The following is a 70,453-nucleotide window of genomic DNA, read 5'->3' on the forward strand; positions in this document are numbered from 1 at the left end:
AGTGTGGTCTCCAGGGGTCAGTTAGCCTCTAGTCTGTCTCACCGGATGTTGGTTTTGGGATAAGCCTGGTCATTAGTTTATTACTGCCCAATCAATGGTGACGGAAGATTTTCCAGGCCCAATCAGATTCAATCCAGACTACGTGAAACCTAGCAACCGCTACGCCCAAGACGATTGTGATTGTCTTACAGTGTTTTCCCCCTATCTCCTAATGGTAATGAGTGCAGCCAGACCTTCCTCCACCACTGGCACAGCATAAATGATGTGTGGAGATAGGTTTGGCTATACAAGACTAGTGAGCCTCTTACTCCTCAGAGAGAGGCTTTCATTTATTGATCATAGTTACATTTCTACACTCCCCCAACTTTGGTAATATCCTTTTAGGTTACATTTTCTAATGACTGCATTGGATAATATTCCTGTACAGTACATATAATCTTCCTCTACACAATAATAATAATAATATACTTTATTTATAAAGCACCTTTTTAAACAAATGTTACAAAGTGTTTTACAAACAATCAGCAATACATCAAAACACAGGATGAAACAAAAACAGAAAAAAAACACAAAAAGTGAAACTCAAGAAAGGGAAGGTAAGCACAAATAGTTAAAATCAAGAAAACCATTGCAACAAGAACATGTGGAGTAAAGTCATTATAAAAACGCATTGATGTACAGTTGAGTCTTTAGGTGAGATTTAAAAGAAGAGACATAGTGGGCTAGTCTCAAATCCTCAGGCAGGGAATTCCAAAGGTTAGGAGCCCTGACTGCAAATGCCCAGTCACCTTGAGACACAAGCTGGGAGGAGGAACAGACAGAAGAGCCCGGCCTGAGGATCTTGGGCTGCGCTTCGGCTCATAGGGGGTTAAAAGGTCTAAGATGTAAGAGGGAGCCAGACCATGTAGCACTTTACAAGTTAAAAGCAGAATCTTCAAATCTATTCTAAACCTAATAGGAAGCCAGTGGAGAGGCTAAAATGGGGGTAATATGGTTGTGCCTATTACTCCTAGTTAAAAGCCTTGCAGCAACATTTCTACCAATTGCAGGCAGGAGAGGGACTTCTGACTGAGACATGAATACAGAAAATTATAATAGTCTAAGCGTGAGATAATAAAAGCATGGAATACCCTCTCCATATCGGCAAAAGACAAAAATGACCTGATCTTAGAAAAAATCCTTAACTAATGTAAACAGGACTGAACAACATTGTTAACTTGCTCTTCAAAACAGAGGTCAGAGCCAAAAATTACACCCAGGTTCCTAGCGTAAGGTTGGATATCTGTAGACCAATTTCTGAGATTACACTGATCTGAGTTAATTGACACTTGAGGCCCAAAAACAATGATTTCAGATTTACTATCATTGAGTTGGAGGAAATTGCTGGACATCTAGCCCATGATGTCAGATATGCAATTATTAAGGGATCACTAGGATTAAGGGGAATGTATAGTTGCGTATCATCATAACAGTGAAAAGAGATATTGTATTTGTGGATGATATCGCCGAAAGGAAGCATGTAGATAGAAAAGAGTAAAGGGCCCAAAATATGGATAACAAGTTTCTGTGACATGAGACATACTGTAATGTTGTCTGGTGTGGAATGCACATGTTCCTGCCAGTCCACAGTGATGAAGAAGATGATGTACTACAACATGCGCGTGCGCACGGCCCAGAGGAACCTGGCGGAGACTCAGGCCAGCCTGCTGGAGAACAAGAGAACACTCCTACAACTCCCAGAGGACCGCATCAGAACCCTCAACTATGCCCTCAAAAATGTAGGTGCATTACTACACAATGCCCTCTCAAATATTAGGGCTGCTTTACTCCCAAGGATACAGTGCTAGAAAAGCTCATTCAAGCCTCCAAAACATTACGTTCAGGTAGTGATTTTACTTAACACTCCAATGTTCAGAGGTGATGGGTGCACGTTTCCTCCTTGTTCCGCGTGTTCCCAGCTGGAGTGTGAGCTGTCAGAGGTGCAGGGGGCGTGCAGGAAGTCTGCCCGTTGGGAGGACAGGCCGTGCCCTCTCAGCGAGGGTTCAGGGGACCCCAGTGACATCACCCACGACCCTGGGCTGGAGCAGAAGATCCTCAGCAAGCTGGACGCCCTCAGGGAGAGGCTGAAACTGTGGAGTAGGAGACAGGACAAGTGAGTCGCCGTTTTGGCGTATCCTCAGGAGAGCGCTCAGAGACGAGGGCCTGCATTGGCCGGCATTATCATACAGTATGTACCAGTACACAGGTCTGGATTGATCAAAGTCTTCTCTCTGGTTTTCAGGATCGAGTCCTGGTACCAGCGGGAGTTGGCCCAAGCCACCAACAGGAACGAGCTGATGGTCCACTTCCTGTTGATGGAGCTGGAGACAGTGGGGAATATCCGCTTTGAAGAGGGCTGTTCCTCAGACTCCTGGTACTGAGTCTGGGATCTATGAACCCCCCCCCCCACGCTTGTTACTACCGACATAAGCCTAATTTATTCTTCATGAGATGAGCTATGGCTCATGGCTCATGGCTGCAGTGGAAACCAAGCTAAAGACAATGCCCAGGCAACCAAGAGCCATGAAAAGTAGGTAGAATACGCACGTCACTTCTTAGGGTGCTGGGTTAAGCAATAGTCAATATAAAGAAATGGGACCCATGCTCCAAACAAAACTTTACTTTGACGTTTCAAGCATATAGTTTGGAACATACAAGTAGCCAGGAGCCATGAGACATGAGCCGTGCTATGGTATAAATTAGGCGTTATTATTTCTGTGTAGTTACATGTAGCTTCTCATGCACTGTATATGCGATGGCAAGTGTGACCCCAGCTCTTGTCTGAGATCACCCTGTCATCCCAACAGGTTCACGTCCTGTTACGATCTCCTGCTGTCCCGGTTCTGCGCGAGCGACTACAAGGCGCACGGCGTCACCGGCGTCAAGATCAACCGCGTCATCCGCATCCACAACCGCGCCTTGAGGCTCCGCTTCGAGGACAAGCTCCACGTCCTGCTGGCCAGCGAAGAGTCCGCTCTGTTCTCTCAGTGAGTTCCCGTTAGCTTGTGGATCCAAGACAAATGCCATCTCTCCCTTGCTTGCGCACATCTCAGTACCACGTAGAAGTGGACGGTCGTGACAGATCACCTCTTTGCATCTGATCCTATTGCAATATCGCCTTGCTGCCACGTAGGAATTACAAACGCTGGCTGGAGTACCTGTTCTACGTAGCTGATCCTGAAAGAACCAGTGAGAAAAATGAGGTCTTTTATGTTCCAGAGGAAGGATTCAAAAGCCCAGAGATGTATAAGGTGCACATACCTGTATTCTAATGTAATTTTTGTGCATTCTATTATGCTTTCCTAAGATTTGAGCCTGCCAGTGTGTGTAACTTGACTCATGTGTTTTTATGTTTGTGCCAGGCCCTCGGCAGAGAGCGAGCTGTGCCCATGTCTAACAGCCTGAGTGTGGCAGACAGACCCAGGATGCAGCACGCACTGTGCCAGGCCGGCCAAGGCCACTCCCAGCAGACTGCAGTAGACCCTCTCCCTTTCAGACACGGTCTGTGTGGTGCGCTTTGTAACCCGACAGCCATGTTATCCAAATTACTGCAATATTTACTGAAAGTGGCTGAATGTGTGTCCTGTCTCCAGGTCAGGTCATTGTGTCTAAAGTATTCCTGGGCCGTAGTTTCCCTGTTCGAGAGGGGGAGCCGGTGGACGTCCGCAACTACCCAAAAGCCCACTCCGTATACCGCAGTGTGAAGCCAGAGCACGGAGTCAAGAGAAGTGGAGGTTCTTTGAGACCTTCATTCTGTATTCAAACCAGCAAAGTCTTCTGTTGTCATGTTGCGGTGGACTAACTTGGGGCTGCTCTCCACACAGAGATACCCTGCTCCTCCAAACTGCCCGGTGGCTGTGAGTGTAGCCCCAGGCAGAGCCAGTGGTTTGTGTTCGACCACGAGCTCGTCCTGCCCGAGTACATCATAGACTTCGAGTACATCACCCAGGTACACTGCAGCCCACCTTGATGTGAACAATATGTGATCCAGCCACAGATTGGCGCATTGATTCTTAGAGTGCTATTCCGTTTTTTTAGTTAACCGGTTAATTATGTTGCTTTTTTTCCCAGGACCCGGCCCAGCCTGTGTTTCCCGAGCAGAGCGCAGACAACCCCCCGCTCAACAACATCACCCTGGACGAGCAGGCTCTGAACATGGAGCCCGTGCTCAAACCGCGGCCCAAGATGCTCAGCCTGGACGAGAAGACCCTGCTGAGCGTGGCCAGAGCCAACGTCCTCAGTCAGATCACCGTGAGAGTCTGGTCCTCTTCATAAAGACGCTAACCGATAACTGCCCCCACAGACGCAATGATTATAGCCCTCGTAAACCCTCTCCCGACCTGTACCCTATTTGTTTTTTATCCTCCCCTGAAGGTTTTGAATCTCCACGGCAACAGTCTGAACAAGCTGAAGGAGATCTCGCGGCTGACGGCGCTACGCCGCCTGACCATCAGCTTCAACGAGTTCACACACCTGGATGACGTCTCACACATGGTGAGGCCGCCGGGTCGACACTGTAGGTTCAGGTCGCTCGGCTCTCCGTGAGTGACCTTGTGCTGATTTTCGGTGTCGTTTCCCGTACCGTGACCCCTCCCTCAGCCTAACCTGGAGTACGTGGACGCCAGCTTCAACCGCCTGGTGACCCTGGAGGGCCTGCGGCGGCTGGGCCGGCTGAGGCAGCTGGACCTGCGCTGGAACCAGCTGACCCGCGCCCGGGAAGAGACCGCGGTGTTGAGGAAACACGCCCCGGCCCTGCTGAGACTGGACACACGCCACAATCCCTGGCACAGAGTACTACTATACCATGCTATACTATACTAATACTAATAGTATACTATAATATACTAACACTATACTATACTATATTAATACAATTATATAGCCTACTATACTAATACTATGCTATTATCACAATCAGAATCAGATTTATTTTGGCCAGGTAGGTTTTCACATACTAGGAATTAGCTTTGGACTAATTGGTGCATACCAATAAATAGACATAAATAAACAAGGTCCAAGCACAAGACAGGACAGTGCAAATATATACAATAGCGAGGAGGCAAATACTGTACAATACAATCCTACTGTATATATGATACAATCAAAATAATAAGTACAACATAATGCTGCAGTGTCAGTGGGGGTCACGGGCCTTGTTGATGAGGCCAGTTATAGTCGGGTAGAAACTGTTTTTGTGCCAAGAGGTTTTGGGCCTAATGGAGCACAGCCTCCTGCCGGAGGGGAGTGGTTCAAGAGATTGTGACCATTATGCTATTGATTGACACAGGCTCAGTATAATACACACTGTTGCGGGATGAAACTGATGTCTGTGTTCCAGCCCGAGGCGGTGCGGACGACCATGCTGGGACGTCTCATGACCCTCACACACCTGGATGACGTCCTGGTGACAGAGGAGGAGGCGACGGCCGCTGTTCAGATGGCCGCCGGCGCCAGGATCAACCAGGTAACCAGGAGTCCCAACCCTCCTCATTATACAGTAATATAGCATGGATGTAACTGTCGTCAGATAGGCTCGCGTCCGATAGGCTGGCGTGTTTGCGTGCTGTGAGAGAACCATCGCTCCCCGTCGGCCTCTCTCCGCAGGCGTCCCTCCTGGCCCACTCCAGGACGGCCCGTGAGCGCCCCCGTAGCCTCAGTCTGCTCACAGCTGCCCAGCTCCTGTGCCAGGTCAGCCCGGTGCCCTGGGACCTCACTGCGGACCTCGAGCCAGGCTGGACCGCGAAGGTGAGTTGGCGGCATGAACAGGCCCCCCCCAAAAAAATAATCTGCAATGCTAGGCAGTAAAGACGCATTCTTATTTGAGGCTAACGGATTCACCTGTAGTCGTGGCGTCTTAAAAAAATAAAAAATAATAATAATTTTGAATGACGGTTCATGTTCCGGGACCAGATCACAGCCCTCAACCTCGATGGCCAGCGGCTCTCCAGGCTGACCAACCTGGACAAACTGGTCAGCCTGCGCTGGGCCTCCTTCAATGACAACGACATCTCCAAGGTCGAGGGTCTGGACAACTGTCAGCAGCTGGAGGAGCTGTCCCTCAATAACAACTGCATCTCACGACTGGACGGTCAGTCTCTGTCTCTCAGACTCACTAAAGACCTAATTATGCACCAGCAGAGAGGATAACACGTTGAGTGTCTTTTATTTATAGCCCTTTATACAGTACTGTGGTATGTGACTGCTAAGAGAATCAGGCAGGTATATATCTACAGTATCACAGAGGTTCTAATCGGGGACACCTTAAATTAAAGTATCTATCTATCTATCCATCCATCCATCCATCCATCCATCCATCCATCCATCCATCCATCCATCCATCCATCCATCCATCTACCTACCTACCTGCCTGCCTGCCTGCCTACCCACCTAACCACCCACCCACCCACCCATCCATCCTTCCATCCATCCATCCATCCATCCATCCATCCATCCATCCATCCATCCATCCATCCATCCATCCATCCATCCATCCATCCATCCATCCATCCATCCATCCCTGTTTGTGTCTCTGTCCTCTCAGGCGTGTCCAAGCTGCATCAGCTGACGAGGCTCAGTCTGAACAACAACCAGCTGTCCTGTCTGGACGGTGCGGTGCTGGAGCGGCTGCCCAACCTGCACTTCCTGTCTGTGGAGGACAACCGGATCGGCTCCCTGTACGGGCTCCAGAGGGCCCGCTCGCTGTTCCAGCTCTACATCGGCAACAACCTGGTCACCACCACGCGAGACATCTACCATCTCAAGGTCTGGAGACATTAAAGAAGGAAACATATTGTCTCGCAATATACGAGTGCATCATGAGACATTGCTCTGTAATCTGTTCTGATGTAATGCTCTGTGACTCGTTCTGCTGTCATGATATGATAATACTGTATAAAGACAGGTGTAGACATACAGTATGCCATTGTTTTTGAGTTTTCCACTTCTTGATGTATAGTGATTTTTTTCTCCACCTTTTCCAGGCATTGACAAACCTAATCATTCTGGATCTCTTTGGGAATCCTTTAGTGGAGAAACTGGAAAACTACCGGATCTACGTAGTGTTCCACTTGCCCTCTCTGAAGGCATTGGATGGGATTGCAGTGGTATGTATGACTGAGGATCGCTCAACCAGTCTGATCGTTTGTTGACACTGTAGATAAAGAGTCCGTTCACTGCGTTCGGAGACAGAGGTGATGAGGCCAGTGTGTTACGTAGGAAATGTCGGAGTGCGAGAACGCCAAGGACGTGTTTGGCGGGCGGCTGACCCCTGACATGGTTGCCGAGAAGCTGGGCCACTCCAGCTACTCAGACATCACTGACCTCCACCTGCCGTCCAGCGCCATCAGGTGAGCAGCAGGTCCCCTGTAAAGCCAAGGCAATGTACAGTACAGTGTTTCAAGCTTTCTGTGCAGTGTTTCAAGCTTCCTGTGCAGTTTCAAGCTTCCTGTGCAGTGTTTCAAGCTTCCTGTGCAGTGTTTCAAGCTTCCTGTGCAGTGTTTCAAGATTCCTGTGCAGTGTTGCAAGCTTCCTGTGCAGTGTTTCAAGCTTCCTGTGCAGTGTTTCAAGCTTCCTGTGCAGTGTTTCAAGCTTCCTGTGCAGTGTTTCAAGCTTCCTGTGCAGTGTTGCAAGCTTCCTGTACAGTACAGCGTTTCGCTCCAGTGATGAGGACGGGAGTAGTTTGTCTGAAGGGTCTCATCTCCCCACAGGATGGTGGACCTGGCCCCGGCAGACCTGTTCCACAACCTGCGCAGTGTCAACCTGGAGCACAACAACCTCACCTCCTTCAGTGGCCTGGTCTACCTTCCCAGTATCAAGGTGGAGCAACCGTTACACAGCCGGACTGATTATTCACTGACATTATGTTGTTTTGGCCTGTCCTTTTTCAATATGTGACCTGTCCTAGGCGTTGTGATGTGCCAACTCCCAGAATGCCACTGTGGCAGTGTTAAGGTGCTTAACAACAACAACAGAAACAACAACAACAACAACAAATAATTCTGTGCTCTTCTCCCTTGTAGGCTCTGTGTTTGAACTATAACCACATCGAATCCATCCTGCCCCGACAGAAGGCACAGCCACACCTGACCAGCAGGCAGATCTTATACCACAAGGTCAACTCCAGTGGCTATGGCCAGCAGCAGGGCTCGTCCAAAGGCAGCAGGTACCGGCACCAGAGACAACAGTTAGCTGTTGATATAACATATCTATATAAGTATATGAATTCAGTGTTGTTGTGGATTTTTGAGATGCAGTTTTTTATGTGTTACAAAGTACATGTTGTGATTTTAGCCTTTTGGGGGCAGCATGAACCTATCTTTTAACGCAGACTCCGCGGTCTTGCCAGTAGCTCGAAAAAGCTCCTGTTTTTCTCCAGTTGTCCTGGAAGACCGACTTAATTCATAAAGGACCCGTAAAAGTGGTAGAAATCGGAAAGCACGTTGAGGGGGGTCAAGCTATTTCGTGGCCCTTCTGTGATTGCCTGTATGAGTCGCTGCGCACCTGTGTGGTTAGGCCTGCTTAAATGGGACAGCGAGGGGAGAGAGAGTGTGCTGTTCGTTCAGCCAAAGCGCTGAACTCCCAGAGCTCCTATTCTGTGTGTGTGTTAAAGGGAATCAGGGCCTGGCGACAGCCTGGAGCCGTTGATGGGCAGCCTGGAGGTGCTGCATTTGAGCCACAATGGCATCTCCAATATGGCCAATCTTCAACTCAGCAGGCTCACCAATCTCAAAGCACTCTTCCTCCAAGGTACGTCTGTGTTGTTGTGTGTTGTGTTAACTCCCTCTTCCGTGTGGAATCAAAGCCTGTGAAAGGCCTGTACCAGCAGAGCTCCCCTCAGACCGGTCCAGATGGGCGAGGAGAAAGGATATGGCGTGCGGCGGAGACGTCCCTGTTTTTATCTGCTGTTGATGGCCTTTGATTGTGCTTTTTCATCACAGTTGTCCTGCCATGCTGGACCCACACGTATGTGGTTATTTTCGGCCCACACTGGTTGTCTGTACGTGTCAAGACATTTAGTTACACTCCTTCCAAGACTGAGAGTAGAAGACTCTTTTTTTCAGAAGAATATTTACAAATAATACTTAAACATAACACATGCATAGGATCATCATAAAACTAGACCTATTCACTGTACACTTAAGTGTTGGGGTCCCGATATTAACTAGAAATGGTGCTCAGAGAGCACAGAACTCTGCCCATGAATGCATTTCATTGCTCTGTGCATGCGAGCAGAAGTTGTTTGATATCGCTGCATTCGTTAGGTTGAGAGATTTATGCCAGTCCAAACCCTGTGTCTCTGTGACCTTCCCATGTCGAGATATGACCGTTTCAATTACCCCCATTGACAATGAATGGGGGGAATTTTTCATTCTGGAGCCTAAGTCCAAAAAATGAATGGAGGTGAATAGCCAGCCATGTTTGGGGGGCTTGTGGACTCACCCCGTGATTCAGATCCACTCCAAAATTAAAATATAGCCATTACAGCCATGCCGTTACTGATGATTGGACTGGGACTCTCCTCCCAGGGAATGAGATCAGTCAGGTGGAGGGCCTGGAGGGGCTACTCCGTCTCAGGGAGCTGGTCCTGGACAGGAACAGGATCAAGGCTCTGGGGGAGAACTCTTTCTTCGGCCAGGCTGTCCTGCTGGAGCTGCACCTGGCCGAAAACCGCATCCGCGAGCTCAACCACCTCCAGCCCCTCACCGAGCTACGGAGGCTATTCCTGGGCATGAACAAGCTACAGGTACCCCTCCAGAACCGCAGTCCTCCCGTCTCTGCCTGCTCTGCCAGTACCGAGCTTCACTGTTATTTTCCATTGACCTACTGTAATAGAGAATTCCCAGTGTGATCCTGCTCTGGTTTCCTGAGGCGGCCCCACCAAGGTCAAAGTCACTCCTTTGTGCTGGGGCTGATTTAGTGATGAGTTATTCTGATTCGCCCCTCCTATTCAAACTGCTATGTATTAGAATGTGTCCTATTTTGAACTACAGCGCAGCCATATTCGTTTTCTCAGTGTTTGCGAACAAGGGGGCGAAATATATTAATCAGACATCGTTACCCCCCTGCTGTGCCATGTGTGGGCTGGTGCTGAAGAGAATCGACATTGATTGAAGGTCAGGCATGTAGTATGAGTACGGGGGGGGGGGGGGGGGGCACAATCAAGGCAACGTGTAATCAGGTTCCCACCCCGTGTCTCATTCTCACCCCAGGCGTGTGATTTGCACGTTGTGGCGAGTACTTTTCCCCTTTCCTTAATCTTTCCATGGTTTTCAATTAAGACATAAGAATGCGGCAATCATCCCAACACACCTCTCCTCACAGCGGGGGCCTGTGTGAGTCACAGCCAAGCCCAGTCACGAACACGTGGGAGAGATACCTTTGCATGCCAGAAGTCTTTCATGAAATTAATGAGAGCTCACACATGTAATCTCTCCAGATGCTCACGCCCCCGCTCACAACACCAAAACTAAGATACGGTCCAGCCCTAAAGACACGTATCCATGGTTATAACAGCATATTTATTACACAACAAAAGAAAATCTGAGGGAGGCAAAGGAAAATCTAAATACTGGTTCTGAAAATGATATTTATTCTCTCTCCTCTGTAGGACATATCAGAGCTGGACAAGCTAGAGGTCCTTCCCTCCCTGGTTGAGCTCTCCATCATAGGGAACCCTGTGAGTATTGATGCATACCAGTGGTCGCAATGTACAGTATGTCTAACACAAACAATACTGTCCAAAAAAGTCCTTGTGTGAACTGATTTACATATTGAGCCTATATTCCGTAGATTGTGCCTGAATTAGTTTAAAGTTTGTTTAAAGATTGCTTCTGAGATTTAAACCTGCCTGTCATAGGAAGAAGCCCCAGGACACTTTGACCTCATTCCCACTCATGAACAAAATTCTCACAGGAATGTTTACAGGCTCGCGTTCTCTCGCGTAACACGCACCCTGTTCAGCTCTGCGGTTCTAAATTAAGCGATTACACTAAGGGGCCGTCTGCTGTGCCTCAAACTGGCCGGCATCGGACATCTGGAGCCCGCTGCTCTGGCCTCCCTCCTCCGTGCCCAGTGCAATGCCCGGGGGGGAGGGGCGCTCAGCTGTTTACCCCTCAGCCCCCCCCACCCCCGTCCCCCTTCCCTTCATCCCGCAGGGGGCTTAGTCCTGCCGGGGGGAGCCAACGGCCGCCCTAGAGACAATACCTCCTGCTGTCAACCGCATGAGATCACTGCTACACTCGTGCACCCCGGCCAGACGGTCTCTCTTGTCCCTTGCCCTCTGCCCTCACCAACAGCAGTGTCCTGCAGGAACAGACAGGGCTCTGGCGGCCCCGCGGAGCAGGACTTTGGCAGAGCATCAATAGGACAGGGGAGAGGGGAAGGCCCTCAGATGGGTCACTGGACGAGATGGTAGTCTGGACTCTGAGGACAGTTCACTTAGAGGGAGTCGGGGAGCTGAGATGTCCCAGAACAGCCTTGATAGCGTGAGATATTTGATTTAGGTTTCTGTGTATCCCTACTGTAGGTGGCACGGCGGTCCCTCCACAGGCCGTCTGTGGTACTGCGCCTCTCCAGGCTGCAGGTTCTGGATGGGGTGATGGTTACCCTGGAGGAAAGGACCAGAGCTGAGCTCCTCTGCACAGAAACACAGGTGAGAGTTGGAACACACACACACACTCATTTGATCTCCACATAACGAGAGTACGAACCAGCAATGCTCGTCCAGCGCTCAATTAAAATCAGCCTGAGCCCGCTGGCTTCATCCTGCTGATTAGATGAAAGGAGCCGGGCCCATAGTGCACCCGTGGATTTGCCCCCAGCCCGACCCCCGTCTGGTCGCTAAGACTGGATGTGGGAATAAGTGGGGGGAGGGAGAAGGAGGAGGGGTCCTGGGCTGTGCAATTAAAAACATAAACACCAAAAGCTCTGCTCCCACGACCCCCTCCTTTGCATTCAGCTGTTGTTACTGAGTGGACTTTACCATTCTCATCAGATGCTTACACATGAGACAACAGCAGTTTGGTCATCCGCACTGCTGTACGGGTGTGGATGGAGCAGGATTCATTAGAGGTGGCAGAGACTTCAGATGCCTGCACACTGCCCCCGACCAACACTAACCAACACCAACGTTGGATTGGTGTGCCATGTTTGTTTGGTGACTGTTGGCGTTGGTTGGATGGATTTTTTTTATTGGTGAACATGTTGAATCCAACATCAAACAACTTCCAACTTTAGAATGTTGGACGGCATGGCCAACATGTCCCCATGGGCACCTGTAAGACGAAGATTTCACCAGACTCAAAGTAGCTTCTCGTCTTCTGTAGTTAGCCTAACTTCTCCCTCGGCACTAGTATATACCTGGTACAGTAAGGGTATATTGACAGACGCTCTCTCTCTCTCTCTCTCCCATGACTGTTCTCCCTCTAGTGCCCGGGGGCCCCAGGGGCCGGCGTGGACGTGGCCCTGCCTGGCCTTCAGCCCCTCATGTCCCGCACGGTGCCCGTCAGGGGGACCAGCCTGAGTGGAGGGCTGCAGCACTTCCTGGGTCACGAGATCCTGCTGCCCTGCAGCCTGGAGGAAGGTCCTCATGACACAGCCAAACGTCAGTGCGCTCTCCTCTCTCCTGTCCCCTCTCCTCTTTCTCGGCTCATACTGTACAGACAGGGCTTCATGTTATCAGCGTGTCCACACAACAACACTAGCATGGAGGATCTGGTGGTGAGAAGCTTATCGCTGTCGCCAATGTGTAGGGTGTCCTTAAGATGATAACTGATTTTGTCGCTGTGTTTTGTTATACTGTATTAATCCCCCAAGGGGAGATTGGTCTTCTGCTCTTCTGTCCTAATGCTTGTTAACGAACAAGAGTTGACAAACGAGAGAGCACCCAGGGTCACTCGTCGCTCGTGATTAGATCTTCTCTCCCCGGCGTCTGACATTCGTATCTTGGCCCCCCGGGACTGTAATCCACAGAGCTGTTCATTTCACCCCGTCTTAGACAAGAAGCAGAAGCAAGGCAGTCCCGCCGCACACGCCCGCAGCGCCCTGGCCGAGATGACCCTCAGGCACATCAGAGGAGCCGGGAGCAGCCTGCCCACCACCGGCCTCCTGCCCAACGGACACAGGGTCCTCATCACATACCCCAACCAGGAGCTGGACGGCAGGTCGCTGATGCCCTCAACTCACACACTTCGGTGCTCTCTCTGTTGTGGACGGCCCTACCTCATTTCATTGCATGTTTACTGGTCTCACTGGTCGGCCCTCCTGTTTGCTTATGCGGGCGGCTGTGGCTCAGGAGGTAGAGCTGGCCGTCCAATGATCGTAGGGTCGGTGGTTCGAATCCCGGCCCCCTCCTGTCCACATGTCGAAGTGTCCTTGGGCAAGAGTCAGACACTGAACCCCAAATTGTTCCCAGCGAACAGGCTAGCACCTTGCATGCAGCTGCCGCCCTTGGTGTGTGAATGGGTGAATGAGAGGCCATTGTAAAGCGCTTTGGATAAAAGCGTTATATAAGTGCAGTCCATTTACCATTTACTTATTAGGGACATCATCTCTGTGATTCAGCATGGACATGCTCTGGGGATACACTGAGAGGCTAAGCTGGGTGTTCTCCTCTGCTACAGGTTCCAGAGTTCCAGCACTCCTAAACCTCCGCCCATGTAGCCCTGCAGTGAGGGGACAGAGGAGGTCAGAGCACCCCTGATGGCACCGGGAGATGGACCTCTGGACACTGCGTGGGTCACTGCACACATAGGAGGTGGAACACTGTTTGGTTCAGTCCAGGATCATAGACCGATAGTTTATCTGAATTCTATTTGTATATTTTTTGTGAGATGAACTGTAAAAAACAAGAACTCTGTGAGCTTTATCAAAAATTCTATATATTACATATGGTATGTCTACACTTTATGACATCGCTGCTGCTTTGAATTGGATTTTGACTAAAAGACTTCTACGTACTTCTAGACAGTAGGGATTCATGTTACTCGAGAGAGAAAGATATTTCCTTTTTTCATAGATGAATAACTGCCATTTTCCATCCACATACAGTGTGTGGTTCTTGAACCATTGTAATGTTTGATACTGAGAGGTTTTGGAGTCAAGGCCACAATGCTTCCATCCTCTTACCCTGAACAAAAACAATTTTGCAATAGCTGCGACCACGCATGCGCATGTGCAGCCAGACCAAGTTTTTGTGGACCAGCCGACCGACAGAGCGACCTATTAGAGCTGCTGGTCGCAGCTGAAAAGCGAAAAACAAAACGCGCGCAGACGTGCGGTGTTGTGTGAGGCTGGCATGTTGTGTCCATCAGGTTAAATGGATCCCCGGCGAGGGGATAATCCAGCATTAGCGCACCTCTCTGTGGACGATAATCTGCAGTCACTCAGATGGAGCTATAATCTTGAATGAGGTCCAAATGGATTGCAAGAGATCTATCACTTTCAACATGTTCGCCTCTTTTCTCAAAGCTCACCGCAATATGGCTTCTAGTAGGAAAACCTCATGTACTGTACTGTGACAGGATATAATCCATCTTTTAAAGTTGGGTGTATTAGTGCAGACCTAGTATTATGTCACTGTCCTATCTTTACCACAAACAGTCATTTAGGCTCCGATATGTCCCTTGATGCTGAAACTTGACTTTTCATATGAGAGACTTTGATATAGAGCTGGGAGTAATAGTGCAATTGTTTTTGTGCTCTGGCTGGATCATAACAAGCTACCTGGAATATTTGTGTTTTCTCTCTTCTGCGTGGCCATGTAATCCTGACCACTAGGTGTCCCTAGCGCTCCACTATCTCAGCCTCCACCCCACTGCCAGTTAGCCCTTGATGAATCCTCCTCTCTTCCACAGAGAAAGGCATCGAGTCTAGGCCACGATCAGTCGATATGCAGTCAGGCTCTCTGGGGTACGCTCCCAGCTACAGCACCACAGCCTGCTCTGTAGAGTTCCAGGCAGCGAAAACAAATGGCTGGCCCTCTAATGCATGTACTTAACTTCACTTAATTTGTGTTAACTCCCATTAAGCAGGGCTAAAGACAGAGCCGGTGAGAGTGCACTGTCATTACCTTGCTCTGCTTGACATCAAATGGTAGCTGTTGAGCCGAGTCCAACACTGAGAAAAAAAACAGTAATGCGCAGCTGTGGGGCTTCATGAGAGTGCTCTAATGTATTAAATATTGCAATGGGTAATTGCGTATGATATATTTGTTCACCGTATGTTCTGTATGGATGTACTGTATAGGGATTGAGAATCATTGGTAATCTTTCTTATACTATGTGTCTCTTGCATATCTGTCAGTATTTTTAGTATTAAACTGACATTAGCATACATATTGTGAATAATTCATTTGTCTTGAGTGAGCCCAGATGCACTTTGCTATCATTTTCCTCCTCACTCTCTCCCTTCTTCCCTCTCTCGCTTTCTCCCTCTCTCTTTCCCTATGAGTGGAGCACATGGTTCATAGCCGGTTTAATGGGATGGAATGTGACAGGTTATGTTTTCTTCTGCCTGATATCGAGCCTAGCCTGGGAGGGAGGGAGGGAGGGAGGGAGGGAGAGAGAGACAAAGGGAGGGAGGGAGGGAGAAAGGGAGGTAAAGAGAGAGAAAGAAGGTAGAGAGGGAGGGGGATAGAAAGGGAGGTAGAGACGGAGAGAGGTAAAATTAGTGAGTGAGTGGGTCTCTACATCCCTAGTCTTGACTCGTCATTAGACATGTTTGCGCTTGTTGTGAATCAGTTGGAGATGATGCCCCCATCCCCTCCACCACACACGCACACACACACACGCTCTGTAAGGGGCCATTACTGCTGGTCCACTGGCTCCCTACATTCTGCTGTGTCTGTGCATTCAGAGTACCATTAGTCCAAGACTGTGTGAATAATTGCTGAATGGATCATGTTTTCTGTGCTATCTACTCAGGTTCCAGTTGGGGGCTGGGGTTGTGGGTGAAGTGAGACGGTTGAGCATGTTAATAGATGTTTAAGACCAATCCCCAAATACAGATAATGTACTGTTAAGGTATTGCTTATCCGGTCTTTCAAAAACTGTCACAACTTCACTGGAAAAAAAATAGTCTACTCAGAGTAATGTCCATAGGAGTTTTAAGTGGGAACAACATACAGTACCCCATAACCATAACACATTTTGTAGCTTGGATTTACATGTGCAGAGGTACAATAGTAGTAGGTTACAATTACTTCAATGTCAATCAGTTTCTTCTAAATGGCACTTCTGGAAAATAAATTTACTATGGCAACCCAAGTGTGTTTTATCAAAGCAATGCGATTGAAATTTTATTTATATATTCCAACGGTACATAATGTTCCGAGTTTATTTCGCAGACCCACAAGTACACCCCCATTTACAGACAATCTTGACATAATGCCCTCTCTAAAAATCTCACTGAGTTATTGTTGTGGCTTGCCATTTCACAGTAATTCATTTCCTGTCTCCCTGGAATCAAATTGAGGAAGGGGAGAGAAAGAAAGCACAGATAAAGGAGAGTGACAGGGATAATGGGATGCGAGAAGGAAAATGCTTCTGTTGATATAGAACATGGCTTATCCTTCAATGTTAAAAAGCCACAAAACAGAACTGTTTATTTATAGCCTTCACCTAACACATCCGTGGAAATATTATCAAACATTATTGCTCTTCACAATCACACATTTGAATAGATGCTCAGTGTGCCTACAGTATAGAGTACTGACAGGACAGTGTTTGATACAAGGCCCTGCCAACCCACAGCATTTCAGTTTGTTTAGGTATTCTTTTTATGACTTGGGTCACCAAAGGGACAGGGGTATGTTGTATGTTTGTGCTAGGATTATAGGGAGTAATATCGGTTAACCAGTGACTACTGCGGGGTATTTTGGTTATTGTGTCCAACATGGGGCAAAAATGCTTGCATACACCACAAACTGAAATGAAGACATTTTCTTTCATGCCGAAATTAATGCACCCAAAGAACAATGCTTGTATTGTTGTTGCAGTCAGATGTTACAGAAGTTGTCATGGGAAAGGGTGTGTGTGTGTGTGTGTGTGTAGAATGGGGCTTTCTCTGTCAACACCACCAAGACAGAGGTCATCTATCAATGGCCCTCCACCGCTCAACCTCCATGACTGTTTTCACCAATGAACACAAACCCCTGATAATAGTTCCATCATAACAAAATACCTCAGCAGCATTCCTGCAGAGGACATCAACGTCGACCTCGAAATCCAAAACCTGATCACACAGGCCTCGGCTGCCTTTTGAAAACATTTGGTGGTTTCCAAAAGAAAAAATCTCCATCCACACTAAAGTTGCTGACTACCATTCTGCCTATTAGCCCTGAAGAAGGTCCTGTGTTGACTGAAACATGTTGGCTTTTTAAAAATTTTGAGCAGCCATGATTTATTAAAGGCTTTTTAATATATCCTTTTCCCTCGTTTTTTTCACTTTTTGAAGTGCCTGGATTTATCCTCGTCTGTTTGCTGACTACCATGCTGTCTGTATCACCACACTTCCTAACCTACACCGCCTAAATCACCTACAGCCAGCACACCAGGCTCCTCGGAAGGTTCCATATAGAGTGGTGCCTCCGAATGGTCTGTAGCTGCTGAGTTTATTTTCGATTTCCAAGGGGTGTTATCAACGGTCGCAGACCAAAATGCCTCTGGACGTAGCCTAGCGTCACCAGGCTCTCCTCGGGGGAGTCTGGTTTCGATTTGCTTGGTTTCCGGTCTAGAGCCTGCTGGCATCCTGTCACACAAATACCGAATTGAGCAGCCTAGTCTCGCCAGACGGTACGAATTAGAATAAAACATGGACATACCAAACGAAGTAGCTTATTCCAGAAGAAGCTCTTGTCGCATCGCAGGTTTATGGGTAAGCCTGTTTTTGTACAGGAGATCACGATCTGCTTAGACCGGAAACCACAACTGCAAAGCAAATAGGCCCCAGGCAGGTTACTCTGGACGCAATTGTGTGTAGTGAAGGGGGTGTGTCATGTAGGAAAGTGGGTGTGTTGTGTAGTCTACAAGTCCGCAGATAGACCCTTCTTCCATGGTCTCCCGGGGGCGGGCAAGCAAGGCGTAGCCTACAGAGGCTTGAGGAAGAGGGGAACAAAAGTGGCCTCAAAAACACCTCAGAAGGCATTGGCCTACAACCATGACAGGGAACTCCAGTCTCATATGTCCCACCTGCAATAAAACGTGTGGGTCTTGGATTGGAGTCTGTAACCACCAAAGAACGTAATATTAAAACTCAGAAGTGGAAGTCATCACCGGATTAGATTGGACCAGCATAGTGTGTGTGTGTGTGTGTGTGTGTGTGTGTGTGTGTGTGTGTGTGTGTGTGTGTGTGTGTGTGTGTATGTGTGAGAGAGAGAGAGAGAGAGAGAGAGAGAGAGAGAGAGAGAGAGAGAGAGAGAGAGGGTCTTTTGTTTTGTTTTTTTCCTTTGTTAATGTAAACGTAGTGTAGCGATTCTTCCATGCCAATAACAAGCCATTTGAATCGAAAGTGAACAGAATTGAGAGAGAGAGAGAGAGAGAGAGAGAGAGAGCAAAAAGTGAGAGAAGGGGGGGCGATCTTGTGGGCGGAGTTGTCTACGGCAGCAGGGAATTCCATTGGTCGCAACGAACGGCCCCGCCTACCAAGTTGTACCTCATTTTGTTGTTGTTCCGCCAGCAAGCTCTCGGCTTGCTGCTCTCTGGCTAATGTTAACTAGCTAGCCAGCTAGCTGTGGTATCACAGTCGATTTGTTAGATCGGCCAGGTGTATTCATATATCAAAATCATATTCAAGATAGAAAAGACACAGATCCGAACGATGGCTGTCATAGCTAGTTAGGTAAGTTGGTAGCTAGCTTGCTTTATCTCGCTGGCTTGTGTTGTTTTCATGGCAACCCCCCTTAGCTGCCTGCTAGCTATATATACTATAGTAGCTAGTCTACGTTACATTTCTATCCAGCTACCATTTTATTTAACATCTATGTTCTTAGCTGGCTTGCAAGCTAATCAGCATCGCAACATTTCTATGAATCAGACCAAGGTTGGTATGGCCGTGACTGACCTGCGAGCACGTAGACTAACTAACGTTAGCTAAGCTGTCTGTCTAACCCACATTGGTGCAAATGTATGGTGTTGACAGCATTATAGCTAATGTTAGCAAGATAGCTAACATTAATAGCTGTCGGGGCAGTTAGCTTGTCCAACTAACCTAAGCGAAATGGCCCTCTCTTTTGTTGTTTACTGAAATGCCGAGAGGCCAACAGCTCAGTCACCCGTCACGCTTTCATGTCACGGCAAAGTACCAAAAGGAAACAAACATTGACGGTGTAGCAAAGGCAACCATAGTGAATGACAACAATGGTTGCTAGACATCGGCGTGTTGACTCCAGGGTTGTTTAGTTAGGCTAACTGTGATCGGTTTCTCTCCAGTAGGATGCCTCTCCGAAAGCTACCTGCAGCCCCGGGGAGATGACCTGCAGCCCCGCGGCAGGGCATGGTCAGGATGGGGCCCGACGTGCCCTTACTCAATGAATACAAGCAGGAGTTCTTCTGGAAGCGCTTCCCTCAGACAGTGTTGGGGGGTCCCCGCTTCAAGTTGGGCTACTGTGCCCCGCCGTATGTCTACGTCAACCAGGCCGTCCTGTTCCTGACGCCATGGCTGTTCGGTGGCATCGGGACCCTGCTGTGCCAGCTGCAGCTCCTCGCAGAGCTCCACGCCGCCTTGCTCTCCGGTGCGCTGATGCTGGTGGCGGCGGTGGGCGTCCAAGCCCTGGCGCTGTACGCCGCGCGGCGGACCGGCGCGGTGGAGAGGCTGGGAGCGTCCAACATCCTGGCTGATGAGGAGGAGGTGGAGTTCACTCACTGCGTGGGCCCGGAGACCGTCAGGTTCATCGCCCCCGGGAAGAGGTTCGGGCTGAACGTGGTGCTCCACACGGTGCTGGCCGGGGCGCTGTGCGGCTTCGGGACGTGGTACGTGCTCCTGGGCAGGCTGACGGCCCTCTACGACAGCGTGGGCGCGGCGCTGGTGGTGTTCGTCCTGAGCTGGGTGACCCTGTGCATAGCGGAGTACTCCCTCGTCGTCAACACGGCCGCAGAGACGGCCACGTTCCAGGCGCAGGACATCTACGAGATCACGCCGCTCACCCGGCCCCTCTACATCCTAACCTTCATCGCTGTGGACCTGGCTGACAGGTAAGAGACTAGTCTCTCAACGCCAGGCGCATGAGAGTTCTTACGCTGATACGCTCACTACGTAAGATACGCTAACTACGTTACTGCATGCTACGGATATGATTCTATGATCCTGGGACACTTCATGCTAAAAACTTTTATTTATTTTTTTTTTATCCTGGCAAGTGACTGGCAATCAGTAACGGCTTTTGCGATCAGGCGCTCCCGTCCCTTTTTCAAACCATTCTCATTGCTGCTACGACCTGTCACTCTCTCAGTTTTGACCCCTAGACCCGCCTTCAGAAAACAAGTTGGGTTGGCGATGTGATTTTATTATGTAGCATGTGGAGCGCAGTGATTCAACATAATATCAGAGATTCAACATAATATTAGAGTCTGTAGAGATACTAGTAAGAGACAGCCATGTGAAGGACCTGAAAACCTCCTATGCCTTTACCCATCCATGCAGGTTTGTAGGTCCAGTACCTGAACTCCAGCTAACCAGTCAGGTGCTCCATGTGCTGTTCCTGCTGTTACCTCTGCTGTGGGCCCTGGGTGTGCTGTCCCCCCTGGACGCCCTCCTCCTGTGGGGGATGGAACAGGCCCTGGTGTTCGGTCTGGGCGGCTCTCCCATGTCTAGTAACCTCAGGTGAAGTTCTTCTCAATCCAAAGTGTCCTACTGCTTTACTGCATCCCTTTTATATTCTTAAAGGAGTAGTTTTGTATTTAGCATCCTAAGCCCTGTTATAGGTTGTTTTACGATCAGATACAACAAACATTTTGACAGACTGTGCACTCTTGAGACCTGCCCTCATGCTCATGTCAAGTACACAATGGATCTCTATTTTATGGTTAGGTGAGATTTAGCTGTGTCATGAGCAATAAGCACTAATTGTGCTAACTAATCTTAAGAGTGCACAGTCTGTCAAAATGTTGATATGGACCGTTTATATGATCATAAATAAACGTATAACATGGTTTATAATGCTAAATATCAAACTACTCCTTTAACCTCTTCAGCGATCATTGTATTAGTGTGTTGTGTTCTTTACGTGAACTGCCCATGCCATCAACTGCTTGCTCCTGGGGCCTCATTTATAAAACCTTGCTCAGGATTCGCGTACTAAGGGTTGCGGACATCCGCAAGTTCCAAAAGGTACGCACAACAATTTTCTGATTTATAACGAAGTGCACACGCACATCCCACACCGGTTCCCCATTATAAATCTCAATCAACTCTAAACTTGGTGCACGTGAGCGCGCATTTTGTCCCACCCTCTTAACGCCCATAAATGCCTATAAATGGCCAGTGAAACGCTTCCAATTCACAGAAATCGATACAGCCCAAATCTAACATGATGGCAAACGTGGCAGAAAAGAAGCGGAAGCGGCTCATGAGCCACTCGTCGTCATTGGCCAGTAGGTCTCGCCGGTCCCTGAAGACTCGCTCTCCAAATTCCTTCATCCACATCATCCAAAAGCAGTACATATAAAGCAGCAATTGTGCGTCATTATGCATTGGAATAGCATGCCTTTTTATACCCAGCCATGGACATGATTATATGGAACAGGTGCGATTGTCATTGAAAATATATGAACCATGCACGCGATTGATTGATTTAATTTCTGGGTATAGGAGACGATGGATCCGGGGGATGACAGGTAGAGGCGAGGGCACTTGTTTCCGACAATGCTGGATGTCAGCTGATGACACATAACATCTAAGACAATTAACAGCACTCTTATCTGCCTGACTGTGGCATCAAACACGGGATCAGTTTAGCCTTTTTCATTTATCAAATACGCATGGCAATTTCTAAATAGCCTAAATAGCTTATAATAATGGGCGCCCTATGAATGTGGATTCCTCAGTCAAACAATGAGGCAATGAAACACCACCAACAAACACAGCCTATTTCAGTGTAACACAGCTTACAGTGAATCATATTATCCTTACAATATATTAGCCTACACATTGCCTGAGTAAATATGTCATGCACAACAGTGCACACTTAGAGTTTTCTTGTTGCGGAAGGCTAGGCTGCATGTTGGTACTGTCATTTTCCCTGCAGTGAGAGGGCCTTCTCTACGACTAGAGTGATTGTTGCTCTACCAAAATTGTGATTCACATAGCAGTGTAAATATGAAGGCGTTCACAACAGTATTTGAATTATAGTGATTGCTTTGAGCACATAGCCTACGCTGTCCACATGATTATTTAGGACAATAAATAAATAAAGGAATAATTTATGAGAATAAATAAATACAATAATTATTTATCAGAATAAATAAATGAATCAATTGCTTGGCGATGACAGATCCAGTTGATTATGATTCCCAGTCGGACTGTGCAACATATTTGAGGGGTTATTTTGCAATATCGGATATATTTATTGTTCACAATGGTGTCAATTTCAAAGCGTTTCTCGGGTTTCACCTTTCTGCCATTAGGATCGCAGTTTCTCATTTCGCCAGAAATGTTCGTTTGCATGGGTCAGAGTGTGCTTGGAGGTGAGCACATTCTCCGCCATTCTCCCGTCAAGTTTGTTTTTTATTAATCCCAAAGTTTGCTCAGGAGTGGCGTACGCATTCTTTTGTGCGTACGCAAGCTTTATAAATGAGGCCGCTGGCCTTTACAAGCTCCTGACTCTGTGTGGTGTGTGTTCCGCAGGCTGCTGGTCATGTTCGCTGTGTCTGTGCTTGTAGCCGTCTGTACGTTCTTCATCCCGTCCACCCTGGGCGTCGTCCTCTTCACTGTTGCCATGGGGTTTCTGCTGAGTCTGGACTTCAGCCAGCTGGGGACCCTCTGCAGAGGGCCCAGGGCGGTCCGCGGTGAAGGTGGATGGCGTAGGGGGCCGTCACCTGCCCCTCCCCAGTCCTCCTTCGGATGGCGGCTAGGGCCGAAGGAGCTGCTGCTCTACCTGGGCATGCTGCTGGCAGCCTTGGTCGAGGCCGGGCTCCTACATCACTTCCTGGGTCCAGCCCAGTTCCAGAACCAGACCCAGGCGATCCAGACCCAGAGCCATGGTGCGGTCAGGGCCCCTCAAGTTGCCGTCAGCTACCTTATCATCGTCCTCTTCATCCTGTGCTGGGCTCTCGGAGAGATCCAGGGGGCCTACGTCTGCGGAGGGGTGTTCCTCAACCCCCTGTACCCCCGAGGCATGGCCAACCTGCAGGTGTTCAAGCAGCAGAGCAGAGGACTGCATGTGGCTGGGGCCATCAGGAGAGTGCTGCTCAATCTAGGTGAGCTTGTCTTTGTCAGTTTGGGCTTCTTTTTTTTTAATCAACATATTTTCCTGGGCGCTTTCGTTATGCAAAAATATTGTAACACATCCTTGCATGTTATTACATAGATTTCAAATGCAAGCGTTGAATGCCTCAGTCGCTAATCCTAGTGATGTCAAACTCGCAGTGTCTCCTTTTGCGATGATCGCTTTCCTGGCGATGGACAGCACTCTGCAGTGGCTCCATACGGCTTCCCTCAGCGTGGGATTCACCCGGGCCTTCAGATTGGTACACATGCATTCTTATCAGTAGAATATCAGTACTGTGAACTACCCTTTACTGAACCATAGGGCTGGGTTAAAAAAATCGATTAATCGATTCTGAATCAAATGATTCAGAATCGATTAATGAATCCCAAAATCGATCTTTTATTTAATGAATGAATGAATAAATGAAGGAATGAATAGTTCATTCATTCATTCAATGATTCATTCATTCATTCATTTTTGGAAATCAGTATCGATACCCAACCATAGTAGGCCTGTTGATGTGTTGCATAACTTAGCAGTCATGTAATTAAGGTTACAGCTAAAAAAAACAAACAGGTTTTAGTAACACTAACCGAATCGATATCGAATCGTAATCGATTCTGAACCATGTGAATCGGAATCGAATCGATTCTTGAAATTCGAATCGATACCCATCCCTACTGAACCATCCGTGAGCTCACAATCATATGAGCTCAAACATCCACGTGTCGTAATGTCACGTAGCAAATATTTACATAGAAAGAATGGTGTTCTGTAGCAGGCGGAGGAGGAGACGGGACAGAGCGCAATCATCGGCTGAAGTGGGAGCGTAACTGTTGATGTCAGTCTGGTGCCTCCTCTGTTGTGCAAGGTGTGGCAGAGCTCGGAGGACGCCCTGCTCCAGATGGTGGTGGTGGTCTCGGTGCAGCTGGCCGCTGGGGACAGCAGGCTGCCGGGCTGGGACAGCCTGGGCACCGGCGTCCAGCTCCTTCTGGTAACGGCGCTTTTCGGACGCGACAAAGTTAAAACAGTTGAGAAACGCAACGCAAGGCCTTACGCCCCTTCCCCCCCTCTCTCTGTTTCTTACACGTCCAGTTGGGGCTGCTGAGTGACCGGCTGGTCCAGTTTTTAGCCAAGCTCAAGTTCAGCCTGACCGTGCTGGTGACGTCCTGGACGGAGAAGAAGCAGCGGCGCCAGTCGGCCGGCGCCCTCCTGGCGCTGAACGCATCGTTGTGCCCGCTGCTTCTCTCCGTGGTGGTCCTGTCGGCCGTGCTGTCCGCTCCGCTGCTGCCCCTCTTCACCCTGCCCATCTTCCTGGTGGGCTTCCCTAGGCCCCAGCGGAGCTGGCCGGGGCCGGTGGGCACGGCCTGCCCCTGTCCAGACTCCATCTACTACCAGCAGATGAGAGGAAGCCTGACCGGCGCTCTGAGGGGCGCCTTCGCCAGGGGATCTCTGGGTTAGTCGTCCTCTCCCGCTCTCTCTCTTTCTCATACACACACACACGCGCACTACACACACACACATACACACACTCTACTATTTCTGCATCCTATCACTTTCAAGGGTGTTAGTAAGGTGAATATTAAATAGCTGATATTATATTCAAGTCTGGTATAGAATTCATTTAATGGTAACTTTAACTTGTAACTTGGTACCGGTTTTATATTTGATCACTTACGCACATATTATATTATTATATTATAATTATGTCCCTCAGGTATCTGTATTCATCTCAGAACCGGTCTTTATAGAGAAACACACACCAAATCACAATAGCTGCGAACATGTATGTGCATGTAAATGTTTGTGGACATTTTTGTGGACCAACTGACCAGCCGACCAACCAACAGGGCGAGTTATAGAGCTGCTATTCACAGCTAAGAATGGTAATGCTCATTTTCATTGCCCTGACAAAAGGCACAGGCCTTGGATTGCATGAGATTTAGACTAGGTGTCAGTTCTAAGGAAGCTACGCTCTTCACAGCTGACAGTAGTAAGAACACTTGAGGTGTTAATAGAGCTTTCACGCTCCTCAAGGTTGGCTTCATTCTCCCAGTGCATGTTGACTCAGAAGCAGAGCGACACCGCGAACTTCCAGATGGGTCGAGCAGAGAGCGGATGCAGATGAAAGCAGAGGGCGTTGGGGGGGCCTCTTGTGGAGTCCCTTACTGAAGCCGCCGGCAGCGATGCAAGCTTGCACAATCCAGTTGTGCTTCCTGTGAAGTGACCCGAACGCAGCTGCTCTGATCTGTATTCATTACTTCCCAATGTTTCCACACCATTGACCTTGGAATACTCTTAAGCCAACTGGGCTGCTTCATAGTGTTTTTGTACAATGCTCTATTCGGTGTCAAGGAAGGGATGGGAGGGGGGGCACGAGAAAACAAAGCAAGTACAAGCTGAATTATTTATGGACTGATGGCTCAAAACAAAAGGGAAAAAATGCCGTAGTGATGTCATCACTGACTCAATCTTATTGTTTTCCTGGCTAGCCCGGGGGAGCCTGGGGTATGATGTATAATTCAAGCCCAGCGCTTGTTGTGTCTTCTGAGACTCACACGGTCTAAAGAGCGGGTTTGTTGTAGCGCTCTTTTATTTTTTTTCTTCTTCCTGTGCCCCCTCTGTGACATTGGAGGCTGTGCATCAGTGAGCAGGAGCGCACAGCCTGTCCCTTCCCATCGCAAGGCGGCGTCTGCGACCATTCCGAGACGCCGCAGTGGGACGTGACATTATCCCTGAGCGACGCGGAGACCGGTCGGACATTAAATTAAACGAAAGCTACCGTTGCGCCGCCACTTCACCCCATTTCACCGAGCCCGTCTCCATTCCATCACCCCAAACGTAGACGTCCCCTTGTAGAAATTCCCCCAATTCCGCGAATCGATCTTTTGAGATGGGAAGTCGAGGCAGAGCAGGAATTCAGTGTTTAGATCTTTGTTCAGTCAGCCGGTTTAAACTGTATCATGACCTTCCTGTGCAGCTGAAGTGGTGAGCGTCACCCTGCAGCCCATCCGGAAGTTATCCGCAGAGTCAGTGGAGAGACAGACTCGCTGCTGATGCAAGATGAAAGGCTTGTGTGACCAGGGGGCACTTACTTATGTACAGGCTGTATGCAATCCTCACTTCTCATCTCATTTACCCAGACCACAACGTCTCTCTGACTGCATGTCCTGTGATAATACATAAGATTATTTACCTCCGCCCCAGCGATGGCACAGGGTGAGAGGTAATGTTTTCGGTGCCGTGTGTTGGTTCGACTCTCCGTTTGTTCGTCCGTTTATGCCAAAACTACCTGACTGATTTTCATGAAACTTGGTGGAGGGGTGTAGCATGGATCAACTTAGAACCTCCATTCACCTCCATTCATTTTTTGGACTTGGGCTCAGGAGTGAAAAATTCCCCCCGTTCATTGTCAATGGAGGGAATTTTAACAGCCATATCTCGACATGGGAAGGTCACAGAGACACAGGGTTTGGACTGGCTATCGACCTAACGAATGCAGCGATACCAAACATGTCCTGCTCGCACGCACATGCACGTGCACAGAGCCACGAAATGCATTCATGGGCAGAGGTCTGTGCTCTCTGAGCACCATGTCTACTGTACATCAGGCACCATTCAAAGGTTACAACAATAATCTGCTGTGAACGGCTACAGTTTGAGGCAGACATCATGGAACGGCCTCGTAACAGAAACCTGTCTGTCTGTCTGTCTGTCTGTCTGTCTGTCTGTCTTCCTCCTGTCTTCTACAGGCTCTCTGTCACCTGGCTCTCACTTCCTTGGTCGCTTCCAAGACCGCGTGGTGTGGATCGTGATCCTGGAGAGAGGATATGGCTACTGCACTGTCAACATCAAGGTAAAGTATCGGTCTGTATCATTCCATGCGTATGGATGCTCCGGTCTGGTTAAGTGCGTGGTCTGATGCGTCGCTAGCGTCACTGGTGGTTTGTTTCAGGGTCTGGAGCTGCAGGAGACCTCCTGCCACACGGTGGAGGCGAGGCGGGTGGACGAAGTGTTCGAGGGGGCGTTCGAGCGCCCCGAGCGCCTGGGTTTCGGCCGGGGGCTCAACCTCCACTGGGGCAACGCCCTCACCCCGTGCGCCGTCTTGCCGGTGCGCGTCTACTCCGACGCCCGCAACGTGCTCACGGGCATCATCGACTCGCACGACAACCTGAGGAAGCTCCAAGGCGACTTCCTGAAGGCGCTGGTGTGGCTGCTGCTCAGGCACTGTGTCCAGCGGAGGCGGGGCTTCCCCCGGAGCGCCGAGGAGGGGCCGGGAGGCGGCGCCGGCGGCAGGAAGTCCCAGTCCTCCCAGCTAGCCCAGTCGACCTGCGCCCAGCCTGCCGAGGCTGCCGTGATGGAGTCAAACGTCTCCTCTCTCAAGTTCAGGCGGGACAGCTCCAGTCTGACGTCCTTCGGCGATTGGTCAGACGAGGACGACCTGTTCGGGCCTCCGCCGGCCAGGCGGACGGTGGCGCTGGTGAGTACGGTGGCCCAGCCGGGACACACGGCGCTGCAGACGGCCCCCTCCCTGCCGGGCTCCGTGGAGATGGACAGCCTGTTTGAGAACATGGCCCTGTCTGCTCTGCAGCCCCTGCAGCCCCTGGGCTTGGGCCTGGGCCTCCCGGCCGTGGACAAGGGCCGGAACCCGGAGGCCCTCCTCGCCGAGAGCCCCGCCGGCGCCGTCCCGCGTTTGCACTTCAGCTGCGCCCAGTCCGAGCTGTTCAGCTTGCCCACCGGGTGGAGGACAGCCCCCCTGCCGCCCTCCCGGCTCCAGCAGCTCAGGCCCCTGTTCCCCGAGGACTGGTTCCGCTTTGCGCTGGGACGCTTCGGGCCGTCCGTCCAGGGCGAGGCCTCCGACGACGCGACCAAGGCGCTGAAGGAGGACGAGGCGCTGAGGGAGCTCCACGCCCAGGTGGCCTTGTCCTGCCTCGTCTCCCTGGGGGCGGAGGGCGCCTTCACCAGCCCCAGCTACGTCTACCGGCTCTACTGTGGAGACATGCCCTGGACCGAAGGGCTGGGCTGGCTCTCCACCAGCAAAGAACTTTACCAGCTCGCACTTAAGGCTTTCAGGTAAAGAGAGCTACTGGAGGTTATATTAGAGATGATGTAGACTCATTAAAAAAATTATATTCCATCTCATACACTTAGGCTGCGTTCTGAATCACATACTTTTTATTTCCAGTATGTACAACAGCTGCCCCTAGAGAAACGGAATTTGCACGCAGTACGCATACAGTTGGGACATACTACTTTGTCATAACATTGCGTCTTGAAATTTGCCTACATCCGTCGCAGTCCATAAAGCGACATTCGTCCACAGCTGTCGTGACTCACACACATGACATCATTTCCGCTGCGCACAGGATTGTGGGTCAGAATAGCCAAACAAGTCTGCTGGCTTGCATACTGCAAAATACGACCGGATGTAGTACATCCTGGTATTTTTGCCATACTGCATGAGGCATACTATGTATTGGGACATACTACATCCTCTTGTGGCATACTATATAGTATGGAAGTATGTGATTCGGAATGCAGCCTTAACCTCACATGCAACATTTTGATCTGAGCCATTGTATGTGATCATAAGTAACCTTAAAACAGGGCTAAACATGCATTTTCCCTTTACTACTCCTTTAACCTTTGCTGCACAATCACATCTCCTTACACACTGCCTGATAGGAATTGAAGATCATCATGATTCAGTGCTTCATTGTCCTTCAAAACTCATGCCTGCAGGTTCAGTTTCAAGCTGCTGTTTGACCAGGCCAGCCTGGGGCCCATGGAGGGCCCGGAGGAGCTCTTCAGCACCCTGGAGGAGTACGAGAGGGACTGGTACATCGGCCTGGTGTCCGAGAGGGGCTGGCAGGACAGCGTCCTGCAGGAGAAAGCTTTTCTCTTTTCCTTAGGGCATGACCTCACCATGGTAACTAAACACCCACAACCAGACCTCTGTGTTTGTCTTATCACCCCAGTCACAGTTAGCTACCATGGTAACCAAACACACACACACACCTCAATCTCAGGGTTGACCTTTCACATACTCTAGGATAAAAAAGCTTGTCTTGTTTTAGTGTAGGGTTCCGTTTTAGGACAGTGGTGGTCATTGATGAATGCCAGTTAAAGTGTAACGTCAGTTAAAATTGCACACGGGAAAGGTGGAGTTGGATCTCTAAGTAGCCTCTGCTTGTGTTCATCTGTCCACAGGGCACTTACACGGGGCGCGTGCTGTCCCTGCAGGAGCAGCTGGTGCAGGTGGGCCGCCTGAACGGCGAGGGGGTGCGCGGACAGTGGGCCAACCTGTCCTGGGAGCTTCTGTACGCCACTAACGACGACGAGGAGCGCTACAGCATCCAAGCCCACCCCATCATGTTGCGGAACCTCACTGTCCAGGCGGCTGACCCGCCTCTGGGCTACCCCATCTACTCCTCTGCCCCCCTGCACCTCCCGTGCCTCTGACCCACAGCCCCTCTCCTCGCCCTCCAGCACCCCCGTGTACCCTAGGTCCCCAGCGCTGCCACCATTCGGCCCAGCCTGTCAGTGGTATCCTCATGAGACCGCCCTGACATCGCGAGCTCACATCCTGTTTCTCTCCGCAGATCAGCCTGGCCTTCCCCCCCATCTAGAAGGATTTCCAGAAATTACATTGTGACCCGACTAATTTTCCGACTGTTTTTCTTTTTGTGTGCAAAGGTTTTATTACGCTGATTGGTTGAAGGAGTTTGTCAAGACATGTACTCCCCCCCCCCTGAAATCATTCTAGATAGGGGGAAAGCCAGACTGATCTGTGGAGGGAATGTGAGCTCGCTCGAGATCAGGATGGTCTCACGCGGCTAGGTCAATGGGGGAATCACTCTGTTCTGTTGACATTGAGGCCACTTGTGTGACAGATCAACATGTTTTGGGGGCCACAGCACAATACTAATGCTAATGTCAACCGCTGTTCGTTCGTTATACCAGTTTTGTTGTATTGATGACCAAATCTGCGGCATTAGTTTGAACGTTGAAAAGTACATGACAAGGAGCACGTTTGCGTGATATTATTTTTTAATCATTCACACATTCTGGAACAGTCATATCTCTTGTACCACTGATTTCTGTATTCCTCCTGCAGTCAATGTGTGTTATTCGTTGTACATAAAATGTGATCAATAACAGTAACGGCCACATCCCTCTCCTAACACCCAGCAGCACAACACTCCCACTTCCATCATACTTCTGTTTTCTTTTCGGATGTGATACTTTGTTTTGTTTCCAGATGTTTTCCCACAGATGTAGATGTCCCAGAAGGCAATAAAAGGGACTAAGGTTTAGCTGTTTTATTAGGAAGTGTAAAATTCAAGAACGTCCCTTGGGTTTGTCTTTGCAGTATATTATGTAATGTGGTTAGTAAATATTTGCTATCCTTTGTTTACAGTTCACTTGTTTACAGTTGAAGACAGAGTCAAATGAATTTAATTTGCTATGGTCTCCTGTATATATTGTTAATTTTATATGTGTTACTGTATATACTTATAATAAAATGATTTGAAAAAAATGTACAGGGTCACCCCAACCTCTACAATACGTAAGCAGTAGTATTTAATTCAGTGCAGCAGGAAACAAATCCGTTTAAGAAAGCTTGAATGAGATGTAAGTGCTCCCATTTCTATTCTCTGCCCTCTGTCATGTGAAAGAAATGTCCTCTTTCAAGCTATAGTACCGTTTCCTTTCAACTGAGTATTTGGAATGCAACCAAAAAATGTTTCCTCTTCAAAGTGTGCATTTCAGTGGGCTTTGGTCTTGGGCGTTGTGAAGTAAGCAGAGTCTGCATCCTGGAAAAGAACACAATTGTGAGCTGCTGAATATAACAGCAAGTGTCCATACACAGCACTCAACAGTCTAGTAAAGTAATATTCTGTAGCTTATGATGCATTGCATTCATATGCTTTTGAAGAATCTCATGGTGTTTGTATTCCTACTACATCCACATGACCTTGTAGTCACATGTTTGGAGCCTTGTGATGTCACTGGACTTCCAATACAAGTCATTCGAGGAGCTCGGGCGACACTCCCAGTCCTGTGACAGTAACATATCTGGCCAGTTGAAACATGACCTTTCTGCGTGGCCCTCAGCTGTCACAGTCCAGCAGAGGCCAGCAGACCCACTGGTCAGTCGGTCAGTCAGTCACTGCCGCTGGGAAGCAGTCATGCTCACTGTCAGACCCTGGCGGCCCCCCTCTCTTTATCAATCCAAAGCAAGGTCAGTAACAGCTGAGCCCCCCAGCTGTCAAGAAACAGCCCTAAATAGTGTCTGCCACACTCTGCTTTACTCCAGTATTTTAAGGCTGATCACACAGCAGCCCCTGCCTTATGTCGGGAGAGGCAAGGTCGGCCTTAAAGAATGTGACAGCGAGGCTATGCATAGACAATGGACTTCCTCCATTCAAACTAGTCCAGGATCAGTGTCTGTGTCCAAGAAACTGATCTCATCATGCTGATACCTATTTTCAAAAAAAAAGGGACAGGTACCTAAAAGAAAATGTCCGCCCACAGTATTACGCTGTCCATTGTTTTATTCTCCCATCAAACATAACGTTTCGGCCAGCAAGGTACGACATTTCCTTTCTTTAATTTCATTCTTTTTTGGTCCAGCACCAGGTTTTGGGGGGGGATGTGCATATACATTGTCTTTTCTACAGGTACCTACCAAGCCAGCTTTGAAGTTCTGCACCCTCTTCCTACCCAGGACGTCGGTGATAAACCAGGCCCAGGTCGGAGTATACTGCCACACGTAGAAGAACAGCAGAAACGGCTGCTGGGCTATCCACAGCTCCTTAATGCCATTGGCCATGCCCGCCAGGATGAGACGCACACAGCGGCTGGTGGGCATCTTGTGTTGCTGGTCCCCGGCAACGGGCACATGCTTAGGTGAAGAAGGGACAAGAGACTGCATAAGACAGGGGCTGGACATACTAGCAGAGTACATGTAGACACTCACACAATGCGGGTGTATACCAAAGATAATTTAAGTCTCTATAAATTAAATTAGAGATAGAGATTATTGCACCTTTTCCACTTCTTCCGTAAAAGCGTTTTGGACGATCTGTGACTGTACAGGCCCCGGACACACTGTGCTAATGAGTATCCCTGGGTAGTCGGTCAGCTCTGTACGAAGAGAGTTGAAGAAGCCCTGTGGACAGCAGGGTCGGAATCACAAAAGGAGCACATGCGTAGCTCGGCATATAGCAGTAAAATGCCTGAATATCACTTGATGGACATCAACTGAAAATGGTATATTAGATTATGAGCACTGAAGAATTGCTTCCTAGTGGGTGCCTCTGAGACAGTGTACAAACAAGCAATAGGGGGCAGTTTCCTCTCACCTGCAGGGCATGTTTGCTGGCAGAGTACCCTGTTGAAAGGGGAGCCCCAACGATGCCAACCACACTGCTGATGGTCACAATGCTGCCAGTCCCTCTCTGTGTCATGTGAGGTAACACCTGCTTGGTAAGGGAGACTGTGCCCAGGAAGTTGAGCTCCATTAGGGCCTGGTACACGTCCACACTGGTCTCCAGGCACAGCGAGCGCTGGCTGCGCCCCCCATTATTAACCAGGATGTTAATCTGAATGAGCATGCAGGAGAGACCGTGGGAACTAAGCAAAGAGTTATGTACAGATACTTCTCTTATCTTTCAGACGAGTTAATTTAGATAGGCTTGAGAGATCACAAGAGTCATGAGGCTCACAAGGCTATTACATTTTTAATATTGTGCCATGTGACTTTAAATTAAACCATGCCAGACTTAGGCAACCCAATAAGAAAAACACACATTTCATGCTGAGTACGGGAGGATCACTTGCCTTTGGGATGAGGTAGTGTTATTTGTAGAATAGCCTACAATGTCTTTTTTATATCTTTTTTATATAAGTCATGACTTTGAAGTAAATGCTACAAAATGTCTGGAAACCTCTTCAACCTTGAGCACCTAATCAATTAGAAATGTCCAGAAAATGGAGCTCTCTAATATCCCACATACTGTAAGTATTCAAGTATTGTGGCCTTACATTGCCAAAGTGCTGGATAGCAGCTTTCATTTTGGCCTCATGGGAGGCTCTATCCAGCAAATCAAGTGGAAGAACAAGAATATCCTCATCTTGTAAGTTGGAGTGCTCTAAAGGAAAGACATGCCAAATAGTAAATAAAAAACATTACAAGTTTGCAAGAAACAAAAATTGACCCCTAAAAACTGTAGGAGACAGACACAGCCATGTACGGTCAAAAGTGGTGACTTTGTGGAATGTGTGCCTGTTTTGGAGGATAGAAGATAACCCCCTTTCTGTGGATGTACAGGCAATAAAATAGATAAGGAATGGTTGGGAGGGACTGATGATGCCACTTTGGGATTTTGGTTTATCTGTTTGTGTCTCTGGACCACACCTTGTAGTATTTTTTTGTTTCTGTTATCTGTAAGCTTACAATTAAAATTACCTATATGTGCATTGGTCTCTGGAATATTTATTCAAAGATTGTCTATAACCCATCAACCATCAACTAAAACCATCGACTCTTGAGGTCAAGAAAATGTCTTCAACAAAACAGAACTCACCCAAGCAGTGAAGTTTCACCCTGTTCAGCTCGTCAGAGCGGCGGGCAGAGAGGATCAAGCGAGAACCACATCCCGCCAGTTGGAAAGCCAGCTCCTCTCCAATGCCACTCGAGGCCCCAGTAATCCACACCACCAGCCCTTTCAGCCTGGTCTCTACAGAGATCAACAGATTATTCAGGGTCTTTGTGGGTCAATTGTCTGTGTGTCAACCTCTGACCATTTTGTCTCAAAAACAGACATAGACATATTTTTATTTATTTATTAATGCCTTGAGACTTGCTCACACAAGTGTCTTTTTCAGCTAGGGGAGCCCCGTTTACAGGAACACAAAAATGGAACCATGACAAAGTAGTCATAAAACAGAAATGACTGCTGTAGAAAGTCATGTGGAGGGCCATGTTCTATTTTACATGAATGCCACAAACAGTGTCCTAGAGTTTTTTTTATCCTTTATGATTTAAGCCTGTTTTGCTGACACACTAAGGGAGTGAAAGAAAGAAAAGCAAACTTTTGAAAGGGTCAGGGTCCACTATGCAAAGGGACCTACGTTTAACTGCCCTGTGGTGTTACTTGCATTTCTTTTTATTATGTTTATTTACTCCTAAAAGGCATAGGGCTATTCCAAATAAAATAAATCAATAATGTTCTCGACAGACAAATCATATTAATTTAATCATATTAATAAATTAAATTGTATGTAGCCTAATGCCCTTCAAGAAATTGACTCATTGAGTCAAGCTGAGTGTTTGTGTATTTGTCCAACCAGTGGACACCGTGCTCAATAGAAAGGGAAGGGACTGTGGAAGGGAAGGGACTGTGGAATAGAAAGGGAAGGGACTGTGGAATACTACCTGGTTTTCTCCCAAACAAGCTTGCCCAAAGTAAGGTAAAATCAGCATCCGCGAATATAAAGCGCACAAACTGTATCACCAAATACAATGATATGCCAACGAGCAGTGCGGAGGTCCAGCAAAAATCCATCTTTTACACAGGCTTTCTATTGCGCAAAATAGATACAAACACCTGTATAACGTCCCAACTAACACAGTAACAGAAAAGGTGATTTACAACGCAATGAATACAAAATCGCCTGGAGAGCTGTGTCTGGGGTGAGTTCAGACCCGACAAAACGTTGCAAAACGGTTATTGAGACGAAAACGGTGGTGCGTTAAACACCCTGTGTGTTACGCAAACGTTGCACCAATGGCAGCTGAGAAGTTAGGGCGGGATTTATTGATCAGTCTGTTGATTTGGTAACACATCTGACACACTCACCAAACCAGAGAAAACCTAGCCAACCTCAAAGCCCGTTGAACACCGTTTCACAGCGTTTTCAGGAAACATAGGCTATTGTTCAATCCGGAAACCGCTGCAAAACGTTTTGAGATTGAACTCACCCTGCCCGTGGTTTGAGTTTTGCATGACCCGGAAACACAACTATGCTAAAACTTCCGGCTAATAAATTAGTGGTATTATTATTATTATTGTTGTTGTTATTATTATTGTTATTATTATAATTATTATTATTATTGAGTTTATTAACAAAATCACAATAGCATGCCATGTATAAATATAGAATAATGGGACCAGAAAATATTAATTACAGAAATAGGTGGTTTCTCTGGTTTCACACAATCAAATCATCATCAAATCACTCTTTTTTGGGGGTTTAGATAATAATAATAACAGATAATAATAATAATAATAATAATAAAATACAATCATTATGAATTATAGAGGAAGGAGCAGATGAAGCTCGTTAGCATTAAAACAAATATTATTCTATTATATGATGTATAAACAATACATCATTATGATACTCATGAAATGCTACTTGTGAATATTTTCCTCAGTAAGATCCACTCTTATTTTTCAGGATATAGCATCTGCATCAGTCTGCCCGTTAGAGCCGTTATATTATACCTCCATGGTTAGAGCCCTCATAGGGATGATGTCATATTTTTAAGTACCCAACCTGCAACATCCGGGTCCTGTCCGAGGTCTGCTTGGCTCTAGTACTAGCCAGCTAGCTAGGTGAAGCTGTCAGGCTGTCAAACTGAAGCTGTCAACTGAAGGCTGGGGCTAAGCGTCTCGGCTTGGCGATATTTGGCCATAACAGCTCCGGCCTTATATTTCAGGGGACAAATATTCTTAATATTCTTAACGTCGCCAACGGAGATAAAGTAATGCATCCCTGGTTTATCCAGAACAGGGAGTTCCGCACTTTCACAGATTGTATGCACTGAGTCTGGGCGAGCTAGCTAGCTAACGTTACCCGCAAACTCCATCCAGATCGTCGGTGTTTCTTCTACCAGTCTCTTGTCACAGCTTCTGTCGCTGTTAACCACAACTACAAAACAGGTCTTTCGGATTTTGGTAAGTCGCGACGGGTTACACCTGTGAGGGTATCAACCTAAATATTACTATACGATCGCGTAGAAAGCCAACTAGTTAGCCGAGTTAGCTAGCTTGCTGCTAGCAGTGCACTGCTCCTAAGCGGGGGATAGGCCGTGGGGCACACAACGAGCAAGGCCCGGAATCGGGAGGTTCAAGGGCCAAGGCCCACAGCGACGCAGTGTGTTGGTTTATTTTGGTCGCCTACTTGTCACGAATGTAGCTAGCTTGTGAACATAGGTGGAAAATGCGTCATTTTTAATACCGCCATTCTTCATTTAACAAGTTAGCACTTGTTCTAACGTTAGCTAGTAGTAGCAGCAGCGGTATGAATTGGACAGACAGGTCAGTCAGTGTGAGTGGCTGCAGCTAGGCTAACTGTTAGCTGACGTTAGCTAACTTGCAACCTTACACACTTTAGTGCTAGCTGGCTAGCTTGCTCGACATGATCCAGTTCACAATATGGTGTCGATCAAATTAGATCTTAGCTCAGAACATAAATCAGGCAGCTACCTAGTTCACTAGATGTACGAATGACATTGCCATGTTTCAGTGTTTATACCCCGTAGGGTACAAAATGTCCAGATTAAGTGGGGTCCCGTTGGGATATTATTAGCTAGCCTTTTTTGTGAAATGTGTACGCGATGTTCTCTTTAGCTAGCTTACTGTCTCATACTATAGTCAATACCACTGAACAAGTAGCATGTTTAGAGTGTTTCATCAGTGAATGTCTCGGTGTTCCAAATGTGTATCCAACTTGCCTATTTTTAGACTAGAGTGGGGTGCATGGACTCGGCTCCAGTGGGTGCTAATCTTTTTTAGCCATAAAAGGATGGTAGCTGTGTCATCTGCCTTTTAACAATCCGTATTTCATAAATAACTAATGTGCATTACATTATCTTTGAGTGTATTAACAAAGCATACAGCCAATGTTCTATACAAACATGGTTCCTTGTACTTACTGTACTGCTCCTTGCCAGTATTAACGGCATGCATTATCATCCTTCATTTGTACTAACTCCTATAAATCTTTTCCGTTTGTTTGAATTTCTGTTTTGAAGGTGATAATGGGGGCGTTTTTGGACAAGCCAAAGATGGAGAAGCACAATGGTCACGGCGAGGGGAACAACCTGAGCTATGGCCTGAGCAGTATGCAGGGCTGGAGGGTGGAGATGGAGGACGCGCACACGTCTGTCATCGGCCTGCCCCATGGCCTGGACCCTTGGTCCTTCTTCGCCGTCTACGACGGGCACGCCGGCTCCCAGGTGGCCAAGTACTGCTGCGAGCACTTACTCGAGCACATCACCAGCAACCCGGACTTCCAGAGCGCCCTGGAGCCGGAGCCCAACGTAGAGAGCGTGAAAAACGGCATCCGCACGGGCTTCCTGCAGATCGACGAGCACATGCGCACCATCTCTGAGAAGAAGCACGGCGTGGACCGCAGCGGCTCCACGGCGGTCGGCGTGATGATCTCCCCCGGCCACATCTACTTCATCAACTGCGGAGACTCCAGGGGCCTGCTCAGCCGCGGCGGCGCCGTGCACTTCTTCACGCAGGACCACAAGCCCAGCAACCCGCTGGAGAAAGAGAGGATCCAGAACGCCGGCGGCTCCGTCATGATCCAGCGAGTTAACGGCTCCCTAGCCGTGTCCCGGGCCCTGGGAGACTTCGACTACAAGTGTGTGCACGGCAAGGGCCCCACAGAGCAGCTGGTGTCTCCGGAACCTGAGGTGTACGCCATCGAGAGATCAGAGGCAGAAGACGAGTTCATCGTCCTGGCTTGTGACGGCATCTGGGACGTCATGGCCAATGAGGAACTGTGTGACTTTGTCAGGTCCAGGCTAGAGGTGACCGACAACCTTGAAAGAGTCTGCAACGAAATTGTTGACACTTGCTTGTACAAGGTGAGGCCTGTAAATTCCACACAATCAAGTGTTGCATGGATAAGCATATAGACGTAGCTGTAGGAGTAACTAAGTGTCTTTGTGCGTATCAATATTACTCATGTCAAACACAGGCAAGTGTATAACACATTTTTTCTTTGTCTTTCTCTGAGCAGGGAAGTCGGGACAATATGAGTGTTGTGCTGATCTGCTTCCCGGGAGCCCCAAAGGTTTCTTCAGACTGTGTGAAAAGAGAGGCGGAGCTGGACAAATACCTGGAGAGCAGAGTAGAAGGTGACGCCAATGACCTGATGAATACCAAACCCGGCCGACACGAGAGCACATTGTGTGATGAACTGGAATATCTCATTGATCAACATTTTTAGCACAGACCCAACTGTCTTCGTGTAGCTGTACCATTCTCACAGGACGTGTGTGTTTCCTTCTTTTCCGACAGAGATCATAAAGAAGCAGGGAGATGAAGGAGCTCCAGATTTGGTCCATGTGATGCGTACATTAGCCTCAGAGAGCATCCCTAACCTTCCTCCTGGGGGAGAGCTGGCCAGCAAGTGAGAGAGCTGCTCTGATAAGATCCTAGTTCATCAATTACTGTATATTAATAATGTCATAGAGTAGATTTTCTCTGAATAGAATAGAAATTGATTGGCGGCAATGGCTTTATTATTTCAATCACATGATATTGGTTTCAAATATGAGATCAGTGATCGCTCGAAATCCTTTAATTTGTCTGATTCAGATACACAATTTATCACCCCCCAAAATTACCTTGCCTCATAAGATCCCTTGATCCCTGACCATTCACATTAACAAAAGCAAGCCAGGTTGCTTGGGTTGCCAGATTTGCATCAAAAACACCCCCCAGATTGATCCATCCCTATCGCAGTTAGATACCTCTTAGGGTATTTAAATGATTATCTGCAGTCGGAAACAGTAAAACATAATTGTAGCTTCGAGAATGACCGTAGATTTCATTTGAAGGCATTTGTTTGTCATTTTGAAATAATGTTCTTTAGATTTACCGTACATTTAAACTAAACTGTTTCTTGTTTGGCTCTAGACGAAGCGTCATTGAAGCGGTGTACAACAAACTGAACCCCTACCGAAGCGATGACGCAGTAAGTTCCTCCTCACAGCTGCTGTCCTAGCTTGTTTGTGTGTTTGTTGCCTCGTGTGTCTGTGCTTTTTTATCTGTGTTTGTGCATGTTATCTTTCATTTCTGTTTCCTAACATCGGTTCTTCACTTTATTATGCACATTCATACAATTACAATATTCCACTCCAGTTTTTTAATGCTCACGTTACTCATTGTCATACGTTGTAGCTTTTGTCATATTGAGGAGTCTTGAGATTCAGTCACATCAATGCATTCTCCTTAACGTTCCATCTAGGGGAACTACAGGAACTAAAGCCAGGACTTCTCAATGTGCCATTATTTTACTGAACAGCCAAATCATTCATAACTATTTAATTCATAAATTTGTCATTCCTGACACGAAAAACATACACCATTTCACAATTACAATTGATTTCTCATCCTTGGTTCATGGTTTTCTGTTTTTATGTTCATGTTTGAGCAGCAACATGTTACATGGGTTATACGATACTTAATAATTTCCATAGTTTAGGCTCTAAGACATTGGAATCCATGATAAATATAAATTCAGTTTGTACTGCATTCTAAAGAATCCAAGGGTATGGATGTATTAAGAATTGTAATGACAATTGAACAGTAGGAAACATCAAGGATTGTACAATTGAGTATACGCTTCAAGAAAATGCTATTAATAAGTGGGATCTCAATATCAATTCCTGGAAAGCTGATTTTACCATTCAGTATGTCTGCTAGATTGTTTAAGAGTTTACATGTATTCCTGTTCAAACTGTTGAGTTGATTCACAGTTCAGCTCCTTAAAAGTTGTGCATGTCCAGGAGTTGACATTGAGACCCCCTTGATGTCGATCCGGAGTCTGAAGGGTTTTTTCCTTCCTTTCCTCTTTTGTCAAGGACTCAGCGTCCACAGATGACATGTGGTAACACAGCCCCTTACCACTAACACAGCACAGAGTTTACAAACCACCCGCCACCCTCTCCAGACCACACCACAGCAGTCTGTCTTTCCAGACCACACCACAGCAGTCTGTCTGTCCAGACCACACCACAGCAGTCTGTCTGTCCAGACCACACCACAGCAGTCTGTCTGTCCAGACCACACCACAGCAGTCTGTCTGTCCAGACCACACCACAGCAGCTCACCTCAGCAGTCTGTCTCTCCAGCACTCTGAGTTCAATTTTTTAAGAAGGGAATATGATGGGAGGAGGAGGACGAGGAGGAGTACACACACACACATACACACACACATGCACACACACATACACACACATACACACATACATACACACACACATACATACACACACACACCTGGATATTGCAGCACCAGTCTGTTCTGGACTTCAAGATCCCCTCCATTTTGTCTCACCTTTATTTTCATCCAACCGCTTTAATCTAATCCACAACTAGCGACAACTAAATCAAACAGGTTGTCTTTTTATTTTTGATAATCAGCTTACAATTTTTTTTTTTTTTTGCTGTAATTAATTTGATTCACATTTCCTTCTGTGTGTTTGTATATTTCTGTTTTTGTGAAGTGCAATTGTCCTGTACAAACAGCCTGTATTTAATGCAGCTTGAATTTAAGTTAAAAAATGAAAGAAATGAAAAAGAGAACCTTTATGCACTATCTGCCTTTTTCCTGCTCTTCTGGAGTTCCAACAAATGTCTATTCAGTGAATATTACTGTTTGTCCTCCAGGCCACATGTCCTCCTGCTATTTCTCTTTTTTAGTGTGAGTCTTTGCTCCTTGAAGAAACGGGTAAATTGTATAGGTTCACAGCACAGTAAGCTCTCTAAATCAAACCATTTAAATCCTAATTAATTGTTGTCTTTCTTTGCTTTTCTATGTTCTGTTTTTCTTAGCTTTTATTTCTGTACATGGATTCCTGTGCACGCTTTAATAACTATTGCAAAGTGTGTCTCAGTCCTTTTGGGACCTAGGAGGCAAAGTATCCTTTTCATCTCCTGTAAGTAGATTGCAACAAAGCAGTTACCAGAAACGTTGTGCATGAAGAGAAAACTCACCAGACACCTGTTATTACTCGCTGTGTCTGTCTGCGTGTGCGCATTAGTACGTTGCTTGCAAGCGTGCGTGGGTGCTTGTGTGTATGTTTGCGCACACAAGTGTAGAGGTAGTTAGGTATGCGTGTGTGTGGCTCTGTAGCTTACGTCTGCTACGGTGGTGCAGAGGAGAGACCTACACGGGATGGAGATGAAGAGAAATGTACCCAAAGTATTTCTGTCACTCTCCATTCTGTCTTTGCAGATGGACAATAGAACCTCTCACTAGCCCTCACTCAGAGAACTCTGAATATCACCCTCTACAGTGGAAGAATAAGAGTTGACGTAATGCTATTTCAACTACACAATGTCATCTGCCATAACCACCTTGTGATGTCAGTGAAGACATAGTGGATCTGTCCATGCTGTACAGCGGTTAATGCTAGCTAGTCAGTCTTTACTAATCACACACGTGTTTGTGTCATGATTGTTAGATTTATACTATAGACAAAGGTCAATTGTCACAAATACCCATGATGGTTGCCATATAAAAGCATATTTCAGCTTTACGACCTCCCATGCCAAGTGACATTTTTCATGATTTAGTGCATTTTGTATATATACAGGACTGATTTGGTTACAGATAGGAGTTCAGATGACATCATCAACATGTTTCAGCTAATCTGATTTTGCAAGTGTGCAGTCTAAATACTGATTGTTAAAAATCAGTGATTACCAGTCTTGATGGCTGAACCTGGGATTTACTCTTCACTTTACAGGCGGTTCCTCCTTTTTAATTTTTGTTATTCAGTTATGAAAAAAAACAAGAACAAATCCACTAAATGCAATGAGCTCTCCTGGTTGATAGCACCTTTGATTCCTCTGGTGGTGTGACGCTCTCTCAGTGAAGAGTCCTCACCCACTGCCCCAGGAGCCAGAGCACAATACAGTTTGCTGCTATAGTGTATGATTCATTGATTGATAGGTTGATTTGCAGTTACTTTTTTCTCCCCCATCTTTTAAAGGATGACTAAATCTGTATTTAACGCCTAGATTTATTTCTTGAAGATGTTTTTTTAGATGTATTTTCTTCCATTGATTGTTAAAAGTGCATTGTTGCAAATTTATGTATGTATATATTTTTGACCTACATTTTCAAGGAATAAATAATGTTGCTTGAGTTAGATTTGCGGTGGGCAAGATACCTTTTGCTTGTTTTTTATGTTTAATCAATTACAGTTAAGCACTGTAGATATACACAGGTGTCCCTCTAATTTTCATGGGCTTTGCTCAAAGTTTGTCTTGTTTGTGTAACACACAGGGTAATATACTAAATATAAGATGCTTTCTTTAACCAACTGACAATCTAATGTTTTAACTTTTTCAACTGATTCTGTGTTATCTATGGAATTTGGCCCCGTGATACCAAGTGTTTATTACTGTTTCAGTGATCAGAGATGTATAAAATCAAATGTCAAACTCTCAGTACTGGCATTGAGTGCCCAGTTCTTTGCCTAAGCTACACCTCTATGGTATGGTTTAGCATCATGATCAATCATAAAATGTTCATGAAAAATTTAAATATTTTTTACAAAGTATAGAACACCTATTAGATGGACTCTTGAAGACTAGACGTTTTTGATGTTTGGCCGTGAGGGTGTGATGTGGACTGGGCTGATGTTTTGTGAATTTGTCATTCCAGACAATTGATGTATCTTTTAAAAGATATCCTCAAAGGAACATACTGTACTGTAATGAAGACTACAATACCCAATGATTAAACAGCTGCTTTGAAACTGGGCAGATAGATACACTTAAAATAGTAGCCAAGCATTAAAATGCTGTTACCCCTCCCCAGTCCCTTCCTACTTGTGTAAAGGGAAACCACAATTTCAAAACTTGGAGGCAGCAAAAACTCATCGTACACAACCCCTTCAGATTTTCTAGTGTGTTGGCTAGTTGGTAATCTTTCCTTGATAGTTTGTTCATCTGTTGTCCTCATAAGCTAAAGTATTTTTGTGACAGAAATACTAAGTGTATATTATTTTTTAATTTACCTACTTAATGAAGTAAATAAGGAACATCTGTCAGACTTCTCTGCTTCTTTCTGATATTTAAGACTGGAATAAACTTTATTTCTCATACTTTTTTTCTGTAGAAGCAGTACATTTCTATTCCAAATACATAGGTGTACCTGTATCTTTTTTGACACATTGCTTTTGTTTGGGAAGAAAGCTCACAATCATCGACCAACTACTTGCATAGTGATTGAAGTGTTCATGACATCTTTATGAACATTCCTGTGTAAGTTTCTTTAGAAACCTTTGTATGTTAGTCTGTAACCTAAAGGATTTTACATTAACATGCAATGCTTGAAATTTCGAGTAACTTCCCTTAGATAATTGAAGGTGCAGGTTATGGCAACAATATAATGCTGGTTTTGGATGTATTTGTGCTTGTCATACACATTTGACATGGCTAGATATATTAACATTCATTTCTGTTATATATTGAATTGAAACAAAACATATACAGTATAGCATATTTTGCCCACATTCATTAAGCTTGGATAAAAAGGGGGTTGACTAACTTGATTTTAGTAGTTGAAATGAGTTTCATGGTATTTGCAGTGGTGTGGCTATATGATTTCAGACTGTTCAAGGTGATCACCTGCTGACGCCCACAGCCCACAAAAGATGGCACATGGCTAGCCTCTAATGTCTTTTAATTTCCATAAAACTACAATACCTCATAAAGTTAATAGGAAACAAATCTGTTGAGTATTTAGTCATTGCTAGACGATTTAGAAAGCAGTAGCTCAAGCACCCATTCTCTGTATTGTCACGTCATTTAGAGCAGTCGTCAGATGTTTTGTTTCAATTCTGCCAGACAGAATCTATGCTCTTGTCAGACTGGTTTCTTTTTTACCTGAACAAACCCATGTTCATGTACAGTATTTGCCTGAAGTCAGCAACTTGGAAATACTGATACCTATTAAGTGACCACTGCAGATGCTAGCTCGTTTAAGTAACTAGGAAAACTATTGACCTTATCTCATACTAAAAGGTGCCCCTACAAACCTTGCTTGGTGTAGTTTCCTTTGTGTGATATTCCATTAGTTCAGATATCTAGAATTGCATCAAAGTTCAGGATTCTAGTGTGGTGTGTGAGAGATATTATGTGGAATTAAATGACCATGGTCATATGCACTGATCGTCTATATAATCACCTTTTGATTGACAAATGATTATGTTATGTAGAAAGAAAAAAAAGATATGAAGCTATTTACAGGGTTTCCTTTGCTTGCCTGGGACTGGTCCTGTGTATTGACACACAGAGATATACCCAGTTGAAGTAAAAGAGATATCGATATATGGAGATATCGCACCCTATTGTACAGAATGATGTACCTCAGTGGTGGCGTTCCTACGTGACCGCTGGCAGCGGTGGGTTTCATGTCCCGTCTGAGTGGAACCGGACCACACCCCATGTCGCTGACCTTTTCAGCTCATTAATAAGCTCACCGATTTGCCTTACCCAGTCTAACGCTACCCCCTAAAGTACTTTTTGGAACACTTGAAGGAGTACAGTAATGCTGATATTAGCAAAGACGAGATCAAAAGGTGTTTCCAGGCTAAGGTACTTACAGTGTCTACAAAGTGATACACTATGTTGGTAATCACATGGTACTTTTCAACCGTTTCTGGTTTGGATGCATTTTTTCCATGTTAAAACCTTGTTGAATCTTGAACGCTTCTTTTATTTCTCACTCCTGCGTATGATGTCATACTTTTAAACTAATGCAAGTGTTTAATAACAGCTGGTAACCCTGTAAAGCATTCGAAATGTGCGTACATACATTCATGTCTGCTATATTTATGAATACATTCAAGAATAGCTTTAGAGTGCTGTAGATATGTATCGTCAATGTTGATTCAACTGCTTCTCAGAGGCCTCTGTGATTGACTTTACAAAGTTCAATAACTGTATATTTTGTATTATGTTCTAGCTCCAAAGGACTATGGAAAAAAAAAGTTAAAAAAGCTTTGTTCACAGATCTAAAATGTACTATTTGTGTTGAGTCGATTGAACAAATAGCATTCCTTGCTTGTGAATTAATGCATTTGTCTCCTTTCTCTCACTTCCTACCCTCTTTTCCTTCCTTTCATTTTTTAGCTTTTGAAGTTTGAAATAAAATTTCTAGTTTGCAGAATGTATCACTAAATAAATGGGTTGTTACCTTGTACAGCTCCTCTCATTTCATCATCTCTACCGATCTGTCTGAGCACACTGACGGTGCCGGGCGAACATTTATCGTGTGTGAGATTAGTTACGATCCCTCACAAAAGGACTACATAACAGAACTGCAGATCTACAGTTCTAGCTGCGTGCGGCTGCTCTTGTGTAGGGTGCTGTCGGATAACACCCAGGTACAGCAGGCTACATCCTTCACATTCCTAATGCGTCCGCCTCGTATCTGGGCACACACTGGGCCGCGCTGAGGCGGTGAACCAGCCTTTGTGTGTCACTCATTCATGGAGAGTGGAGGAGTGGAGACTGAGCCATATAGGCCTAATTGAAGCGCTAGTGGCAGAGATCTTCATGGCGGGGTGTTAGAGGGAAGATGTATAGCAGGCATTTGCGGTGGAGTGGTGATATTTGGATAATGCAGGATTCTTACTACTGTTTCCACTGCAGCACTCAGGTGAATTGGAGCGATAACACGGACTGTACAGTGCTTTCCGTGTGTGCGAGGGAGAGAGAGATGTGATTACCAGATAGCCCCACTCCAGCTGCACTAATGCATGACCGTCGTGGCCTGCCTGGGTCTTTGTCCATGTGTGTCAGATGGTGGGTCTGTGAACGCATGCGAAGGGCTTGAGCTCAGGGGATAGGCCAGGCCAGTCCACGGCAACGGAGATTATGGAACCGTGGGAGGGATTACTCTAAAATGTCAACATAATGTCATGAGCTGTGTTAGAAGGTCAAACGTTCAAACGGTGCTCAGTGGCAAGCAGTTGTTAGATCGGGTATAATGTAGATTGTTGTGATTCCCCTGATGAAGTCTAGTTGATGGGCAGGAGCTTTTTCGTTAGCGTTACTGTTAACCCAGCAGATAATTGAAAAGTCTCCTGTAGCCTCACTTTAGTCTGCTCCATGAGGTGGGAGCACAGTTGAAAGTACACACTCTTAAGATTTTCAGTAAATCTACTAATTTAAATGGTTTGAAATGATGCTTATCTGTAGGCACAATAGCGAGAGCATTAGTCACACTCCTTGTATAGTCTTTTGATATCAAGCATTATTATTTGGGCAATATGTCATGTAAGTTTGACCAAAGGAATGACAAGGGTCCCGGTTAGTGGCAAACCTGCCAGTGGGGGGCAGTGTTACTGACTACTAACGCCAACCCACTCCTGTGTTGCTCATCACACAGTTACATGATTGGATTCCATACTGTGGCCTATACAGACCGCAACCAGGGCTAGAACGTACTTCCTGGATACACACACCCATACACACATCTTGTGTATTCTTAACCTGATAAGATGGCTTACTCATTAGATCTGAGGCTCATCTGCGCCTCCGTAATGAATCGCGCTGCCCCGATATTCCTCCACATCAAAAAAAAAGTGACCGCATCAGCAGCGGCCGTCATCATCAAATGGAGCTGGCCCGTCATCCGGCCCGCCATTGTTTAGCGCATGTCATGCTCTGTTTCTCATGGCGGAGACCCATCTGAGCTTGACTAATGCAGTCATGCAGACGCAGCAGAATGAGGTGGGGGCGCATGCATGCTCTACAGATGGCCCATACGCTGGAGTCACTGAGCTCCCTGCTTCCCCTCGTTCACCTTGGATTGCAAAGCAACCTTTTTTTCCAGGGTTTGCCTGGTAAACGAGAGGAATCTGAATGCAATCAGTTCAATTCAAGGAAGAGGGAATGTCTTGAAAGGATAAACATTCATGTTGGGCAGAGGAGAGTGTATCAGGGTCATGGCCCAAGCTCATTGAAAAGCTGAAGCAATACTGGCGATCAAGGGCAAAACCAACATCCCTATGAAATTATACCTTATAAATAAACCTTTTTTTCAGCAGGGCATTGCTTTACTTCTTTTTTCGTTGTCCTCTGTACCCCTCTTCTGATCTCTCGTCTTACCCCCCCCACCCCCCCCTCTCTCTCTCTCTCTCTTACCCCGTTTCCTCTATCTGTGAGTGTACTTGTTGCCTGAGGTCAGTTTGTCACAGAGAGCACAAGCTTTTCTCACTTGGTCTCAGCGATTCAATGATGGGAGTGTATAAACAAGCGTATCAGGCAGGGATGACATCTCGCTACCCCCCCCCTCCCTTCTCCCTCCTCTCTCTCTCGCCCTTCCCCCCTCCCACAGACATAGACACACTGTATCCCGCTCTCATGTACTTGTACTCATACACACCCTCTCTCCCTCTCTGTCACACTCACTCACACTCCAACACACACACACACATACATTTGTGAGAGTTTGCGTCCCCCGCTTGGGGTGGGTTACACAACCCCCTGCCCTGGGAATCCCAGCCCAGCTCATTATCCTGCACCCCTGAGACCGCTGGCTTGCTGTGAATTAGGACACCAAACGAAGCGGCCTCGTTAAGGGCCCACGGGTGCGCTCATTAGCATCAGCACCTTCCCTCGTTAGGCCCCGGTGTCGGCGTTCTCTCTCTCTCTCTCTCTCTCTCTCTCTCTCTTTCTCTCGCCACACCATGTCTTGTCACTCCCTCTGTTCTGGCTGGACGTTTTAGGATTAATGTCAGCTACGGCCCACGGGTCAGGTCTGTTGTTTATGTCAAGTTATGGCGCTCATTGATTAAAGACAGAGTAAAACTCTGGTTGATGACTGCCTGCCTCCCCTCCCCCATATAGCTTGGATGAGAAATAAATCCATTGTTTATTGCCCTTGTTCTGATACAGTAAGTAACTGATGAGCCATGCGTCACAGTTGGATTGAGTAAGGATGTAATTGTGTGCTGGTGCATGTAAGCCCTCCATGTGTCATGCCTCCGGATAACTTCATTTCATGTTGTAAGACCCAGATTTTTCACAATGAACGAATGAATAAAGTGGGAGTATCATTAACTTCCTTCATGCCAGTGGCCACATGAATGTTTATCCCATCTGCTTGTCCTCCTCTGTGGGTAACGGATGTGTGTTGTATTTTCGCTGGACTGTCAATGGCTCGTTTGTTCATGGTGCCACTGTCAATCCTGTTTCTGTTAGTGTCTTTACTATGTCTTTTCACCAAGACCAAGTATTCTCTCATATTGTTAAGATGTACTGATTAACACTCAACTGTTGGGGTGTTTGTCGTCTCTTAACTGTACCTGAACAGCCCCTTGTACTAAGCAAGCATGGTCTGTCTGTCCATCTGTCACTTTGTGCTTTTTCTGTGGGCTGCGTTGAGATGGAAACAGCTGTCTCTGGTTTAGTTACCTTGTTTTCCCCATATCTGTGGCTGGCCTTCAGGCACTGATGGATTTGTTTGACGGAATGCAGCAAGTTTGTTTGTTTCTGTCCTCCTCAGTGAATGGTGTCTGTTCTGCATGCCGTCTGCATGCGGTGGCGTTGGCACTGTGTGTCCCCTCTTGTATCTCTGTACATCTCCATACGTGGCCTTCACCATGCTCCTGCTGTATCTCTCCAACCTCCACCTCCGTACTCCACCTTCACCATGCTGTATCTCTCCTAGACCTGGTCCAGGGCGATATCCTACAGATAACGCCCTGTTACTCTCAATGCAATTTACCTATGAATGCACTTCCTCGGCCCGCTCGTCCGAGTCTACAGACAAAACCTTTCGTTACTCACCAAAGTAAACACATCGTTGGAAAGATGAAAGTCTTTTCTCCGAGGTCGCTACAGTTTGTAGTCCCCCACCTTTCAAATAAAAGGCAAATTTGTACACTTAAATGGCTAATATCCACAGCGCATCGACTCAATCAATCAATCAAAGCTTTATTTATATAGCGCATTTCATACCCAGAGGCAACACCATGCGCTTTACAGAGAACAAGGGAGGGGAGGTGGGCATACGACCCACTCTCTACATATTCCAGAGGGAAGCAAAAAAACAGTAATCACCCGGGGGACAGATGTGAGCTGCCTTCTTCTACCGGCGATTTGGCGCTCTCCGCTTTGTTTAGCCTAATCACTGCTGCTGCTCATTTGGGGATGATGCATTACATCACATTACATTATTTACATGTTTTATTTACATGTTTTAAAGTTTAAAATTTGCCATAGTTAATAACTCAGCGTAAATGTTCTCCCGCTAATCAGATACCTCAACGCGAGTCTCTCAACACCATTTAAAGGAGTAGTAAAGGGAAAATTATTATTAGCCATTTAAGTGTACAAATTTGCCTTTTATTTGAAAGGTGGGGAACTACAAACTGTAGCGACCTCGGAGAAAAGGCTTTCATCTTTCCAACGATGTGTTTACTTTGGTGAGTAACGAAACGGTTTTGTCTGTAGACTCGGACGAGCGGGCCGAGTAACCGCATTCATAGGTAAATTGCATTGAGAGTAACAGGGCGTTATCTGTAGGATATCGCCCTGGACCAGGTCTATGTCTCTCCCATCCCCATACGCCGTCTTCACCATGCTCCCCTTCTGCTCCACAGGATCCTCACATCCTCTTCTTCCGTGGTTTCAGCTAAAAACAAAACAAAACGTGGAACTAAGCACACGAGGTCCGCCGCACTTTCCCTCTTGCTTTTGCTGTCGTCACATATTGTTTGTTTCCATGTTCTCTCAGTCTCATGTTTCATTATTTTGAAAAGCTGTTCGTTAAAGGGCAATGCTCGTTTTTGACAACCTGGACCTTATTTACGACATATTATAAGAAGTTTGACTCACCGAGATCACTTTGGTGTAGTTCGGAGGCCTGTAGAAGAAATTTAAAATCCAGCGCGAGCCAGTATATCCATGTAATGACGGTGGACGGGGCAACGAGAATGCAGTTTCTCAAAATCTATTTTCGGCCGCTAAACGGTTGTTTTCATCAATCAGATTGGATGAATCGACAGTTGAGATTCCTCAACGCGAGGCATTGTAGTGGTTTTCAAATACGGGGTCTTTAGCCTCTGTAATATGATCTTTACACGCCTTTCCCCACTTGCTCCAGCACGCATGCGCACAGGCCAGCGCGCAGACTGGCTATTCTCCGGCTCACGTTCTCTGCGCTACGATCGTTGTTGGTGCCGAGAATATTGTCGTCGTCATTCGTCAGCAACAATCCGATCGTAGCGCAGAGAATGTGAGCCGGAGAATAGCCAGTCTGCGCGCTGGCCTGTGCGCATGCGTGCTGGAGCAAGTGGGGAAAGGCGTGTAAAGATCATATTACAGAGGCTAAAGACCCCGTATTTGAAAACCACTACAATGCCTCGCGTTGAGGAATCTCAACTGTCGATTCATCCAATCTGATTGATGAAAACAACCGTTTAGCGGCCGAAAATAGATTTTGAGAAACTGCATTCTCGTTGCCCCGTCCACCGTCATTACATGGATATACTGGCTCGCACTGGATTTAAAATTTCTTCTACAGGCCTCCGAACTACACCAAAGTGATCTCAGTGAGTCAAACTTCTTATAATATGTCGTAAATAAGGTCCAGGTTGTCAAAAACGAGCATTGCCCTTTAAGCTAGACTCGTAGGAAGTCTCTGCCGTTTGTCCTTCAACATTATATTCTTGTACAGCTGTTGTGATGAGGAGCTGGGGCTGTATTTCAGTTAAACTGAATGAAACAGGAGCATTCCAACAGAATGGTCCGTATCGAGCGAGGCCACCAGTATGTCAGCTGATGCATGTTTGACTGAAGAGGAGCACAACAGGTCAAGTGGATAGTCACTTACGGCTATGCTTACCAACACTGTTACCTTGGTGCTATACTGTAGAAGATAATGATAATGAAACAGTGCCATAATCCTTTGCTATATTTTCTCGACCTGGCCAGGACACCCTCCGTTAAAGGAATAGTAAAGGGAAAATGCATGTTTAGCCCTGTTTTAAGGTTACTTATGATCATATACAATGGTTCAGATCAAAAAGTTGACAAAACTACCACTTTTGAGAAAGTCTGATAATTGCTCTATCACCGTTTTGGTCATACAATGGATGTGGGTGGGCACCGTGAAAAATCATTCAAAAAACATGTTAAACTCTCAATTTCAAAGACAAGAAACTCACCGAGGTGTTAGTTGGCGTTCTGACATATAATTCGCCATAAAGTAAGATTCTAGTTAATCTGGAAAGGCTTTTTTAAATATTTAGCATAGAACTATTTAGTCGCAGCACATACGTGTGTAAACCTCCGCAAATAGGTAGCCTAGCAACAAACAATAACAATAGCTACCGTAAGTAGTTCCGCTTCCTGAATCCCCTCTGCGGATTGATCTATATACTGTATCTACAACGGTCGCGTCAATACAAGTCAATGGATTTCATAAAATGATCAATAAAACCCTACAGGATTCATACTTTGCGCCGAATTTGATGTCAGAACACCAACGGACACCAATTACCCCCTTGGTGAGCTTCTTGTCTTTGAAATCGAGAGTTTAACATGTTTTTGAAAGATTTTTCAAGGTGCCCAACCACATCCATTGTATGACCAAAATGGTGGTAGAGCAATTATCAGACTTTCTCAAAAGTGCTAGTTTTGAAAATGTTTTGATCTGAACCATTGTATATGATTATAAGTAACCTTAAAACAGGGCTTAACATGCAGTTTCCCTTTACTACTCCTTTAATTGATATTGTCAAGTGAGTGTGCTATGGTGCTAATCTGAGAGGCTTGCCCCTCAAACAGGGACCCTACATATGACGTGTTCCTATAACCGTAGCCATTTCCAAATCTAACTACAGAATGTTATTCATGACTGTTAATAGTGCTAAATCAGCCTGTTCCCACTATGTTTTACGATTGGTTGCAGGTAAGACTTACAGACTATACTGTGTATATTTGACCTTGGAAATGGAGACGGTGAAGATGTTGTTTCAATAAATACAGTCAGGAGCATGAATTGCAGTCTGTGGAGTTTTCTCTTTAATTCTGTCTGCTCATGCTGTTTCACAACCGTGCCTTGATTGTTCATCTTTGTGTAGCCTACTTGATGAATGAAGATTAGTAAGGGAGTTTAACCTTTGACCCAACCACTTTACATGTCCAAAATTATATAGTATAGTGGAGTATCCAACAACACAGCCAGGAGTATATGAATGAAGATTTATGCAAGCAGCCCTTGATGATGTGCTGTCCTGTGTCATGTCTTGAGTCGTGGGTAGCCATGGTGGGTTAGTAGTGGGCTGAGAGAGGGTTATATTTCACCCTTTCAGTGACACCCGAGGGGTCAAGTGTCCTCATTGTGTGCATGATACCACACACACACACACACACACACACACACACACACACACACACACACCACAGCACATATTGTGATAGACTGGTGTTATAGTTCCTATGTGAGCCACTTGAAGAGTTATTCTCAGTAAGTAAGTAACCAGGTGGACCATGACAGGTTATGTGATATGTGAACTTGCATTTGAGACATATGTTAACACACTGTGGTCCTGTGGTTAGGATAGGTTGATTAAATCTTCCCTGGAGTGGTGTCAGTAAAACAGCTTACAGCAGGGTAATTTTGCCAGCTCTTATTCATTAGTCATGTGAGGCATCCATCACGTTTTGTATGGCAAACTGCTAGCAAATTGTTCTCTTCATCGAGAAGGTCACACACACACACACACACACACACAAACACAAGTATTTACCGGGAAACGAAATATCGGCAGGTGTGTGCTGAGAAGAACAGACACATTGAGATGGATGTGGTGGGTTTACAAGACACCGGGGGAGAGAACAAAAGTGTCTTGTGAGAGGCATTCAGCCTCCCTGTGGGGACTCAGTCAGTCTGCCTGGCAGAGCTAGTAGAACACAGAAGGGAAGAACCAAACATGCTACAGCAGGCTACACTGATGTGGGTGGAGGTCTATAATAGGCGGAGGCTCGGTCTTGACAAACATGTAGGCTACTTATTGGACAGCAACAGCAGGTTTTATCAAATTATATTTAGCCTATCATGCAGGCTAGACTGTTAATGTTTAACGGTGATTCGCCGTGAGAGACGTAGCTACAATATGAATACAATAAAATTAAAGGCCGTGGTTTATTGAAAAGGCCGAAAAACCACATCCACCGTTGGGCGGGCTATTAGGCTGCCACCTCGTCAGTCATGAGAGATGATGAAGAAAAATAGTCAACCGCTTTCAACTGCCAGGAAAAGCTCCAAATTCTCTCCGTCCCGTCTATAGCCTATGCTATTTATTTTTTCATAATCTTTTGAATAGGCTGGAATATGTCCCAACAAGCCAATACCCAAAAAACAAATAGGCATCTCAACATTATCCTTGGTCACAGGTCTGGCTTTCTGGGCTATAGGCCTAGGGTAGGCTAGGCTATGATAGGCTAAATAGAGTCCGCACACTGGCAGAGGACAGTTTATAAGTATCTTTATTGACGTTTCGATCTTACTCGATCATCTTCTGATGAAGATCGATTACGATCGAAAAGTCAAGGCCTACTTTTTACCGGTGTGCGGAGTGGGGACTCTATTTTTTCCATTGTGAAGCTTGCCGTTCACCATGCACCCGCTGGATGTGCCATCGTCTTTTTATTTCTATGCTATAGGCCTGCATTTAAATCTCGTTGGTGTTATGGCTATATGAGAAGAAATTCCTTTATTCGCAACAGAAATGTCTTTAAGAATGAAAAAATAACTTTGAGAAAAGATCAACTTCACAGTATTTTGAATCAGTTAACAACTAGAGTGCGATCAATAATCAAATAACTTAATTGCGATAGACTCCGGACACAACGTGCTCATCCGGATATAGGCCTAGGCCTATTTATCCACAGCATAGGACAATATATCCATTATTTAAAAAAAAGAAAAGAATAAAATACAGTTTTTATAATAATTCTGCGATTCTTGGATGGACACATCTTATAAGCCATTTCAGGTGAAATTCCAAACAATCAAGTCTAAACTTAAATGTCACAAAAGCATCTGTGTGCAAAATACTAGAAGTAGGCCTAACCACTTTTAGGTTCAGACCAGTCAGTCATTAGCCTGCTGAAAATGTAAGGGTCCATACTGCTCTTGTGAATGTCTATTCATGGTTTTCAGAGCGTGGCAGACTCGAGTATCCTCACATTGTCCGTCAAGAAACCTCAGAAAAAATAATGTCTTGGGTGGTCCAACTCAGTGCTTGATTTACGGCTCCCAGTTCAACCGCTGCCAATTAAGTTGGAAATTGACAAAAAAGAGAATAGCCATGGTGGGGTAGCAGGTCTCTTTTCCCCTGTTGCGCACAGAATATATCCGAGTGAATCATACTCTCGACGTTCAGGTAGGACATCATAAATCTTGGTAATTCTTGGTAGTCTACTGTAGTTTGACTCTAAAAACATGTTGGCACATGAAAGGCCAACAGCATTGGATGCTGCCGCGTATGCCCGTCTCATCAGTGTTAGGCTACCTATTCGTCTGTCTGTCTACTTGGCACGGGACTTCAGGTTATTACTCAGAATGTATCTCACTAATTGTGGTCTTCGTTGATTGACAGGGTTTTCTGTTTAGATAGACCATATTATTACTATGAAGGATAGGCTATTAAACTGCACCCCTGGACAGTGTTTGTGTGTTTGTCGTGGCCTGTGTGTGTTCGTGTGTGCCTCCGTGCGCGCACGCACGCGCGTGTGGGTGTCATCTCTTGGTAGCAGCTGACGAAGCTTGTTTAAGGGGCTTCAGTATTAAAAGTAGGCTATTCCCTCGAATTGATAGGCATAACTTAAACATGATAGAATATTTGATTTTGCTTAAGCATATATAGCAATCATTTGAGCCTTTATTCAACTATCCGGGTGTGCAAGCAAGCTACATCATGGGGATATACCTTCACGTTATTGGTAACATCCCGTCAAATGAGCCACAGTCCCATCTTAATTTTAATAAAAATGTGCCAATAATAAGCTATAGCTACTTATCATTGTCTACAACAAGGTTGTAAGCCAAATATCAAAACGACAAAATCAAGTTGGAGCAAAAGTGAGAAAAAATAGCACCTTCATTTAAAAGTAATAGCCAGTTCTGTCAAATTGTTGAATTAGTTTTCATACCCTTCTCCAAATAATCTCAATGAAATTTATGCATGTACATGGCTATTTCAACATATTTTAACAAAAAACAGCCTGGGATATTGTGTCAATTGGCGTCAGAAGCCTATATGGCTTGATAACAAAAAATCACCACGATTATCCAGTGGCTTGAACCAGACATCAGAAATAAACGTATTTTCTTTACATTTTAATAGCCAGAATAGGCATATAACTCACATATACTCTAAGCCTAACTGATGATCTGGTGCCAGGGTTGGTTCATTCATTAACCCTATGGTTCAGGATTTAGGCCAGCTAACATAGCCTGCCTGTAGCCATGCTCCCGGAAGCATAGGCCCATTAATTGACTAGTGAATCAAACTGTAGTGAATTGTTTCCTTGAGGAACCGGTTCAAGCCGTCTTCTGGCTACATTTCCTCATTTAATCGCGTCAAATAACAGTGAAAAGTAGCAGAAGCTCGGTACACAAGACTGAAACATAAAAAGAAACATTTTTTGTGTGTGTGTGTATGTGTGTGAATGATGAATTATGATAATGGATGTCTCCAAACAGTGACCTTTACAACAATAAGCTGAACTTCAGACATTTTACAGCATTTCCCTTAGCCTGTGGTCAAGGTCTTGGCTAGTCTCGCGGTGCCAAATTTAGCAGCTCAAAGTTTCATTGCCCGCATCGACACCAGTATCAAGTTTCTTGTTTCTCTTTTTACATAACCACAATTAGGTATAGCTCAATGTAAAAAGATGTATTAGAGAAATTCGCACCAAAGTAAATTTCTGCTAATCCATGTACTATCACAAGGCACCCCTGTGACCTTGTCAAAAGCAATCACTGTGGTAACACAGCTATAGTTTCCCTCTCAGTTTAAGACATAATCTCTTTAATTGGTGTCAGAGTTGGGGTCTTGATGGTGAAAAAGAGTTCCAAAAACACCCACAGACAAATAATCTCATTTGTTCACACTTATAAAAAACAAAACCTGATCAATGTGGTGAAACTCATTAATTTAGTTGAGTGTCACTGCAAGTCCTCCTGCCACTCCAGGGTGATCAAGTCCAGAGGCCACTTACTGTACATCTGGCCTTGCAAGCTGCATGGCAGCCTTTCTTTGCATGGCTGTACTGTCATTGAGGAAATATACTTTTTTTCCTCCATATTCCTCAGCGGGGGTCTCCCCTTGAAACGAATCTTAGCAGAAATTACATATTTTGCTGTCATTCATTATAATTGATCACAATGTAACTTACAGTAGGCCTATATGCCATGTCATGTTATATTCCAGTGGGGTCGTGTTCACAATTAAACATATATGGTGTGTGGTTAGGGTGCACAAGCTGTTGCTCTGTGACGTGAATTTGTATTTGTAAGGAATTTTGGAATCAGGCGGCCACATACAACACAGTGATCCAAAGAACCAATCAGGGGTGACAAATGCAGTGACAATAGCAGTGACAAATACAGCAGCTATCCGTGCCTGTTCCTGATATTACATCGGCAAACGTATAGAACCTTGACAAGACTGACAAGTTATGTGACATATCAAGGGTTATACAAGCTTCATCCTCCTCCGAGTTAGTTGTAGGAGCATATAAAGACAGACTTGACTTCAGTACAGAGGTCACTAATGTCCCCATCACAAATCCAGTCTCTTCATCCCTGCGTGACTTTGAATAGACTCATGCTCTTTCAAATGGCAAAATAGGACCTTGTCCCAAACCAATTAAATCACTCAATAGCTCTCCATATTGTATGTGTAGAGAAACCTTGAGGAAACACAAAAACACCTCTGCTCTCTATCATCATCTGTTGTATGCAGAAGTCATCACAGAAATGTGTGACTGCACATTTTAAAAGAGGGCTTGTGACCCTTTTTGAGAAATAGGAAGGTTGTTTTGTTGGGGGGTGTAGTTTAAAGAAAAAAATAATGTCAAGCATAAAACAACCATTTGAAATAACAATAACACCAATTGGTCTTGAACTGTGGGTTTTCCTTTTATACTGTACCTTGTCCTTCACTCCCCTGGACGCTCACCCTTTCACCACCCCTGCCCTTTGCTGGAGTGGAATTGAAAAGGAAGACAGCAGCTAGATAGAGGAATGTGGAAATGTCCAGTAATGACAGGAAACTGGAGGCTAAACAGTCCAAATCACCACTGGATGTGATTGTGTCCATTGAGGCACCGTTCTGTAGCCCGATGCTTCCACTAATGGCCTGTTTAGCTAGAGGAATTCTGCCTCAGTGCTTCACAACTCAGGGCAGGTTTGAGAAACGTGTGTGTGTGTGTGCAGTTCCCTGTAATGAACAGGATCTCCTTATTTATGTTGCTGCCACTGGACACTTGAAATACAAGAGGGGTGATAGTAAGGAGTGGCTAGGCCTTTGGGACCATTTTCAATATTTTCCTGTGGGTGGGGAGGGGGGGGGGCTTCTTTACAATAATCAGGTGACCAGAGGAAAATAGTGTGGCCTTAACAAGCCCACATTTAAAAAGAACATCATTTTCATTATGCAGTCAAACACAATTACAAGCAAATGTTTTCTCTGTGGGGCTGGCCCTGCTTTCAGGCGCTTTGTTCCCGGCTCCTCAGTGAGCGCAGAGAAAGGCCCCGCTGGTCAATGGCCGGCTGAGTGGCGTGTTCAGCGGAGGCCCGCGTCCTTAGCCCCCAGCGCCCAATGTGTTTTGTCAGGAGAGCAGCCATACATTCTGAACAGATCTGCTGAATTAGAGAGCGCAGCGGGAGCTGGGGAGGCTGAGACGGGTGGGGGGGGGGGGGGGGGGGGGGAGTGTGGGGGGGGGGGTTGCTGGAGAGGACTTGTTGCTAGGTGACTGACACACAACTGCTGTAGTGCCCGCTCTCCATGCTTAGGCACTTCTGTCTGCTTTCCGTTTTGTTTTGTTTTCATCGTCGTCGCCCCCCCCCCACCATCAATTTACTTATCTGGCCCTCCTGGTTGCTGGAGTGTTGTTGATAGGGTGAGTGTGTAGAATCGGAGAAACAGGCAGAATCAGGGGCTATTTATTTCTGGTGCACATTTTTAACTTAAGATTCCTGTCATAATGTACAAGTCAGGTATGTACCTGTACTTGGGGGGGGGGGGGGGGGGGGGGACATAACGTTACTGCTAAGAGTTGTGGGAAAAGTGCCCCTGAGATCGGGGAGTTTCCTCTCTTTAATGCAGTAGATAGAATCGAATCTGACACAACTTATTAGCTTCATAGAGACTCTTTGCAGCATCAGCAAAAACAAGTCTTTACTAGAAGCTGATGAGAGACACACAGGCAAGCAGATTTTCCTTCCCCCCTCCCTCCCCCAAGAAACAGCTATCAGGGAGATTTTCTAAGTAGAGGATATTCCAGGTATTGTATAGAGAGGAGTTGTATATTTCTTGATACATTAGACCGTAGTTGACTACTGTATGGCTTCACTGTGGACCAAGGTTGGCTAAAAGCCTTCTGGTTAGCTGGAGTGTATTCCAACCATTCCAACTGATACAATCTGAGATTCTCATATAGTGTGGGTGTGTTTTGTGTATATGACACACTATACTCCATGTGTGCGTGTGTGTGTGTGTGTGTGTGTGTGTGTGTTAGAGAGAGAGTTCAATGATTCAAGGATCTTTATTTCTCGTATGTACAGTACACTACAAGACACGGTACAATTAATTGTTTAGTGTGTGTGTGTGTGTGTGTGTGTGTGTATGTGTGGGCCTGCATTCATGTGTGCTGTCTGTAATGACTTAATTGACGTAATGACAGCTACTGGATGTTACATTTCAGCACATGTTGATAGGCTAGATAAATCTACCATCCTTCTGCCAGTAGTGTTGGACAACAGTAGGACAACATTGGCTTTTAATGTGCCAAATGTCTTTCAATGTGCTACCAATAATGCGCTATTTGTGTGACAGTGTGTTAAAGCTTCAGTGAAGAGCACAACCCAGTGTCACCTAAAGCCCATCACACCTATATAAATGGAAATACAAATTTTTCCATCCATCTTCCAACGTCACTCATTCATGCGTGGTGTAGAGACTCAGGGCCACGGAGCATTATGCTTCACCTCTCAGTGTTGTGTTTATTTGGAGCTCTGACTGAAGGTCAGAACCGAATACGCGAAGACAAAAAAGCTCCCATTGTGGATGCGTTCCTCCTCCTCCTCTCCGTCAGGAAACCATCTTCCCTGCTTTGTGCTGCCAGCGACTGCTGGGATCAGAGCACACCTGTGCCCTCGGGAAAATTCCCCTACTCAGTCTAAGGCAGTGTTAGTTGTGTAGTTTTGACAGACAGTATTTCTAAAAGCTCTTGGAATATTACTAAACGTTGAGGAGAAAAACTTAACTTAACTGTAACCCGCAGAGACAGAAAAAGAATTCCCTATTCCACTATTCCCTAGTTGAATAAAATTAATTTTTATCTGGGGCGAGATGCAAGCAGCTCATCCAGCAATAACGAATCTTTGAGATAAGCTGTTCTTGCCAATGGGAGTGACAGCGTGGTTGAGTCTTTCGGGTTAGTCTCTGCAGCGAAACAGGCAAGAGTGGAACGCCCTTTGATCTGGAAGTCAGAAGAAGCAGGGACACTCATAGGTTTGGAGTGAATACGACTCACCAAGCTGTTTGAGGTCTTAACTGAGCTTATTAGTCTCAGCCCATGTCTCGTTCTATGCAACCTTCTCCATGGTAACACACATATGCATTCAGCTGTATGAAATACTGAGGACTACCATATTCATTCCCTTTTCTTAACACCGTCTTGCTTCAATTGATTCCTCAATATCTTGTACCAGTGACTTTCATTGTGTCAAGAACTGATTCTATTCCATTTTTCCCTTTGAAGGGCTGTTAATACAAATACATGTTTTCTCATCATGAAGGGTGTTTCTTAAGAAACCATATGCAGTAGGAGATCAAGGAAGAACTTATTGTTGTGTGAGGGCGAGTATTGTTGTGTAAGGGCGACAATGCATTTTTCATGATAGTGCTGCAGTATTCTATCAGTATAACTGTAACTACAGAATATTTCAGTTTGAGAGTTCTTGTGTTACAATGAAACACAAAGTGTTATGCTGTAAGGTTCCTATCCATGTGTCTCTCATAGTAGATGCTTTCTGTGTGTGTGTGTGTGTGTGTGTGTGTGTGTGTGTGTGCGCGCATGCATGTGTACATGTGCGTACACATGTACACACACACATGTATTAAAGTAGTTCATCAGTGATGTATCAGAATCTTTGGCCAAACGTCCCAGATCTTTAGGGCAGGAGAGCAGTGATTATTGTTTTTCAGAAACAGAACAGGATCTGTTTCCTGTGGATTTCATCACACAACTGACTAGAATGTTGAAATGGAATGGAACTCTGGTGAAACGCCTGAACAAGGACGCGTGTCATTCATGTCTCCTCCCTTGTTCCTGGGGCCCTGTCCGTTAGTTAGCGGGGCCAGTGATAACTTTGGCGTCCGACAGTTTGTTCACTTACATGGCCCCTGATCTATTAAGGGAGATGATTTAATCTGTCCTGGCAGGGCCTCCCAGTGCACCCCTATGCTCGCCCTCCGAACATGAATTTTTAATCGGCATATCAGGAAACCACCTTAAGACGTCGCCATAACGGTCCGAAGCTCATAGCCACTGCCATTAGCCGGTATACTGTAGCAGATGTGGATTGGGACATTTACATGGCAGCTCTGCCGCCAGCTACACTAGTACACAAAAAGCACACATCTAGCAAAGAGAAGGAAGTGCACACCGGGAATATTCAGAGAGGTTCAGGTAGCGGGTAATACACTGATATAGAAAAAAGAAGAAACCACACACTCAGGTCTAGATGCAAAAAAGGTTAAGTGGACAACGTTTCTGCCGTAGCCTTTGTCTCTGCGACCAAGGCTACGGCCGAAATGTTGTCCACTAAACCTTTTTTTGCATCTAGACCTGAGTGTGCAGCTTGTTGTCTTTTCTAATTCTGCTGTACCACCACCATACAGTTAACATTAAAGGAATAGTCTAGAATTTTTTACATTGGGCCTAATTTTCGGCTTACTCATAATGTTGTTGACTGATGGAGATCATTTTCAGCTGATTCTAGGCTGTCCCTCTTTCAGGCGTTCACGGCATGCTAATGCTAGCGCAATGAAACTGAATAAAGAAAACTCACCTAAACATGTAAGGATCGCCAGATAAACTAAACTCCTCATCAAAGTCAGACTTCTCTTTCTTCTGTTCATTGTTGTGAAGACAATAGTGCCGGCTAGCTACGTATCTCTCCGCCTCCCTATTTTCAGAGAGAGTCATATGACCTATCTACCTAGCCTAACAAACAAATGGGTTCAACGATAGATGGACTTAAAAAATGATGATATAAAAACTCAAATGAGCCCCCTACAGACTGTATATTTGATTTGATATGGGTGCACTGTGGATTGTTAAAATGAGTTTTCTCTGAATGCTAGCCAATTGGGTTTGATTGGGCTAGCATTAGCATGCTGTGAACGCCCGAACGAGGGACAGCATGGCTGTCAGCTGAAAAGGATCTCCATCAGTCAAAAACATTATGGGTAAGTCGAAAATAAAGGCCCAACGTCCAAAATGCTAGACTATCCCTTTAACACTATGGAGTCAAGGCATCATGGCAGGCGGTCGTTATGGGACAGTCGGACAGTACTGTATGTGTCTCCCAGTTATGAGGCATGGGGTCAACGGAATGGCCGGGCTGTTGTTTGTACGCCCATGTGTTCTGGTGTGTTTTAGGGAGGGAGAAGAGGAATATTGTCTCACCCCTCTCATGGCCTCGGATGCCTCCGTGGTGTCTGGTCCTCACAGGCAGCGCGGGACTGCTGACGTGGAGTGGTGTACTGAGAGGCTTCCGCAGAGATCAATATTTGAGTGTGAGCGAGGAAGGAGAGCGAGACGACTCTCAGCCTGTCACTTGTGATCCGAACTGCGGCATGAAGGACCTGCTCTGCAACACCGGGTGACTCAGGCAGTGACGTACGCACACACACACACTCACACACACACACACACACACACACACACACACACACACACACACACACAAACACACACACACACACACACAGTGACCTGTCAGCAAAGTCCTGTCAAAGCCATCAGCCCCCTAGGTACAGTGGTAGGGTTGCCCAGACAGTGATCAGGCCGCTCTGCCTTCCGCTGCCCCATACCTACCCGAGTCCCTTCATCCTAATGAGCTCTGTCAGGATGGCATTTGACATAAGCCGTCAATAAAGCGCGGCTGACAGACAACGAGACTCTGGGAATCCAGGATATCCCCGCCTGGCCTCTGCCCCCTGAAGAGAGGGAAACAACTGACCACGCTGACCTTGGAGTCTGGACGCGATGGGAAGGCTAGCTGTTGTTGTCTTCACTGTTAGATCTGAGGGGACGCTGACAGGATCTGCATTGCATACATTACATCATACAAATATACTGTATATACATGTTGAGTGTGCAATTGAATGTAAGCCCATATTGGACAGTGGCATAAATATAACCCTTTATTTTATTTTCATATTTGAGTTTTTTCCACATTACTATTATGAAAACATCTTTAATGGATAATTCATTTGAATTGTAATACTACAGTATAATACTGTTTGCCCCATGACCTAATGTACTGTATTAACAGTGTACTGCAGTATTACTATAATAACTAGTATGTCATTATGTGTTTCAATGTATTATACTTATTAACCATATGCATTATTATTTTATTATTTTATTATTTGTACCATACAGCATGACATCACCTAATGTTGACAGAAGGGTCTAGTGTGTTGTTCTGTGTGACAGCAGCTCTTCCGAAGCCTGATCACTCCTGATTGGCAATTCACGATTAGTGCTTGTTTACTACGTCCGCACACCTGCTAGCCTGCTTACAGTATGTCGCTGGTTAAGACATTGTCAACAGAGACGGCCAGACGGCAGCCAAGGCACCGTAAGCTCACCTGCCGGTGCTCCCCTGTGTTGTGGCGGCAGCTAAAAAAGAACTCTAAACTATATATAAAACAGTTCTATTTTTGTGGTGTCTTGTCCAATTGGAGGAGGGTTTGTCCTGGAATTGAGGAGTGTTCCGTGTGTAGCCTAACAAGTGGTGTACTATAATTCTGAGCTCACGGTGAAGTCACTGTGCTACCAAGAGCTGTGGAGGAATCACTCAGCAGACATACAGTAATGAACCTAATGGGCTTTAGTTTCTCTCTGCCCGGGACAGTTACCAGTCAAAGGAAGCAGATATCTAGAGTCTATTCATGATGCTGGGATTAATACTTTATGCCTGGAGATGTGTCACCCTTTTACTAGTGATAGAATTACCGACTACTCCAAAAGTGCAAAGCCTATATTGCTAAGGTTGATTTTAACAGACTAGTGTGTATTTGTGTGTGTGTGTGTGTGTGTTTGAGAAAGAGAGCCTCATAGACAGTGTGAAATGGAGGTGAGGGCCAGGCGACAGCACCACGACGCTGTGACCTGTGCCCTGTGACCTTTGCCCTGACTCACACATCATGTGTGTCCCTAGTGCCAGAGGGGCTCCGGACCATGATGAGTTTTGACTCCAGTCACCTTTGGGTGTCGTCAAGACTCTTTATGACACCCAACGGTCGGGAGAGACTCTCCCTCAGTCCAAAACGCTCGGCAAGTGACCACTCGCCCTGCCAGTACTCCGAGGGAAGAATGTAAGCATTTGCTTCATCAAAATGCCCAAAAAATTTTCAGCTCAACACAAATGATTCAAGTGCAATTCAGGTTTAGCTAGCTATACGGTAATGGTGAAAATGGTGATGAATGTATGCTGAAGCCTAAAGTATTTCGCCAGTAGCCCCAGAGCTGTGACATAGAGATTCACACTTTGGTCTGCCATGGCTGCGGAATCTATTTTTAAATCTATTTTTGATTCACGCTCAAGGACAGATATGGGAGAGACTGAGGTCAAAGGGCAATGATAGAAAGAGGTTGTCTGGGAACAGGACTCCTTGTCTGTGGGAGTATTGTGTGCTACACTCTGACATACCGTGACACACCCCGGCACCCAGCTCCCACTTGTACACGGAAAGGAGGAAGCTATTTGTTTTTTTCCCCCCATTGATCTCTACTTGCAGCCTCACTTCAATGATAAAGAGAGGCCTGCCAATGCTATTTCCATCTTCTTGACAGATTTAAGTTGTTTTTTTTCACAATAGCAAGTATGAAGAACAAGAATCAACAGGAAAATAGGAATATAGCTTGACGGTGGCTTTACAGTTTGATTGGCATCTCGTTTTGTGTATTTCAGGAAGAAGAAAAGTTGCCTGCATAATGGTATAGTGTAGGTTATTCAGGGACTGTATATGTATTTGCATACTCTTGCATAGTGATTGGCACATATCCTGCAATACTACATGCACACACACACACACAAACACACACACACACACATGCACACACACACACTCTCTCACTCTATCTATAGGTAGGTAATGAATATAAGCAAAAGCATCTTATCCTTGCTCTTACCCAGTATAATGTAGTCGTATATCTATTCAGTCTTTCAGGAAATTGACTTTGCTAGCCAGTGGAATGGCCATCATTATTCTATGCACTTTATAACATGCCCTGTGAATGTGTTTTCAAAAAAAGATGCTTAATTTCAAGATATTGCTAATGGCTTTCTGTGGCATGTATGTTGTTGATGTTGCAGTATGCTAGCTCTGTCACTTACTGGATGACCTGAGGGGGAGAGTCCAGGAAGCTTTTGATAAGACCTCTCTACCTCCTGTTGTATGGAAACAGCAGCAGGATTCCAGGAAAAACAGTGTTATACAACTAAAATGGTGGACACAGCGTAGCGTAACTTGTACTGTAGTTCTCAGTGGATGTTAATCCTATGGGAAAACCCCTCCTGGTGTTAAATGGCAATAATTCCATTCAAGTAGTTGCAACTACTTTCAATGTAAATATATGCACATGCCTTCATCACACATCACTGAACAGTCTTATGATGACCTTAAATTAATATTAAATATTACCATTTTATATGAATATTCAGTAGTAAACCGAGTCTGCGGTTTCCATTAGCTGAAACAGCTATAGAATTACAATACTCATCATCTAAATTACTGTGGTACTATGAACTGGCTTAACATGTAAGGTCAAGTGTCATGTGCTGATTATAACAGTGTTATGACTATGCTATGCATGCCTCGTCAAACAAAGGCTAGGGGCGGGGCTGGGTGGCGAGAGGTTAGGGTATGTATGTCAGGGTGAGGCCAGCCCCCCATGCTGATGGCTGCTTCCCATTGGCTCTCGGTCCTCTGTCCGTGTCAGCAGGGCTGTGTGACTGAGAGAGTCGCTGGATTACGTTCACCGGAGGCCAATGGGTCACTGGTTAAGAAGTCTTCTCTGTTACCGCAAATCCACAGATTAAATGCAACGCTGTGAGCGCTATAGTGCTGCCCCGAGGCTAAATGGGGCTGAAAACACGATGCACCACTCTGAGGGCTCCGGCTGAGGCTCAGCCCTTCTGTCAGTGTGAAGTGATAGGGCAATGTACTATATGGACCGAGTGACTTATTCCAAAATCCCGTGTAGTGGGCTTAATATCCACCCAGGGCATCCAGGGGTTATGGCCAGTGTTGCTGACATGATAGCTTAATTGAAAAGTTAATCCCGTCCTGTGACAGCTGAGTCTGCGGTTAAAACAGTCTGCCGGGCAGAATGAGACAAAGAACACAGAGGCAATCCTCCTGTGAAAATAATTAGACAGTAATATGTTTGCATCCATGATGTTTGGCAAAGCAAGTGTGACTTTACATGCACTATGGGTATATAACATGGCTTTGTTCTGTGTGTGTGTGTGTCTGCTGGCTATGATGTGCTGATGCTGTCTGCTTTAGGAAGCAGGGCTCAGGGACAGCTCAAAGGGGCAGAATGGCAGGCTGGTATGGTGTTGTGATGGAGGGTTAGCACTATAGGTGCTAGAGGTATTTGTTAAGATCCATATTGTCAAGTGCTTCTGCATTAATATTAGAGGGAGCGGGCACACTTGTATGCATGTGCGTGCATGTCTTTGTGCATATGCACATGAGGGAGGGGGATAATGGTGGGTGGTAATGCATGCTGGGAGGGAGGGTGACTGGGTGGGGGTCGAGGAAGGTAGGTCTGTACGGGGTAGCGGCAGGATGGGTGTTGGTGACAGGCTCTTGTACCGTCTCGTCTGCTCGACTGATCCGGGGGAATCTGGGTCATATCCAGCCGGTTTCACGTGTAGCTGTTCCCCGCTCCTTCCCTCCCCTGTGCCCTGGGCTAGTTACGACCCAGCTCCGCGCTGATGATGACTCAAAGTAAATGTATTCGTCTCTCATGGCAAATTGAGAGAACACACATGAGCCTGTGTCTGCTCGCGCCAGTCTCTCTCTCTCTGGGATCTCAATCCTCTTGTCCGTTCATTTGGTCTCACCTTTTTTTGTCTGCCTTTGTCTCTCTCTGCCACCATCTCCCTTCCTATGTTCACTGATGTCTGTTTATATTTCCCTTCATTCAGACATCTCTATATAGTATGTAAAGTTAGGTATGAATAACTGTCAGGTATGACAAATAGAACAACAACAACAACAATAATAATAATAATAATAATAATAAAACACTAACAACTTTATTACATACATAGAGACAGTGCTCTAAACACTGCATCCAGTGAAATGTCACTAGGATTATTTTAGGGTTATATTAAGCTGTTGTTATACCTAAATATAGAATGTCAAAATACTGAATCCTACCAATCATGCTGGTTTATTCACAGCTAAGGAAAAACATGTTAAGAGATATTTGATTAATCTTATGGTAATATCAGATAGTTTTCACACCTAGTTTTTACACCTGATGGACTTGTCTCATGTGACATTGCGGAGTTCGAGACGTCTCTTGTTTTGTGTAACTTTATGTAATAAATATAGGGCTACAGTAGCCTACCAATCCATCTTGAATTTGGTAGTGAGTGGTTGGATAGTGAGTGAGTGGGTGGGTGGTTATGGGATGTGTGAAGCAAACAAACAAAGAAAAAAAAGAGAAGTCTTTGTATGAGACTCACTGTTGTGTTTTGTGTGGTTGAAATCGTGAATGTCCGGGGATATCGGTGTCAGGATACTGTCCTCTGGCACAGTTTGATAAAGATTTGTAGGCTAATATGGCTATGCTTTCGTTATCCTTTATTTTCTTACACGAACAACACAACTTAATTGGTCTATTTTTAAGTTTTTAATGCTAAATTAGATTGTTTCATATTATCCTTTCAAGTTTCAAAACGACCGTACCCTATCAATTTACAATTTGGGCCAAATCATATCAGTCTATGAAATATTACTTTTTAAATGTACCCAATTTAGCTAGACAATATAGCACAGAGAAACTTGTACGTTGATTATTCAGTAGGCTATGTGATTTCAAAAGGTCTCTTAGCCCACAAGCATAAAGCATTAATATTGTCTATTGCTTATTTAGCGATCTGGGTTATAGATCTATAACCTTTATTAACCTTTAATCTCCAAAAATGACCGAGGCCTTATAGTAGGCTAATAATTTATCAGATGTGGGACAAATTTTATTTGATTTATAATCTACACGCCAAACAGCTGTAGGCCTATAGCCTCTGTATGTCCAGGTATCTACGTTGTTCTCACAGACATTTAATTGTTTATTGACTGACATCCGTTTATGATTTTCAAAATGTCCCCATGTTTTATTCATTCAGCTCTTCCAAGATGAAGCTGTCCTTGTAAATTTAGGTTAGGATAGGCCTAGATGAAATATTTACAGGCATCTGAATTTTTCAAACAGCTTGTCAGTCATCCTCGAAATTACTGCGCCCACATGGCTGTCCCTAGTATGAATGTTTTTTTTATCCTCTATTTACGGTTAGTTACTGATCAGTACTAAACCTATAATAATATGGAATTATGAATACTGACCCCACTAGTAAGAACTTTAATCGTCTTAATCTGTCTGCTGCTCTCGGATATACCGTCCATCTGGTTACTTTGCAACATAAGTGAGTAGGCTATAACCTGCACCTGTCATGTCTGTCTCCGGATAAGTTTGCAAAGTAAATTATTAATGTATAGGCTACTATCAAAACTGAACTTTATTTTAATAAACTCTCGCCTATAGCTTATAGATAGCCTAGTTCAGGCCTAGGTATATGGTTCAACTAGGCTACCTTTAAAAAGCCTAGCCTGTCGTACCGCTTGCAGCATGAGGATGAACAGCTTCTCGCGCAGAAGGCAGGCAGTTTCATAACCCTGCGTCACGAGCCTCCCCATAATTCATGCAAAAAGAGCCTGAGGGATTCAGTTGAACTCACTGTGTGTGCGTGTGTGTGCGTGTGTGTGTGTGAAAATAATATCAGGCTTTTCCGTCAGAATTGAATTTACCACTGTAGCCAGCCATGAAATAATCTGACCCTACACGTTAAACCATCTGCGCTATCTATCCGCCTACTTATTTAGGCTACTAAATCAGTCTGTGCACATACCGGAGTGTGTCTGATACTGAACCCGGGGAGCTTGCAGTGGCATGATAATTCTGTAGCCTACACAAACATAGTTTTTTCCCCCAGCAGTGTTCGGTCATTCACGTAGGTTCTCTTAGGAATGTTTTCGTGCGTAAATAAGAAATGTATAACTATTCAAATTACAGGACGGGTGGGCTATAAATGAATGCATTATTTCGATAAAAACCCAAATATGCCTATAGCCTCCTATTCAAATGAGGGCTAACAGCCTACGTCGTATGCCTTTATCAGCGATGCATCTATCCAAAGCAGCTCAATGTTTTAGCATGTCTAGACTGAATGTTGCGCAGTGCCACGATCATGCCTAACACTCATTTTGGGAACCGAACAACTCGTAGATGTGGAGCACGGATTGTGTGGACCACGCAGGGATATTATAATCTCTGAACTTTCCTTATCTTTTTACTATAGCCTATACATCGAGGAAAAGGCTACAGAAAACGGTCGAGGTGGATGATAAGCTATTGTTATTTCACTGAAAGATAAGCTAAACGCTTGTATGCGCCCTACGTTTTAATTGAATCGTTGCTTTTCTTCCCCGCAGCCATGACTTACAAAGGAGAGGATGTTGAAAAACATAGAAGGCAATTAAACGTTTGAAGACAAAAAGGAAAGGTCAAAATGTTTACATTCTGAAAAGGCGCTGTCGAGCACTGGGAGGTGCTGAAATCTCTTGGCGCTCCTTTCCGCGTGATTGGTAAACTTGACAGTGATTGACGGGCATCCATGGCAACCACGCAACCAATCTGCCAAGTCCAATAGAAAATCAGCAGAGGGGCTGACTGTCTTTTTCCCCTTCAAAATACATCCAGGTCCAGTTTTCAGTCTTGTACGTTCAACCAGTTCACCAGCCGAGGCTGCAGTAGCCAGCCAGAGGGCACAGTTCCCCGGTGTTTTTAACGCTTGAGCTGTTAACTTTGGGATTGCCTTTTTGTCTGGATTCGACACGCAGAGAGCGAGAGGGAGAGACTGGTAGGCAAGAGGGGAGAGAGAGTGTGTGAGAGAGAGAGAGAGAGAGAGAGAGAGAGAGAGAGAGACGGAGGGAAAAAGAGAAGCCTCCATGTTCCAGCTGCCTATCTTGAATTTCAGCCCCCAGCAGGTTGCGGGGGTTTGCGAGACCCTGGAAGAGAGCGGGGACATCGAACGCCTCGGTCGCTTCCTCTGGTCTCTGCCCGTCGCCCCGGCCGCCTGTGAGGTCCTCAACAAGAATGAATC

General features: G+C 45.8%; 5 protein-coding genes across 5 annotated transcripts in view; 4 read left to right on the plus strand and 1 right to left on the minus strand.

Annotated features, from left to right (window-relative positions):
* lrrc9 (leucine rich repeat containing 9) overlaps positions 1-13,698 on the plus strand; it is a gene marked incomplete at both ends in the record, with an annotated part of 15,670 nt that extends 1,972 nt beyond the window's left edge. Inside the window, 26 exons of the mRNA XM_084438437.1 lie at positions 1,623-1,778; positions 1,959-2,152; positions 2,282-2,413; positions 2,847-3,026; positions 3,173-3,290; positions 3,402-3,540; positions 3,633-3,773; positions 3,864-3,988; positions 4,111-4,290; positions 4,414-4,533; positions 4,639-4,830; positions 5,378-5,503; positions 5,644-5,784; positions 5,950-6,127; positions 6,581-6,801; positions 7,020-7,142; positions 7,255-7,385; positions 7,746-7,854; positions 8,058-8,200; positions 8,648-8,784; positions 9,564-9,781; positions 10,646-10,714; positions 11,564-11,689; positions 12,466-12,640; positions 13,034-13,199; positions 13,659-13,698. Coding sequence (XP_084294563.1) covers positions 1,623-1,778; positions 1,959-2,152; positions 2,282-2,413; positions 2,847-3,026; positions 3,173-3,290; positions 3,402-3,540; positions 3,633-3,773; positions 3,864-3,988; positions 4,111-4,290; positions 4,414-4,533; positions 4,639-4,830; positions 5,378-5,503; positions 5,644-5,784; positions 5,950-6,127; positions 6,581-6,801; positions 7,020-7,142; positions 7,255-7,385; positions 7,746-7,854; positions 8,058-8,200; positions 8,648-8,784; positions 9,564-9,781; positions 10,646-10,714; positions 11,564-11,689; positions 12,466-12,640; positions 13,034-13,199; positions 13,659-13,698 — 3,780 coding nt within the window. The remainder of the gene's footprint in view (positions 1-1,622; positions 1,779-1,958; positions 2,153-2,281; positions 2,414-2,846; positions 3,027-3,172; positions 3,291-3,401; positions 3,541-3,632; positions 3,774-3,863; positions 3,989-4,110; positions 4,291-4,413; positions 4,534-4,638; positions 4,831-5,377; positions 5,504-5,643; positions 5,785-5,949; positions 6,128-6,580; positions 6,802-7,019; positions 7,143-7,254; positions 7,386-7,745; positions 7,855-8,057; positions 8,201-8,647; positions 8,785-9,563; positions 9,782-10,645; positions 10,715-11,563; positions 11,690-12,465; positions 12,641-13,033; positions 13,200-13,658) is intronic.
* Positions 13,699-19,517: 5,819 nt separating this feature from the next.
* On the plus strand, positions 19,518-29,923 carry pcnx4 (pecanex 4). The gene is made up of 10 exons (XM_084437955.1): positions 19,518-20,225; positions 20,674-20,853; positions 22,876-23,447; positions 23,617-23,717; positions 24,330-24,452; positions 24,554-24,914; positions 27,211-27,314; positions 27,414-28,531; positions 29,201-29,387; positions 29,669-29,923. Exons 1-10 carry the CDS (start codon positions 19,528-19,530, stop codon positions 29,918-29,920), a joined length of 3,696 nt encoding a protein of 1,231 aa, XP_084294081.1. The 5' UTR covers positions 19,518-19,527; the 3' UTR covers positions 29,921-29,923.
* An 8-nt stretch (positions 29,924-29,931) lies between these two features.
* dhrs7 (dehydrogenase/reductase (SDR family) member 7) lies at positions 29,932-35,140 on the minus strand. The gene is made up of 7 exons (XM_084437963.1): positions 34,902-35,140; positions 34,051-34,203; positions 33,509-33,615; positions 32,827-33,066; positions 32,511-32,633; positions 32,151-32,366; positions 29,932-31,275 (listed from the first exon to the last, which is right to left on the minus strand). The coding sequence occupies exons 1-7, from the start codon at positions 35,029-35,031 to the stop codon at positions 31,228-31,230; spliced, it is 1,017 nt and encodes a 338-aa protein (XP_084294089.1). The 5' UTR covers positions 35,032-35,140; the 3' UTR covers positions 29,932-31,227.
* Positions 35,141-36,113: 973 nt separating this feature from the next.
* ppm1aa (protein phosphatase, Mg2+/Mn2+ dependent, 1Aa) lies at positions 36,114-45,678 on the plus strand. The gene is made up of 6 exons (XM_084437962.1): positions 36,114-36,426; positions 37,506-38,348; positions 38,504-38,621; positions 38,785-38,896; positions 39,406-39,463; positions 40,353-45,678. Exons 2-6 carry the CDS (start codon positions 37,512-37,514, stop codon positions 40,380-40,382), a joined length of 1,155 nt encoding a protein of 384 aa, XP_084294088.1. The 5' UTR covers positions 36,114-36,426; positions 37,506-37,511; the 3' UTR covers positions 40,383-45,678.
* Positions 45,679-70,298: 24,620 nt separating this feature from the next.
* LOC311308889 (homeobox protein SIX6) overlaps positions 70,299-70,453 on the plus strand; it is a gene marked incomplete at both ends in the record, with an annotated part of 1,755 nt that continues 1,600 nt past the window's right edge. The window contains one exon of the mRNA XM_084437965.1: positions 70,299-70,453. This exon is cut by the window's right edge and continues 417 nt beyond it. Coding sequence (XP_084294091.1) covers positions 70,299-70,453 — 155 coding nt within the window.

This window comes from Borostomias antarcticus (assembly GCF_949987555.1).
Source record: "Borostomias antarcticus genome assembly, chromosome: 5".
Classification (NCBI taxonomy): Eukaryota; Metazoa; Chordata; class Actinopteri; order Stomiiformes; family Stomiidae; genus Borostomias; species Borostomias antarcticus.

Coding starts and splice junctions, on each gene's coding strand:
- pcnx4 (XM_084437955.1), top strand. CDS start 19,528: ATGGTCAGGATGGGGCCCGACGTGCCCTTACTCAATGAATACAAGCAG. Junction 23,718..24,329: donor TCACCCGGGCCTTCAGATTG/GTACACATGCAT, acceptor CTGTTGTGCAAG/GTGTGGCAGAGCTCGGAGGA. Junction 24,453..24,553: donor CCGGCGTCCAGCTCCTTCTG/GTAACGGCGCTT, acceptor TTACACGTCCAG/TTGGGGCTGCTGAGTGACCG.
- dhrs7 (XM_084437963.1), bottom strand. CDS start 35,031: ATGGATTTTTGCTGGACCTCCGCACTGCTCGTTGGCATATCATTGTAT. Junction 33,067..33,508: donor CTATCCAGCACTTTGGCAAT/GTAAGGCCACAA, acceptor ATGCTCATTCAG/ATTAACATCCTGGTTAATAA. Junction 32,367..32,510: donor TTACGGAAGAAGTGGAAAAG/GTGCAATAATCT, acceptor TCTTCACCTAAG/CATGTGCCCGTTGCCGGGGA.
- ppm1aa (XM_084437962.1), top strand. CDS start 37,512: ATGGGGGCGTTTTTGGACAAGCCAAAGATGGAGAAGCACAATGGTCAC. Junction 38,622..38,784: donor CCTGGAGAGCAGAGTAGAAG/GTGACGCCAATG, acceptor CTTTTCCGACAG/AGATCATAAAGAAGCAGGGA. Junction 39,464..40,352: donor CCTACCGAAGCGATGACGCA/GTAAGTTCCTCC, acceptor TCTTTTGTCAAG/GACTCAGCGTCCACAGATGA.